At 36.2% G+C, this 72,089-nt stretch overlaps 3 protein-coding genes and 1 pseudogene across 7 annotated transcripts; 2 read left to right on the plus strand and 2 right to left on the minus strand.

Annotated features, from left to right (window-relative positions):
• The first annotated feature begins 5,711 nt into the window (after positions 1-5,711).
• On the plus strand, positions 5,712-29,354 carry LOC148880810 (pyrophosphate--fructose 6-phosphate 1-phosphotransferase subunit alpha-like). 2 transcript variants are annotated; one of them, XM_088962856.1, is made up of 19 exons: positions 5,712-5,876; positions 6,722-6,894; positions 8,029-8,141; positions 8,834-8,908; positions 9,630-9,743; positions 9,836-9,903; positions 10,544-10,627; positions 16,981-17,034; positions 17,800-17,880; positions 17,975-18,068; positions 18,169-18,242; positions 18,814-18,924; positions 20,080-20,124; positions 20,209-20,265; positions 20,553-20,657; positions 20,745-20,861; positions 27,725-27,825; positions 28,444-28,609; positions 29,040-29,354. In XM_088962856.1, the coding sequence occupies exons 1-19, from the start codon at positions 5,793-5,795 to the stop codon at positions 29,163-29,165; spliced, it is 1,842 nt and encodes a 613-aa protein (XP_088818982.1). In that variant the 5' UTR covers positions 5,712-5,792; the 3' UTR covers positions 29,166-29,354. The 2 variants fall into 2 exon arrangements, with proteins under 2 accessions (XP_088818982.1, XP_088818981.1); XM_088962855.1 differs by having other exon boundaries at positions 5,748-5,876; positions 6,719-6,894.
• A 3,720-nt stretch (positions 29,355-33,074) lies between these two features.
• On the minus strand, positions 33,075-37,508 carry BOU (Mitochondrial substrate carrier family protein). 3 transcript variants are annotated; one of them, XM_088962857.1, is made up of 5 exons: positions 36,992-37,427; positions 36,705-36,821; positions 35,566-35,636; positions 33,800-34,191; positions 33,075-33,702 (listed from the first exon to the last, which is right to left on the minus strand). In XM_088962857.1, exons 3-5 carry the CDS (start codon positions 35,605-35,607, stop codon positions 33,201-33,203), a joined length of 936 nt encoding a protein of 311 aa, XP_088818983.1. In that variant the 5' UTR covers positions 35,608-35,636; positions 36,705-36,821; positions 36,992-37,427; the 3' UTR covers positions 33,075-33,200. The 3 variants fall into 3 exon arrangements, with proteins under 3 accessions (XP_088818983.1, XP_088818984.1, XP_088818985.1); XM_088962858.1 differs by lacking the exon at positions 35,566-35,636 and having other exon boundaries at positions 36,992-37,508; XM_088962859.1 differs by lacking the exons at positions 36,705-36,821; positions 36,992-37,427 and having other exon boundaries at positions 35,512-35,636.
• A 4,097-nt stretch (positions 37,509-41,605) lies between these two features.
• Positions 41,606-44,449, plus strand: LOC148880812 (uncharacterized; annotated as a pseudogene). Its single transcript, XR_016095003.1, has 2 exons — positions 41,606-41,737; positions 42,808-44,449. The product of XR_016095003.1 is annotated as an uncharacterized LOC148880812 (transcript).
• Positions 44,450-53,795: 9,346 nt separating this feature from the next.
• LOC148880813 (protein HAIKU1-like) lies at positions 53,796-58,590 on the minus strand. The gene is made up of 2 exons (XM_088962860.1): positions 56,803-58,590; positions 53,796-54,222 (listed from the first exon to the last, which is right to left on the minus strand). Exon 1 carries the CDS (start codon positions 58,019-58,021, stop codon positions 57,113-57,115), a length of 909 nt encoding a protein of 302 aa, XP_088818986.1. The 5' UTR covers positions 58,022-58,590; the 3' UTR covers positions 53,796-54,222; positions 56,803-57,112.
• Between the last annotated feature and the right edge of the window lie 13,499 nt (positions 58,591-72,089).

Consider the following 72,089-nt stretch of genomic DNA (forward strand, 5'->3'; position numbering starts at 1 on the left):
GATAAAAAGCATTTAAATGATATCCATTCAAAGAGGCAAAGAAGAAAGAAAATCATTCAAAGAGCTGATAAGAAAAACAATCCATGCCAAACAACATTTGTAGATGCATCCATCCTTTGAAGTAAGAGATGAAAAATATATGACTACAATCAAATCATCATGTATGACTACAATCAATTGAAAATTTAATCAGAATTCCAAAGCCCATCCAATAGAGGAAACGTGAAAGAAAGGAGAATAATGGGACCATCCTAATTAAGTATGGAAGTCACCTCCAAGTTAGGTGGCAACGCTTCTTTTAGCCAATCATGGTTACGGATTTTAAGTTTAAGCTCCCCATGTACAATGCACATATATTGCCTAGAATTTATCTTTAAGAAAAATGTAGGAAAACATGTATATAACATAATGGTATGTTTGAATTATGGGAATTGAGAGATAGAAATAGGAAATGTAGGTTGAAATTAAAATTTTGGGCATGTTGATGGTCAAATTCAAGTCAATTAGAATACTCACATATTTTTAGTTCATTCATTTAGTAGCAATTTGAATATTTTTTTATTCCATGTCTTTATTGAGTTAATATAGATAAATAATATATTAACAATTATGAAATCAATAATAATAATAATAATAAGTATATTATTACTATTATTTACTAATAATATATTCCTATTATGTGTGTATTGATTTTTAAATCAGTAACATTATATTATTATTATGAAATAATTAATTTGTTATAATTATGATTTTTAGTTAGTTTCTGAAATAATAATTGCTTTTGTATTTCTTTTAGTTTAACAATAATGGATAATTGAAAGTTTATAATTTAACTTTAACCAAATGAAATATTTATTGGAGAATAATAACAATATTAATTATAATTACTTATAATAACAATAATGTAAACAAGTAGCACTAATTATATATTTATAAAATAATCAATATGAATTAATATTAATATAAAATGATTTTATCCCGATTGATAATTAACATTATTAAAATACTTATTAATTATCATTAATTAATTAACATTCCAAAGTAATAATTATCATTGTTATAATTAAGGAATTAGTTATCAGTAAATAATTATAATCAATAATTATATTTTATCAGGAATCATTATTATTAGTAATAATTAATTATAATTATTGATAATAATAATAATATAAATATATAGTTATATTAAGTAATATAAGCATTAATTATAATTACTAATAACAATAATATACTTAATTATTTCATATAAATGTATGAATTATAATTTCTGATAATAATTCTAATATAAATAACTAACATTAAATATTTATTTTCAAAATAATTAATATGAGTTAATACAAATATAAAATGATTATTTTCGAATTATTAATTACCATTATGAAAATCATTATTAATTATCATTCCAAATTAATAATGAGAAATATTATCAGTAATTAAGTATTAGCTGTAATTATTATAATTTATTAATTAATATTAGTTAGTTATTATTATTAGTAATTAATAGCTGAAATTAATTATTTAGAGGTCATTAATTATTATTAGTACTCCTCTCTTTCAAAACGTTGACTCATCATTATCATTGTCATCATCAATGACATCTTGATGAATACATAATTTGATAAAAATAGTTAAATAACATTGATTTATTTATTATCTTTTGAAAAACTGAATAAGAGAAAAATAAAATGGTTAGCATTTCAAATGAAAAATTATTTGGATTTTTGCAAAAAACATTATTGAACATAAAAAACCAATTATTCAAAAATAAGGTCGTTAATCAAAGAGTATTTAAAATTATTTGGTAAATAATAATTTTAAGAAAATAAAATTATTAATTAATTATCTATCCAAATTAAAATGGGTAATTTCAGTAAATAATTTTAAGTAATTAAAATTTTCTATTGACATTTTTTAATAATAATCAGTAGTATTAGTAGATTAATAATATATTAATAATTATGAATTAAGTTATAATTATAAGTATATTATTATTATTATTAACTAATAATATATTCTTATTATGTGTGTACTGATTTTGAAATCAGTAATACTAAAGTATTATTATTATTACTACTACTATTACTATTTTATTTTTATCTTTATTAAGTGATTAATTTGTTATAAATACATTTTTAGTAAAATAATTATATGAATTAATATTAATATAAAATGATTATATCCCAATTAATAATTAACATTATTAAAATACTTATCAATTATCATTAATTAATTAACATTCTGAAATAATAATTATCACCATTAGTACTACTAATAATCATTTATAATTATTGGTGATAATAATAATAATATAATTATATTAACTAATATAATATTATTAATTGTATTTACTTATAATAATATAATTAATTATTTCATATAAGTGTATGAATTTTAATTTCTAATAATAATTATAATGTAAATAATTAGCATTAAATATTTATTTTCAAAATAATTAATATGAGTTAATATAAATATGAAATGATTATTGCCAAATTATTAATTACCATTATGAAAATATTTATTAACTATCATTAATTAATCATCATTTCGAATTAATAATGAGCAATATTGTGTGTAATAAATTATTAGTAATTAAGTATTAGAAGTGATTATTATAAGAAATAATTTTCAGTAATTAATTATTTTTAGTAATTAATAGCTGGAATTAATTAATTAGAAGTAGTTAACAGTAATTAATTAGTAATTGACAATAATTATTATTATAGATTAATAGTTAAAATTAATTAATTAGAAGTAGTTAACAGTAATTATTATTAGTAACGAGTAGCTGGAATTATCTAAATAGTTTAGTAGTTAACATTAATTAATAACACAATTTTCTCTTTTTAGGAAATGATTGAAAGTGAGAGATTCCCACTTCTCACAACTCTTCATAGTGGTAGGCTCCACTCTTCATGTTAGTGGACTCTTTTCTTGAACTAGCATTAATCAGAATTTGACACATATCCATTTTGTTTAAATCTTTAGAATGGCTGTAGGGGGCTTTGGCCTGAAATCATTACTTTAATATATATATATATATATATTAGATTTAACCCAAATAGTGTCCTACATGGCTAATTCTTACTTATTTCAGGGTTGAAACTGGAAACCATAACCATTTTGTTGGTATAAGGTGGGCCCAAATAAATGGGTGGATATCGATAATATGGTGGGGCACATCCATTGATCCAAAAACCAGTGGTCATTGGATATTTGGATCATGAGCCTCAGTTTGGAAACCATAACCATTTGTATTTGTACTCCTTTCAAAACTGAGCTTCACTTTCTCCGAATTCTCACTTGTACATGAGTTTTAGTCTAGCATAGAGGGAAAAATTGAGGCCTTTGCAATTTGCAGACCTAAACTCAGTAATCGGAATTGGTAATATTGGTTAGGGGTGCTAACCAAACCGTGGGGTATTTTCTTAAACTGAATTGGTAATATTGGTTTTTGGAAAATCAATAATCAGAATCGAACTAAAACCAATTGGTTAACCGGTTGACAGGTTCGATTAGCCATTGTCGATTTTTTGTTTTTTTAGTTTTTAAAATATATATTATAAAAATATAATAAATTTTATTAATATATATAATATTATATTTTAAATAATAAATAATAAATAATATATTATATTTATATATAATATATATAATACACATAAATATAATATAAAATATATATAAATATATGTATACCGGTCAATTTGATTAACCGTCGGTTTTTTATATTGATTAACCGAAACCAAACTGATACCTTTGATTTTTTTTAACAACACCGAACTGACTTTCTGTTAACCGATTTTTCAGTTCCGTTTCGGTTGGTTTTTTTGGTTCTTTGCTCACCCTACTCACAGTAAGGGTGCTAACGGATCTGGCTTTGGGCCAACTTTCATGTACATTCAGATCCTGACCATATTGTATAGATCAGTATCAATTTTGGTTACAGTAGCTTAGGTGATGTTTAGCATCGATGATGATTCCTTTTTTCCAATTATTCAGAAATTGGTGATTTTTGAAAAATCACCAAAAAATATTATTTGGTATGTTTATACCATGTAAATAGTTTGTTTAGTACTGATTATCAAGGGTGATTAATCCTTAAAGATGGACTGACATGTCAATGGGTTCGGTCTACATTACCGAGCCAATTATATCAGCTCTGGTTCTATTCCAATTAAAATGGAATCGGAACCATTTTTTCTATTCCAACCCAAATAAGATTGAACCCATCATGTAATTAATAATATATAAAGGTATCTTGATATTTTTATAGTTTTTATATTTTATGTTTTAAAAAGATAAATTTGATATTTTTATAATTTTTATAATTTATGTTTAAAAAAGATAAATTTTTAATTGGATCAGACCCAATTATCCCCATTAATAATTGGTTCAGTTTTAGATATATTTTATGGAACTTGTTCGTAAATCGTAATCAATTCGAGACTGAATTACCCTATCCCAAACCAAACCCAACCCATTGACAGCTCTATCCAATTGGATTCTCAAAGGGGGTCGAAGTTAGGAAAATTGGGCCAATCTGATTAATGTTTTCTGCTGATGACTCCGATCGTCGGAAAGATTTTCGATAAAAAGAGTAAAGAATGGTCAGAATACAAATATATATATATATATATATATATATATATATATATATATATATATATATATATATATATATTTTGGGTCTTACCATGATTGATGGAAGGTTCCTGAGAGAGGCGCATGTAAACTAAGAGAACAAAAGCAGCAATCTATATAGCCTGTTCACCAGCAGTGTTTTCAAAACCATATCCCCATGAAATTAAATCCGGCCAATTTGACATGTCTCAATCAAAATTTTAGCTTAGCAATTTGTTTCTAATCATGATTTTTTTTATCAAAGATTAATTAGGGATTTCAGATCAAATCAACCCACTATGGGCCCATAGCAAGGACTTTGATTGTTCAAAATGTCGATACGTATAATATAATATGTAATGGTTTTCGAATCCACCAAAATGCCAAAAGATGGTTTCATTCAAAACTTGAAACCTGAAGCTTTTTAAAAGTATGAGTATCATTCCTTCAGACAACAAGGAGAAGGCATACAAACAACTTATTTGAGAATACCCTCTTATTTTTTAACTAGAAATAATAGGGAAATAGTCTGATTTAGTTATTTTTATGTTTCAATTTGATGCTTGTAAGCTTCTAAATTTAGCTGATTCAATAAATAAAAATACAAAAAAAAAGGAAAAAAAACTCAGAGTCGAGCAGAATTAATTGGGCCACAGAAATGAATGTATGCAACTATTTGGCGATGACACCCAATCTGGGGAACGATTGAACGAGACACACAAATGAAAAAGTAAAGTGGGGTGACTCAGAAGCTACTCTCGACCTCTCAGGATAACTCAGAAGCTATGAGACCTACGCGCTAACCAACTGCGCCACCACCCCAACTTGTAAGATTAGCGGCTATTTTAATATAAATCCTATTTTAATCACATTAAAAATTCGGCATGGAGAAATGGTCAGCAGGGTTGTCGGATCGTAGTAGTGTTGGTTAGTTATGACTTATGACCACCACCTCATCTAATCCGTCATCCTGGTCAAGTGGATCCCACCACTTCAACGGTTAAAGACACCCCTCAGAACTGAAAGCCTGAAATAACGATACCCTTTAATTTGTTTCTTAATTTAGTCCTAAACTACTGTCACATATATAAACATCCTTGTTTCTTCCCAGATCTCTTCTATCACTCTCTCTATCTTTCTAAACTTAAGAAAGAAGAAATAGAAGAAGAATGGAGTTTGCAGCAGTGATGGAATTATCAGGACTGCAGAAGCAACGAAGTTCTTACATACCCGAGCTCCCTCTTTGCCTTCAGGTCTGTTGGTTAGGATTTCCCTTGATTTTACACTGTTTTGTTTTTCATTTTATGATCAAAAAGATGTATGCATCCGTTTTAAGGGAATTCTTGTAATCAAGTTAAAGTCTCTACATCAACATTGCCTAGTCTGGTAGCAAAAGGTAGCCTGGTCTGATTTACTATGAAGTGACTACTGATTGCAGAACAAGAACATAATGACTCTTTGTTCATGTGCATCCAAACAGGGTATTAATATTTAAGACTAAGGCTATGGCAGATAAAAAAATCCCCACTAATCTTTATAGAGAGAATCTTAATAACTTTCGGCTATGAAAATTAAAATTAGGGGTGTTCATAAAAAAACAAAAAATCAAACCGAATCAATGAAACCCAACTGAAAATTCTGGTTAATCAAATAGGTAAATTTGGTTTTTTGTTGAAAAATTGGCTGATTAACCGAATTAATCGGATAGGATAGAATTACTAGGGATGCACATGGGCCAGGCTTGGACCGAACTTTGATATCCTTGTATACCGACTGATTATTAAATGGTTTTAATTTGATAGGCAGGCACAGGTCAGAACCCATGGGCCTAAATTAATGTACAAAGCTTGGGCAGTGTTTGTCTATTAAAAAGAAAACAAGTATATATAGAGGCAATGCAAGTGCAACATATGTGAGAATATTTTGGTGAGCATAAATACGTGGGAACTGTTTTAAGCAGCGTTAAGTGTTAAGAACATTGAACCAAAATAGACGATGATAAGATGTACTAGTTTCCTGAGAAACATAATGGAGAACAAGAGAGGCTGAACAAATTGAGTTTGTGCTGATATTCGTCAATGAATAAATGAATTAGCAGGGAGCAAGTGTGCAAATCGAGTTTGGTGAACCCACCAAAGTTGCCGACCATTCAGATGCTCATCCAATCCAACGATCTTTTCCTCTAACGTACGGGCAGCCGCTGCTTCATTTCTTGACAAAGCCTAGTAAACTCCCTGATTCACATGACACCAAGGAGCATCCAGTTATGAGGTAAAAAATTAAGTAAAGCAATGAATAAGATCCTATAGTATTGGATGCTGAGCATGGCTTTTAAAACCGGATCATATCAGATAGTTGGACCGAAAAAACCGGGAATTGGTCGGGTGATCACTTCTGTTTTACCTTAAAATTGTTATTTCGCTAAAAACCATTGGTTTGGTCAGCAAACTGCTGACTCAGACGGTGAACCATTCAACGGTTTAGTTGTTTTTTATTTTTTTTGTCAGAATAGACCGTCCATTCGATTTAAAAGATCAGACCATTTGACTTGGAAACTAGACCCATGACCAGTTCATTGTCCGATTTGATTTTACAAACCTTGGCTGAGAGGTTGAATGTATTGTACCAATTGTCTTTGCGAGATCACCTGGAAATCCTACCAGCAGAGCAGCCCAAATTTTGGATCAATTTGGGAGGGCTGAGCTGAAGATAAGCATTGGTTCAGATGCTTTGAATAAACTGATTCAGCAAAGCTGTTATATTTGTTGGCAACTGGCTTTTAATTAGCCGTCTACTAATTAATCTTGACAATAGCACCCCATTTGAGAGGTCTGAGCTAAAGATCCAGCTAAAACTGTTTCTGCTGCTTTGAAGCACTCCTGATAGACCATATTTCAAGGGGCTGAAGTGGACAGCCCTGACTGAAAGTTGATTAGGCTTGCCGAATTTTTTACCAAACATTGGTTGTAGGTGTCCATGTGGGACCTATCTTTGGAAAACCAGAAGCCGCTGCCCAAATGGGCACAAACTATTCAAAGAGACTGAAGCCCTCCCACTCCCACGGACAGCCCTTCAACTGACTGATCAACGGCAAAGCTTAAGCACTCGCAAATGGGTCCCATGAAAAATGGTATTTTCACATATCAAAGTTTGAAAAACTCTGTAAAGGTGGCATGTTCGGGTTATGTACGTAGCCTATTTGAAGCTTCTAATAAAGGGAATAGCACTTGGCCAATGTAATGGTTTTGTTTTCTTGAAACAAAAAGAACTCCACGTCCAAAACTGCCATATCAACAATGGCAGTTGTTCACTTTTTCTGCTTTAAGAAAACAAAACCATTCACATTAGTCTCACTTTTTTTTTTACCCCATCAGCTTATCACTAGTGTTACTTAAAACACTACAGGATTGGAGTTATTTTCTGTGGACGCCAATCTCCAGGAGGACATAATATTGTATGTGGACTTCATGATGCTATCAAGTCTCACAACCCCAAGAGTACATTGCTTGGATTTTGTGGTGTGTATCGACTCTCTCTCTCTCTCTCTCTGTTATTTGTCTACTCACGTTCTAAACAATATCTTTCTTTTCCATTCACCAAATTTCCTACTAAATTGAATTTTGGTTTGGAATCATTTTCCACGAATGAATACTCTTTTTGTTGTAATTAAATTTTATTGTCTCTAATATGATTAAATTTAATTACTTGCGGTTCATGTTCAAAGCCATTTTACATCAAAACAAACTTACAACTGTAAATATTAGCGAGTATAATATATATTGATAATATGTAAATTGGATGCGTCTGACAAATCAAATCAACGTTTGTGCAAACCAGGCAGCCTAAAGGCCATATTTGTTACCAGCATAGAGAATTAATTACATACCACTGGCATTGTGTAGCAACATCAGTTTGTCGCATAAGACCTAAAAGTTGATTTCAGTGTTAATTTGTATCTCACCAGCTTAGGTTTCTTTATGCTTTTCTGGTTCAGTATCTAATTTCGTCTGCTTCCATCTCTCATCATTTGTTTAAGTGTTTTTAAATTGGCTTTGTGTTTGGAGACATTTCTCGTTCAAAAGCACTTGAACTGTCTGTTAGCATTCTTATTTAATTCTCTCATTAGCAATCTATTCATTTAGTTGTGATAGTCTCATATATAGCTGTACCATCCTTCTTAATGACTTACTTATACTTGTTGTTGGAACAGGGGGTACTGAAGGATTATTTTATCAGAAAACTATAGAAATCACAGAAGACATTGTTTTGTCATATCGTAATCAGGGTAAGCCTGAAGCAACTTCAAGTGAAATGTTAACCAGAAATGGGTATTATATCCACGGATAGAAATTTTTGATCTTACTGCTTTTCTTTTCTGTTGTGTTCATCATAATAGTTATTACTTGATTCTAGTCTACTTGTCAACGCTTCTCCTAATCGAGGATTGTGAAGTAATTAATAGTTCAAATCTGATCTGAACCAAAATTAAGTTCCCCTCACAAAAATAATCCCCTCTGCTCTGTGTTTGTGGGGGAATCTGTTGACATAGATGCCACCCAAAACATGAGATATGGCTGTTTGATTGAGCTTGTCTGAGTAACCCCATAAGCCGGTCCACTTACCACCAGTCATTTACATGCCTTATCAGCTCAAGACACCTCCAAACTCTATCAGTATCCACTACTCAGTAATCTCTTCATTGCAGCTTCTATCATCTCCCATGCCATTTTGAAGTCAGCATGGATTTCCATATGAAAACATCTAAATCTTGCTTTAAGGTGGCTTCTGTGCAACATTAATGGTCCAATCTTTTTTCCAAGTACTAGTTCATTCCCTTCCTCTGTTATTAATGTATGTGTCAATTGTCCTATACATGTTTAAGTTAGATGACAAAAAGATGCAATCTCAAATTTTACTCTTTAAATTATTTTATTGTTTGTGCTCAAGCTGAGTTGACATATCTTTTTTTTTTTTTTAATTTATAACTCAATCTGTTACTTGTAAAGGTGGTTATGGCATGCTGGGTAGAACAAAGGATCAGATCAGAACAAGTGAACAAGTAAAAGCGGCATTGGATGCTTGTGAAGCATTGAAGTTAGATGGGCTTGTGATTGTTGGAGGTAAGTACAATTTATCTCAATGGAATTACTAAAGCAAGAAAAGTTACCGAATTCGAGTCTTATGTTTCTCTCGTTTACCTTTTTTGGTGAAGGGGTTATATCTAATACTGATGCAGCTCAACTTGCTGAGACATTTGCTGTGGAAAAATGCCGAACAAAGGTACTTGAGACATTTCTGGTTGTTTGAAAACAGCTAATATCTGTTAAACATTATTTCCACTGTGAGAACTGGTATCTCAATATTTTCTACATTTTTTTTTTTTATAATGTTAAGACTTCTGTTTTATGTCTTTATAATGTTTATATCAAATGGAATACCTAAAACATTAGCATCTGCCAACAATAAGAAAGGCAATATGTCTCTTCATATCTTTCTATATAACTAATTTTGAGTGGCTTACATTATTACTTTTGGTCTTGATTGTTTGAGTTTTCTCCTGGAAAAGAGTTTTTAAATGTTTAGGTTATCTAAATCAACAGGGATACTTAAAGACTTGGAATACTTTTGATTGATTTTCTAGGTATCAGATCATCTGAGAGAAGATTCTCTCTACAACAACTAGAAAGCCTGTCCTGGAACTTGTAAAGACATTTTAATACCCTATGAAATTTTAAGGCCTTCTAATCTCTCTCTCTCTCTCTCTCTTTTATGCAATATTGTATTTACATGATATTCTATACTAATAACTTTAATTGTAAAATTAGATTTACTGAAATGACTCAACTGTGTTAGGCACAACTCACAAAAAATGTGCTGAATTTCTTCAGATTACTGAGTTTATTTTCTTCTTGTCTGACAGGTAGTTGGTGTTCCTGTTACCATATATGGGGATCTGAAGAATCAGTTTGTTGAAGCAAATGTTGGATTTGATACAACCTGCAAGGTATATGATCAATGCCAATTTCTTCTTTTGACACATACAGAACAAACAAAGTTGACATGAAGGCATATAAAAAATGGCCAAAACAATTACCAAAAATTATATTTAATGCCCTTGGTTTTACTCTTGTTTACATGGTGATAAAAATTATTTCATGGAAATATTCTTGTCTTCTATGAGACAGTCTTTGAATGAGTGCACCCCCTTTATCAAAATTTGGATCCCCAAGCTTATTGTTTTACCATACTGATAGGTCCATATCTAGACTACCCATCCTAAAGACACAGATAGAAAGGACTAGAGCTCTAAATAATTTCCTTCTTAGACAATATAAATCCAAATAAGGCATGGTTTAGGATTTATGAAAGAAGTAGCTATGAAGATTTTAGAAATACCATGGACAGAAATTTGGTCAAGGATTCAGAAGACAACAGTTTAGGGTATAATTCTTTAGCCACAAAAGTAAATATCTTAGTTCGGAAACTGATATTAGAGGAACGAACAAGCTTCAAGTTGATGACATAACAAGTCAAGGAAGAAAAAGGAAAGTTCTGCAGTCAAATAGATTTCTTTCATTCAAATAGACTCACAGAATACATCAATCAATCCCCCTTCTCCATATTTATCAACACTTTTAAAAATTAAAAAAAAATACAAGTTGAAGATATTTGAAGACAGAACATTCTCTGTGAGTTGCATGTTGGAGGTGATATACGGGAGACACACTTCTTGAGATGAGACCCTTTCTCTGATAAAATGTCGATCAACTTCGATGTGTTTAGTTCTGCCATGCTGCACCGGATTGTGAGCTATATTAATCGCCGCCTGATTATCACAATACAACATCAAGGGTTTCTCATAATCAATACCCAGCTCTTCAAGTAGTGACTTCAGCCATAGGATTTCAGCCACTCCATTAGCCATCGATCTGTATTCAGCTTCAGCATTAGAGCGAGAAACAACACTTTGTTTCTTACTCCTCCAAGAGACAAGGTTACCTCCTACAAAGGCACAATATCCAGAGGTAGACATCCTGTCATCAACACTCCCAGCCCAATCAACATCTGTAAAGACATCTACCTTCATGTGATCATTATTCTTGAACAATATACCTCTACCTGGACATCTCTTCAAGTATGCTAATATTCTCTCAACTGCAAGGAGATGAGTAGTTCTAGGGGAATGCATGTACTGGCTAACAACACTGACTGCATAACTAATGTCTGGTCGTGTGAAACAAAGATTAGGAGTTTTCCAACCAACCGTTGGAACATAGCTTTGTCTTCAAGAGGCTCACCACCCTCTGCACTGATCTTGTGATTCTGTTCAATGGGTGTATCTGCAGGCTTAACACCTAACTTTCCAGTTTCTGCTAACAGATCTAGAACATACTTCTTTTGAGAAATAAAGATCCCATGTTTAGATCTAGCAACCTCAATACCCAAAAAGTATCGTAGTGCACCAAGATCTTTCACCTCAAACTCTTGATGAAGGAGTCGGTTGAGGGACTCAATCTCACTATTATCATTCCCTGTCACTACAATATTATCCACATATACAACAAGAAAGATTAAAGAAGAGTTCACTCTTTTAACGAACAATGTATGGTCTGACTGGGCCTGTACATAGCCAAATTTTCCAAGGGCTAGTCTGAATCTATCAAACCAAACTCTAGGGGACTGCTTTAGTCCATACACTGCTTTATTCAGTCGACAAACCTCCTTACCTGTCTCTGCATCATAAAATCCAGGGGGTAATTGCATGTAGAATTCTTCCTGCAGGTCTCCATTCAGAAAGGCATTTTTAACATCCATCTGGATCAAAGGCCAAGAATAACTCATTGCAAGGGCTAACAGAACTCGAATAGTGGTCATCTTTGCTACTGGGGCAAAAGTCTCCAAGTAGTCTATACCATAAGTCTGAGTAAATCCTTTTGCAACCAATCGGGCTTTATACCTTTCAATGGAACCATCAGCATTGTGTTTCACAGTAAAGACCCATCTACATCCAACCGATTTCTTTCCTTTGGGTTGGTCAACTAGCTCCCAAGTATTTATTTCTCAAAAGGGCATCCATTTCAACCTTCATTGCATCTTTCCACTCAGGAATTGACAAGGCTTCTTGCACCGTTCTAGGGATGGGAATATCAACAATGGAAGAGAGAAAGGACTTGTAAGAGGGAGACAGGTGATCATAGGACAGAAACTGGGAAATGCAGTGAGCTATGGATGTGGTGCAACGCCGTTTCCCTTTATGGACTGCAATGGGGAGGTCAAGGTCATCCGAAGGAAGGGAAGTAGCAACAGTGGAAGGTATCTCAGTGAGACCTGGATCTGATAAGGGGATTGTAGTACCTGTATCTAGATCCGCAGAAGGAACTAGGGCTGGCCTGGACTGCTGGTGACTGAAATCAACCTGCCTCCACCGCCTGTGGTAGACTTTCAACTCCTGACACCTCTGACAACTCTCCCCATTACAGCCCTCATCACTCAATGGAATGGGTAAAGGAACCTCAGATGAGTTAACCCCACTCTCACTGCTCTCCCCTTGAGGAAAAAGGCCCAAATTCTCACTACTCTCCCCCTGAGGAGAAACCCTAGGGTAATAGGGTAATAGGGTACCTCCTCAAAGAAAGTGACATCCATCAAGATAAATCTTCTCCCGGAAATAGGTTCATAGCTGCAATAACCCTTTTGAGTTTGTGCATAACCGAGAAAAATGCATTTGGAGGCCTTAAGGTCAACTTTGGAATGATGAGGACCAAGAATCTGAACAAAGTAAGTGCAACCAAAGGTTTTAAGGGGAACAATAAATAATTCCTCATTTGGGTATAGAAGGGTAAACGGAGGCTTCATGTCCAGAACCCATGAGGGAACCCGATTAATGAGAAACACTTTCGTGAGAATAGCATCGCCCAGAAACGGATAGGCACATTGGAGGTAAACATAAAGCTTCTAGCCACCTCCAAAATGTGCCCATTCTTCCTCTCGGCAACCCCATTCTGATGTGGTGTATAAGGACAAGTGCTCTTGTGAATAACCCCATGATCAAGTAGATAAGAGGCCAGTGGCTTGGCAAAGTATTCTTTCGCATTATCAGATCTGAGGATTTTGATTTTGACCCCGAACTAGGTTAAAATCATCTGATGAAAGGTCTAGGTCAGAGCGGGAACCTCATCTCGAGAACGCATAAGGTAAACCCAAGAAAAACGGGTAGAGTCATCAACAAACAATAGGAAATATCTGTACCCTCCCATAGAAGGGATGTGATATGGGCCCCAAACATTGGTGTGCACAACATCAAAAGAATTACTTCTTCTTTTATAACTCAAGGAATAAGATGTTCTACAATGCTTTGCAAGCTCACAACTCTCACATCTCAAATTTGACATCTCAACAGACTCAAACAAATTAGGAAACAGACTATTCAAAGACCGAAATGATAAATGACCTAACCGATTATGCCAAAGCATAACCGGACTCACAGATTGAGAAACAAAAGACTTCTTATCCACATGTTCTTTCCAATGAAGACTCTCTCCAAGCAGATAGATCTCATTCGTCTCACGGCCAGTCCCAATCACCTTCCTCGTCTCCAAATCCTAAAAAACACATCGGTCAGGGAAAAAGGTTACTGAACAGTTCTGGTGTTTTGTAATACTATTGACTGAAAGTAAATTAGTATCAAGTTTAGGAATATGCAAGACTGAGGATAAGGAGATAGTATCAGACAACTTGATGTCTCCCTTGCCAGAAATGGGAATAAGGGAACCATCAACAATGGATACTTTATCTCTACCAGAAGATAAGTAATAGGTAGTGAACAGTGATGGCAAGCTAGTCATATGGTCAGATGCACTTGAGTCTATTGAGTCTATTACCCAACAATGTTCAGTGTTACTTGGAGCTGAAGCATGGTAAGCCGAGGCCCGAGTACCTGAATGAGCAAAGGCTGATGTGGCAGGGGCTGATGATGACTGAGATGACTGAGCTGAATTCCCAACCTCATTTTCTAACTGTATTAGGGTAGCCCGAACAACAGCTAAGGTGTCTAGGGGCGTGCCTTTTGTGTCTGATGAGGATGCAGAATCGGTATTAATAGCCATATGAGCATTACCCCTTTTGTTCCGTAGTTTTGCTGGGACTAAATGAGGGTGCAGCTTCCAACATGTATCTTTAATATGCTTGGGATTCTTGCAATGTTCACGCACTAGATCCCACTTATCTTCCTTCTTCATGTCCCTTTCTGTATCACCCCTAGACTTAGGTTTAATTGCTGCTAGGGCTGGGGGGAAGGGCTGATGCTGCATCATAACTTTTCTCTTAGTCTCTTCACTATGCACTAAAGCGTAGGCTCGAGATAAGGTCACACTATCTCTTGTCAGTATCTGTTATCTCACAATGTCATAATCAGAATTCAGACCAGCCAGGAATTCAAACATCCTATTGGTCTCAACTTGCTTTCTATGGGTCTGTGCATCTTTCGGTTCATAAGCCCTAGCAACATTAAGGGGTTGGGAGTAGGTCTCTTTCATGACATCCCAGATTTCCTTGTCTGTTTTTGCCCACAAATAATTTCGGCTGATATGTGGCTGCATAGAGTTGCACAGCCATGTCATAACCAAGTAGTTCTCCTGAACCCACTTGGTATACATTGGGTCCTCCTTGGAAGGTTCTTTCACATCTCCCAATAGGTAGCTAAGTTTTCCTCTTCCTCCAATAGCCATCATGGCCGATTGGGCCCATTCTAAGTAATTGGATCCGTCAAATCTCACAGTTGTAATCTGAACACAGTCTCAAACATATTACCAGAACTGCTGTTCCCCAAAACACCTTCCCCCTGATTCTTGGACTCCATTCTTGGTTAAGAATCAGTAAGTAAGAACTATTAGAGCTACTGCAATAGAAAACAGCACTTAAATAACTTATCACAGTCAGAATTCTGTATGAGTTCAGTTTGGATCTGATCTGAAACCAATTGGCAGTTCAAAATGTAAGCAATCCAATAAAGGTTCTCACCCCAAAACAGGCTTTGAAGCCAAAACAGGTCTAGAAACTACTTAGAAAACAATCTGTAATGCTGAAGTAGATTTAGGGTTTGATCGTAGGGTTAAGGAAACCTTTGTAAGAACATAAACAGTGCTCAGCCACACCTTCCAAATAGGTTCACAGTCAAATCTGGTCGTAGGGTTAATGACAAACCCTAGAAAAAAAATTCAGAAAAACCTGATCGCCTCTGAGAAAATAAAGGAGAGTTCAGCCGCTCCTCCTAGATAGGTCCAACCTATCTTTGACTGACGACGATCTCAAGGAAAAATAAAAACTCACCCAGAAAACTCTGATCGCCACCTTCAATCTCGGCCTGAACCCTAATATTGATCCTTTTAACCTTCTCTGATTCTTCCTGATTACCAAAACACTCTCCAAGCCTCTACAAGCCTTCGGACAGCTGCTAAACCCTTCTGGTAACCTCCAAGAATCAGCCAACGAACAGTTCTTTGTAAGCTTCCAGCCCTAGGCAGTTCTCATGTGGTCGGCTGGACTAGACACACATGAGAAACCCTAGATAGGCTCTGATACCAAGTAGTCGATCAAGACTACAGTCAGTCTTGAATCCAAAAAGGTTTTAGATGGAGAAAAGAAGAAAAGAAGGAGAAAAGGAGGAGAAGCAGAAGTACACAAGGGTTTAGAAAGGAGAGGGACAGATAGATTGAATCTGCCGCCCCACTCTTAATATTTATATGTTATGTTCACTAATTGTAGGAAAAGGCAGAATTGCCCTTAATGCTTACATGGCAAATAAAACACTAATAAGCTGAAATAACAAGCTGTCTGAAATAACTACCAACTAACACTGATATAACTAACAAAGATTACATGTGCTGTCATACGGACACAGTGGGGACCACAGCCGTGGGGCCCACATCAATGTTCTCTACACTTGATAAACTAAAACTCTGGTTTCTTCTTCATGATCAAAAGTAAAAGTAGATCACTATTTAATGCTTTTACTAAGTACCTCTAATTCCTCCTTACTACCTAGCAATGTAAGATTGGACACCGATGAACTGAAAGACAATAACAATAATCTTGTATAAATTCCAGGAGGTTCTACATGCTCATGAATTATGCTATCTTATTTGTTCATGAAACCTTGCTCTACCTTAAATCAACCTGTGCCTCATTTGACTTTTATTGTTATTATCTGAAATGAAATATGAATCTTATTATGTTTCTGAGTCATGTTCAGCCTTTTATTCTTCTGATGGTATTATTGTAACCTATAGATTATTCAGGCAGTTATCTATGTTTTGATTACGAAAAGGGGCATATTTCATAGTTGATTCCATTCTTCAGGTGAATGCTCAACTTGTCAGCAATATATGCACTGATGCGCTGTCTGCAGAAAAGGTAAAAGTTTTCATTTCCTTAATGCCACTGTAACTGCATTTGTATTCTTGGATAGATAACTAATGGTATTGAGAGATAGCTTGGTAGGGTGAAGTGGTGAACAACCCCATACAAGGGTGATATGAACAAAGAGGCGATTATTTCAAAAGCAGTAATTTGACTATATTTATATGCAAATTGTTTATATTGTGAAGAACGAATCCTGCTAAACTCTAAGGATGTTTCACCAATGGCAGAAGTATAGTCATATGCCTGTAGATATGTTATTTATTCCAATCTGTTTCTAAAACAGAAATATGACATTTGAAGATTCTTAATTTTTTAATCCGTTCTCAGAGGAAAGTTAAGCAGTGTAAACCTTCTCTAGTCGAAGTGGTTGACCCACTTGCTTTTTCTACCTTAAGATCTCCCTTTCATGTTCTTTTTAATATCTTTTTTTTTTCAATTTGGAATGGTGAGGAAGGGCTCTAGTGGGTTCAGGATTTTAACTTGAAACATTTAAATATTACATCATATTTTTAGTGTTATGAGAAAAATCATGAGCTTGAGGTGGGCCTTGGCACAATGTTTGGGTTGATTCATTGCAACCTGGGTGACCAGGGTTCAAATCTTGGAAACTGCCACTCTGTATGTGTAGGGGTAAGGCTGCATAAATCTGTTCCTCCCCAGACCCCGCATTGGTGGGGGCCTCGTGTACTGGGCTGCCCTTTTAGAAAACACATGAGCTTCTTGAAATCTGGTTCTAAAATTTGTTTGTCTCTGCAGTATTATTATTTTATTCGAGTTATGGGAAGGAGAACATCTCATGTTGTCTTGGAATGTGCACTCCAATCTAATCCAAATATGGTGACTTTTCTTGAGAAAAATATACAGAACTTTGTTTATTTATTTATTACTCAATTTCTTTGAAAAATAACTTAGTTTAGTGTATTATTTTCAGTTTATCCTCGGTGAGGAGGTTGCCTCTTCAAAGCTCACCCTATTCGATATAACAAAACGAATCTGTGATGCAGTTCAAGATAGGGCAGAACAAGGTTATACTTTCTTCTTTGTCATTCTGAGTTTGACAATAAACAAACGAATATATTACGGATCATCATCATTATGCATAATATTTGAGTGGTTTGGTTTCAGACAAGTACCATGGGGTCATTCTTTTGCCTGAAGGGCTTATTGAAAGCATACCAGAGGTTTATGCTCTCTTGCAGGTAATAGGGCACCTATTTATTGATTATTCATTATTATTTTCTTATTATAGTTTATGAGTGCTGAGGGGTCAGTTCAGTCTTTTTAATTGTTTGTTTCTTAGTTTACAGCTTCTGTTATGACCTTGTAATAGAAGTTTTTATTTGTTTATTATTGCTGTTTATTCTTTATTTCTTGATATGGGCGACCAGGGGGTATTATTTGAGAAATACATAGTACAGAACGTGAGCTATAGGAGTATGTGACTATGTAACTTATTGTTATCTTTGACATTATGGTCATTGTATTTTCTTTTATCTCTTAGTATATATATGAGAAAGTAAGGGCAGCAATAGAACTACTTGCCTATTTCCAAATTCTCTCTTCTTACTCTTCTCCTCTCCTTGCTTCTCTTCTTCTTCTACTCTTACTTCAGATTCAATTACTTTTTGTTTTTCTTTTGTTTTACAAGAAAAGTCTTAGGTTCTTGAAAATGTTTGGTTTTATTATCAGTTTCTCATAACCATAGTTGATAGGACAATGTTATTTCTGTTATGTGGCCTTTTTACTGACCACAAGAAGGGACCTTACCAGGAAATACACCAATTACATAAGAAAGGGGTTTCTAGTGACAACATTCCAGCACAATTGTCACCTTGGGCAACTGCATTTTTTGAGTTCTTGCCACCATTCATTAGAAAGCAGGTAACCTTCTATGACCAATACTTAAGGTTTAAAATGTTGGTGTTAGCGGAAATGTCAATCATCCAAATGTAGGAAACATGTCAAAAATGTTGTTTAGAAATGTTGCAAAAATATATATGATGGGAACTTTGTGAGATATATAAAAATATATAATGATATTTTATAATTTTTTATATTTGAATATATGTCTATTAAGTATCCATGTAGACTGTAACAGCTAAAGCTACACAATAGGGTAAATTCAAGCAGAATTTGCTCACAAAATGTGCAAATAATTCTGATAGATCAACCTAGTAATCTATTTTAAAACTAATATTTATGTTCGAAACCAAAAATAATTTTGAGGTGGATCAAAGTGGTCATCATCCCCATTAGGCAGGCAACAATACTGCTGTTCCACATATCTATAATATTATTGCCAACTCATAATATTATAATACCGTCTTGTATACTCCTCCACATGGCACTAGTAGTTTTCATTGGTAAATATATCAATTCCAGTAATTTTCCGTGTCAGTACCCATGGAAACGGAAATATGTTGACATTTTAAACCATGTCAATACTTTATTTTCTTTACATTTCCCCCTTTCAGTTGATTTCACTGAAAATAAGTTTTCTTCAAAGGAGAACAAAATAAACAGATGAATGAGGTTGAAAGTATCTTTTAGCACTATGGAATAGTTGTTTTTAGAAGGGTATTGGTTTTCGTTTAATGACACATTTTAGATAAACACCATGATTCTGAACTTACCAGTTAACTCATCCAACCCTCCCTTTTAATAAGGAGCAGTTTTTAACCTATGAGAGATGAAATGTTTAGTTGATGACTCAGAAAACCAAGTTAACCTCTTCTGGAAGCATGTCTACATAAAAGATTAAGTGCTTACCAATCTTGTAAACGAGACAAGAAAGGCTAATTGGATATAACATCCAATCTTGGACTGAACTATTTGCACTTGATAAAACTCAAAAAAGTAGGAACCCGATAATTTTGCCTTTGTTGTATATGCATCTAACATGCTTGAAGTAAAATACCGTTGCCCTGGTATTAATAGAATTTTGTTTCGTAATTGTTTCATATATTCTTGCTTTAAATATGGACTTGCTTCTTTTTCTATTTAATGGTAGTTTACACTAGAATGTTCATGATGCAGCTTCTTCTTTCCCCCGAATCTGATGATTCTGCACAGTTATCTCAGGTAAAAAGTTGAGAACTACATGCTTAACTTCTTATCCCATTAGTAGTTTCAATAGTAAGCTGAGATTTGTATTTAATTTGACAGATAGAAACAGAAAAACTTTTGGCTCAACTAGTTGAAACAGAGATGAACTTAAGATCGGTAAGGTGGATATACCCATGCTGCCTCTTTTGTTTGTTATTTTCAATTTTATCATCACTATTGTTGTTTCCCTGGAGTAAAGGTATGCAAAGTGCCTTAATTTTGAGTCCATGAGAGAGCTTATTAATTCAGCCATAAAAACAATCCCAGGATTGATTTGAGTTTGACCATAGGAAGGGAAGAAATTCTATTAGAGCTTATTCAATTTGGAAAATAAAAAAAGAGCTTATTCAATTTTTCTTTGGTCTATATTGACATGTTAATAAATGTTTGGTGAAACTCTACAGAGGGTTGGCACATACAGTGGGAAGAAATTCAATTCTATTTGCCATTTCTTTGGGTATCAGGCTAGAGGATCACTTCCATCGAAGTTTGACTGTGATTATGCTTATGTAAGCATTTATTATTTTTGTTTAATCTTTAACTGTACTTATCTGGGAAAAAACTAACTTATTCCAGTTCAAACAACTTGTGCACAGGTTCTCGGACATGTATCTTATCATCTTCTTGCAGCTGGTGTTAATGGTTATATGGCCACAGTGACCAATCTTAAAGATCCTGTGTGTAAGTGGAGTTGTGGAGGTGCTCCCTTAACGGTTTGTTCACCAACTTCTAAAATTTTGTTGTTAAAAGTGAATGCATTGTTGAAAGAAACTACTTGTTGATTATTGATGTGTCTGATTTCAGCCAATTTTTGGACTGATTGAGCTAAAAGTTAAAGCAAAGAAAAATAGTAGCAAAGTGTCACGAGTGACTCCTTTAGCCCCACGACAAAAGGGCAGTTGCATCCAATCTTGTATAAATGGGCCACTGTATTCACAACTACACTTTCTGAATGAAATACATTATACCTTACTATTTCAAAAGAAAATTAGAAAAGAAATGAGGTAATCAAAGAAGATAATGTCAAATGGACATGTCCATATACCAGGTTTAGTATGGATAAACTCTTGAAAATCAGAAACTCTCTATTATCATTCAATCTCCTTGTAAAGTCCATCTAGAAACTGCATGAGGTAATTCCTAACTAAAATAGAACTTCTAAATGCTCAATTCCTCTCACAATTTAAAAATATGCTAGGAAAATCACTTCATATTTATTAAATGGAAAATGTTTATAATGATATCCAAGTCAAATCCAAGGAGAATTTGTAAACCTTAAAATAAGGGCATGAATAAATTGACAAAAATCCTGGAAGTGAACCATATTATGGATCCCAACAAAACTAAAACAAATTTAATGAAATCTAAACGATGACTCAGGGTAAGGAAATAAATCACTCAACTTTTGGTCAAACAGTCAAGCATTCTAATATTTCCAAAAAGTATAAACATATATTGGCAAGTCTTGACAACTCTAGATCCCCTTGTCTAATTGTCATGGAACTGTCTGAAGTGGTATAAAATGTTGGATCTTTCAAGGATTGAAGTCTGTGACAAGACGATAGTTTGCTTGGAAGGAAAAAAGGATGAAAATTTGAAGAGAAGAAGAGAAGAGAGGAAGAGAAGTACACAAAGAGAGTTTCAGAAAAAGAGAGGGAAGGTTATAATTTCTGCCGACCCACTCTTAGTATTTATATAACTATTGGCTAACTGTAAAAGGGCTGAATTGCCCTTATTGCTTACATGGCAAATAGAATAAGAAATAACTAATAATAAAGCTGAAATATCTAACAACTAACACTGTCATATCTAACAGAAATATTGCTGCCATATGAACACTGTGGGGGCCACATCAGTGGGGTCCACATCAGTGTTCTCTACACTCCCCCTCAAGTTGGGAATAGATATTTGTCATTCCCAACTTGCATAGATCTGTTTCTAACTTCTTCCTTGGAACCGCCTTGGTGAGAAGATCTGCAAGCTGCATTGCTGGAGGTGATATACAGAATACACACTTCTTGAGATGAAACCCTTTCTCTGACAAAATGTCGGTTTACTTCAATATGCTTAGTTCTGTCATGTTGTACTGGATTATGAGCAATATTAATAGCAGCCTGATTATCACCATACAGCATTAAAGGCTTTTCATAAGCAATACCCAACTCCTCAAATAGTGATTTAACCATAGGATTTCAGCCACACCATTAGCCATGGACTTGTATTCAGCTTCTATACTAGAAAGAGAAACAACACTCTGCTTCTTACTCCTCTAGGAGACCAGGTTACCTCCTACAAAAGCACAATATCCAGAGGTAGACCTTCTATCATCAACACTCCCAACCCAATCAGCATCTGTATAAACCTCTATCATCATGTGATTATTATTCTTGAATAGTATGCCTCTACCTGGGCACCTCCTCAAATATGCTAATATCCTCTCAACTGCAAGTAAGTGAGTAGTCCTAGGAGAGTGCATATACTGACTGACAATGCTGACCGCATAACATGTCTGGTCGTGTGAGACAGATAGAGGAGTTTTCCAACTAACTGTTAGAACATAGCTTTATCTTCAAGTGGCTCTCCACCCTCTGCACTGATCATGTGATTCTATTCAATAGGTGTATCTGTAGGCTTAACACCTAACTTTCTAGTTTCTTCCAACAAATCTAGAACATACTTTCTTTGAGAAACAAAAATCCCATGTTTAGATCTAGCTACCTCAATACCCAATAAGTATCGTAGCTCTCCCAGATCTTTCACCTCAAATTCTTGATAGAGTTGTTTGAGAGACTCAATCTCACCGTTATCATTCCCTGTCACTACAATATCATCCACATATATAGCAAGCAAGGTCAAGGAAGAGTTGACTCTCTTAATGAGCAGTGTATGGTCTGACTGGGCCTATACATAGCCGAATCTGTCAAGGGCTTGTCTGGATCTATCAAACCAAGCTCTGGGGGATTGTTTGAGTCCATACAAGGATTTATTCAACCAATAAACCTTCTTTCTTGTTTCTACATCATAAAATCCAGGAGGCAAATGCATGTAGACTTCCTCATGCAAGTCTCCATTGAGGAAGGCATTTTTAACATCCATCTAGAACAAGGGCCAAGAGTAACTGGCTGCAAGGGACAATAAAACCCTAATAGTGGTCATCTTAGCCACTGGAGAAAAAGTCTCCGAGTAATCTATACCATAAGTCTGAGTAAATCCCTTTGCAACTAACCGAGCCTTATACCTTTCAATGGAACCATCAACATTATGTTTCACAGTAAATACCCATCTACATCCAACCGGTTTCTTCCCTTTAGGCTGGTCAACTAGCTCTCAAGTATTATTCCTCAAAAGAGTATCATTTTCAACCTTCATTGCATCTTTCCACTCAAGAACTGACAAGGCCTCCTGCATTGTTCTAGGGATAGGAATATCAGCAATAGATGTGAGGAAGGACCTGTAAGAGGGGGACAGGTGATCATAGGACAAGAACTGGGAAATGTAGTGGGTTGTGAATGTGGTGCAATGTCGTTTTCCTTTACGGACTGCAATGGGAAGGTCAAAGTCATCCAAAGGAGGTAAGGGCTCAACTGTGGAAGGTATCTTAGTGGAACCTGGATCTGATAAAGGAACTATAGTACCTGGATCTGGATCTGTAGAAGGAACTGGGGCTGGCCTGGACTGTTGATGGGGAAATCAACCTGCCTCTACTGTCTGTGATAGACTCTCAAATCCCGGCACCTCTGACACCCCTCCCCATTACATCCCTCACCACTCAATGGAATAGGTAAAGGAACTTCTGATGAGTTAACCCCAAACTCACTACTCTCACCCTGAGGAGAAACCCTAGGATAATAGGGTACATCCTCGAAGAAAGTGACATCCATAGATACAAATCTTCTTCCAGAAGATGGTTTATAGCAGCAATATCCCTTTTGAGTTTGTGCATAACCGAGAAAAATACATTTGTAGGCCTTAGGATCAAATTTCGAACGATGAGGTCCAAGAATCTGAACAAAGCAAGTACAACCAAAGGTTTTAAGGAGAACAGTAAATAAGTTTGTATCAGGGTATAAGAGGGTAAATGAAGGCTTATGTCAAGAACCCGTGAAGGAACTCGGTTAATGAGATACACTGCTATAAGAATAGCATCTCCCCAGAAACGAATAGGCACATTGGAGTTAAACATGATGCTTCTGGCCACCTCCAATATGTGCCTATTTTTCCTCTCAGCAACCCCATTTTGCAGTGGTGTATGAGGACAAGTACTTTGATGGATAATCCCATGGTCAAGCAAATAAGAGGCTAATTGGTTGGCAAAGTACTCTTTCGCATTATCGGATCTAAAGATTTTGATTTTGACCCCAAATTGGGTTAAAATTATCTGATTAAAGATCCGGGTCAAAGCAGGAATGTCATCTTGAAAACGCATAAGGTAAACCCAAGAAAAACGAGTATAGTCATCAACAAACAACAAGAAATATCTGTACCCCACAATGAATAAGATGTTTTACAATGCTTTGCAAGCTCACAACTCTCACATCTCAAACTGGACATCTGAACAGATTCAAATAAATTAGGAAACAAACTCTTCAAAGACCGAAAAGATAAATGACCCAATCAATTATGCCAAAGTATAACCTGACTAACAGACTAAGAAACAAAAGACTTCCTATCTTCACTATTTTCCCAATGTGAACTCTCTCCAAGCAGATAAATCCCATTCCTCTCATGGCCAGTCCTAATCACCTTCCTTGTCTCCAAGTCCTGAAAACACATCGGTCAGGGAAAAAGATTACTGAACAATTCTGATGTTTTGTAATGCTACTGACTGAAAGCAAGTTAATATTAAGCTTAGGAACATGCAGAACTGAAGATAAGGAGATGGCATTAGACAACTTGATGTCTCCCCTGCCAGAAATTGGAACAAGGGAACCATCAGCAATGGACAATTTATCTCTACCAGAAGATAAGTGATAGGTAGTGAACAGTGATGGCAAGCCAGTCATATGGTCAGATGCACCTGAGTCTATTACCCAACAATGTTCAGTGTTACCTGGAGTTGAAGCATGATAAGCTGAGGCCTGAGTACCTAAATGAGAAAAAGCTAATGTGGGAGCTAATGGCGGCTAAGATGGTTGAGATGAATTGCCAACTTCCTTTTCCAACTGAGTCAAGGCAGCTTGGACAGCAGCTAGGTTGTCTAGAGGTGTGTTTTTTGTGCCCGATGAGGAGGTACAATCAGTATTAACAGCCATATTAGCATTACCCCTTTTGTTCCTGAGTTTTGCTGGGACTAAATGAGGGTGCAGCTGCCAACCAGTGTCTTTAATATGGTTGGGTTTCTTGCAATGTTCACATACTAGATTCTGGTTGTCTTCCTTCTTTATATCCCTCTCCATATCACCCCCAGACTTAGGTTTGACTGTTGCCAAGGCTGGTGGGAAGGGCTGATGCTACGTCATAACCTTTCTCCTAGTCTCTTCACTATGCACTAAGGAGTAGGCTTGTGATAAGGTCACACTGTCTCTTGTCAGTAGTTGTTGTTTCACAATATCATACTCAAGATTCAGACCAAGTAGGAACTCAAAAACCCTATTAGTCTCAACTTGCTTTCTATGAGTCTGTGCATCCTTCTGGCTTGCCCACGCAAGTGTTTCTATGAGTCTGTGCATCCTTCTGGCTTGCCCACGCAAGTGTTTCTATGAGTCTGTGCATCCTTCTGGCTTGCCCACCCCTAATGTCATGATGGCCAAATGGGTCAATCGGTCATGAGACTGGTTTCTCTCCTTGCTTAAGGTTGTCAACCTCTTCAGTTCATAAGCTCTAGCAACATTAAGGGGTTGGGAGTAGGTCCCTTTCATGACATCACAGATTTCCTTAGTTGTTTTCGCCCACAAATAGTTCCGGCTGATATGTGGCTGCATAGAGTTGCACAACTATGTCATAACCAAATAGTTCTCTTGAACCCATTTGGTATAGGTTTGGTCCTCCTTAGTTGGTTATTTCACATCTCCCAACAAGTAATTCAGTTTTCCCCTACCCCTAATGGCCATCATGACCGATTGACCCCATACTAGGTAAATTGATCCATCAAACTTAACTGTTGTAATCTGAAAGGTATTCTCAGACATGTTACCAGAATTTCTAGTCCCAAAAACACCTTTCCCTTGACTCTTAAACTCCATTCTTGATAAAGAATTAATAAAAAACCCTTTTTTAATTACTGTAATAGGAGAAACAACACCCAAACAACTGATAACAACCGGCCTAGGTCTTCCAAAGAACATAGAAAACAGAATTCTGAATGAAACCAGTTCAAATTCTGATCTGAAACAAGTAACAGTTCTGAATTTTAGGGTTTTCTCTCAAAACCCTAAAGAAAACACAGATTTTCCAGCCGCACCTCTCAGACTAAACCAAGATGATCTTTTCTAAAGTCAATCACAAGAAAAAAGCTTACCTTATGAAAAAATCTCTGGCCGCCACCTTCTGGTTGATGCAAAACCCTAATCTTGAGGATCCAAAGCTTCTTCTGATTCTTCCTGACTACTGAAACTCTCCCAGACTTCTACAATCTCTTTATTAGCAGCCGCACACTACCAGTAACCTCCAAGAATCAGCCAATCCTCCTTCCTTGTTGAAAAACTTCCAAACCTAGGAGGCTCTCATGCAGTCGGCCTAATCAGACTAGCATAAGAGCTCCTAGGTCGGCCCTGATACCAAGTAGTCGATCTAGACTACAATCAATCTTGAATTTAAAAGAAAAAAGGATGAAAATTTGAAGAGAAGAAGAAGAGAAGAGAGGAAGAGAAGAAGTACACGAAGAGGGTTTCAGAAAAAGAGAGGGAATGTTATAATTTCTGCCAACCCACTCTTAGTATTTATATAACTATTGGCTAATTGTAAAAGGGTTGAATTGCCCTTATTGCTTACCTGACAAATAGAATAAGAAATAACTAATAATAAAACTGAAATAACTAACTGGAATAACTACCAACTAACACTGTCATATCTAACAGAAATATTGCTGCCATAGGAACACTGTGGGGACCACATCAGTGTTCTCTACAGGAAGTTATTGGCCCTTGAAATGTAATATCCTGCGTCTTGCCTGATTCCATGTATCAACTTTGGATTTTTTGTCACAAACCAAAGCTTGTCTTTCCACAAGTCTTATGATTGAACTCTATTTATTTATTTATTTATTTATGTTTTTGGAATCTTCCATAATGTGAGAAACCAAAGCATTCTGTGGTTTTAAAATCTCTTATTTCTATCTAGAGCACACACATCCTTTATTATCATTTTTCCAATGAGAGTATGTCCTTTCATCTAAAGATTTTCTTGGATCCATTTTATTTTATATGGTTGATATTGCAAAACAATTTAGGTTTCCCTTTCAAAATCTGATAGCTCTTTAACTTTTTATTTTCATTTCCTTTATCACATGGTTAGGAGAAGTTTCTAATTTTTCCTTTATCTATCACCATATAATATAGGGAATGGAATCTTAAAAAAAATTAAAATGACCTGCATACATAGCATTCCTCCATTATATTTACAATGTTATTTATGGCAGGCCATGATGACAGTAAAGAGGTCGCAGGGCCCTGGGGCTTCTTCAATTGGAAAACCAGCCATTCATCCAGCTCCTGTAGATTTGAGAGGAAAACCATATCAGTAAGTGGTTTTGGAATTTTACTTTTACTTACTTTAATAAGGTGTCCTCTTAATAAAACACGGTATCTTGTCCATCACAAAATTATAATAATTTTGTTGATTCCTTCATCACTTCATTTTTATGCTAACAAAACTGACTTGATTCAATGGTATACTGGGTTTAAGTTGATTGTAAATGCAAATAGGAGATTAAAGGTCAGTAAAACAACAAAGATTTCCGCACATGGCCCCATCTATCATGGACAATACTATGAAATAACATAATCAGTAAGTGTGACTACATAGACAATATAGATTTTTAGAAAATTTAAGCAATAGTTTGCTTACTGCATATTGAATAGTTTGAATTGGACTATCAAACAGGAGGTTCATTAAACAGTCCACTGACAACACTTGTCTTGTTAATTTTTATCCTTAGTGTTTTGATTCCATTAGAATTTTTTTAATTTATTTAACATTATTTTACTATCGTTGTCATCCTTTGTTATCGTGAAAAAATGTTAATAATGGCTTCACAGATCTTTGATGCATTTCTCTATTCCATTGTTTTCATTAGTTGGTTTCAATAGACTTTATCTTCTAGCCTTCACAGTGTTGACATTTTTGCGGTGGTAACAGAACGTTGGTCTTTAATGGCGAGAAGCTCTTGATGGATGATCTCTACCGAAATCCAGGGCCCATTCAATTTGAGGGACCAGGTTCTGATAGCAAAACCATTACTTTGTGTATTGAAGACCAGGATTACATGGGGAGAATAAAAGAGTTGCAAACTTACATTGACATGGTAATATTCAACAGCCAAGTTCTCTCATGCACCTTTTTACCTTCTTCTCTTCTACTTGGGCCTTTCTTAATTTAAAGTCATGATAGTATGCAGCATTTTACCTCATATTTAAATGCATGACCAAACTATTGTGGGCACATAATCATGAATACAGAAGGCAGCATCATCTATTTCTATATATTTCTCCTGGAAAATACTTATATGTCAAATGGTCTAAAATTGAACAATACTATTGTACTTTTTTACATATTCTGGAGGAATTTTTATCTTCCAAACAAAAGTACTTCAATGGAGGAGGTTTACAACTAAACTTGATGGATATTTGGCATGCAAATTATTAGAAATGATAACTTTTGCATCTTCAATTCTACCTATGTGATCTGATATGTGGTACTCTTGAGACAATCTCCTTTGTCTATGTTCATGACAGGTAAAGAAGTTGGTGAAACCTGGTTGTTCACAAGATGTATTGAAGGCAGCTGTTAGTTCCATGGCTTCAGTGGTTAATATCCTCTCTCTTATGTCACCCAGTACAAAAGGCCAGTCCTCACTATGAGTTGATCTTCACTTCTTATCACTGAAATAATGATTAGTCATTATTATTTGGAACTGAACTGCCTGTCTACCACTTGTTTGTTGAATGCTGAAGATGGAGGTTTTCCAACATAATGTCGGAAAGACTGCAGCAACTATGTGTTTGTAGATCTTTCTTCTACATCATTAATGATTAAATCTCTTAACCCAACTGCTTAATTATGATTGTCTGGTAAACGAAAATGACTAGCTATGAACCATCAAATAACTATATCATTAATTGATGATTACGCAAAAGTTGTCAAGTAGATTGCTGCAGCATATCAAACCTTATCTCACATCTGGACTAAATGCAACTTTGTACCCTTGTGCAAAAGATGATAACTCATTGGTACACAGACGCACCAGCAATGAAAACAAAAAAAAAAAAAAAAAAAAATACAGTTGACATAATGTTTTGAATTATTTCCACAGCTGGCATGTTCATGTTTCATTGAGGGTCACAAGGGAGTATACCCATGGTTGCAGAGATGTGAACTCGTTGTGAATCATACAGGTGGGAACAAAACCCCCTCTATGAATTTCTTCATCGTATCCCTTCCCTCATCAGATGCCAACCAACACTGCAGAGATCCATGATGACTATTTTCCATGTGAAGTAAATGGGAACAATTTTGAGCCTAATATTTGGGCATGGACATTCAAGGTTCAATTTGAAGGATCTGCAACTCTCCATTTTGGTTCATGTTAAGCATGGAAACTCTATCTGCCCTCTATGTCACTATTAACTTGCCAGGTATCATATACATGTGTAAGTGGTTGTGTCCAACACTGGAAAGGGATAAGAAGTGCAAGAGACGTGTGTATAAGGATTGACTCATAATTTAATATCTTTAATCTTTTGGGTTAAAAGTTATATTCAAATCTTTTAAGCAAGTCCTGCACGTGTACAAGCTCTTTGACTTTGGCGACTCCCCTAATTCTCCCAAGAAAAATATGGTCCAAAATCAACAGTACAATTATCCATCTGATGTGTGTTTTTGTAACGGGAACTTATTTCTACCTCCCAATATGTATACAATCTTTTTTTTTCCTGAAAATTTACACTAAACCATAGTTCTCCACTATAAATTGTGAAGCAAGAACTATAGTACATGAAAAAATGTTAGGCATAAAACATATTTTAATATGTGATTTACTTGGATAGCATTTTTTTATTTAATTTATTATTATTTTTTTTATTTATTATTATTTTTTTTGCATCATGGCTACACAATGGGTAGCCCATCCCCCATCCCCTTAAACCCCCCCCCCCAAACCCTGGTGGAAATGGGATTTGAGCAAAATTATAAAATGCATTTTTGGGGAAATCAATTATGATGGAAACAAATAAGATGGTTTTTGAATTTTGGTGTACTATTTATTTTGTTCATTAGTGTTTCTATCTGATACGTTTTGGGTTAATCAATAGAAATTGGCTTGCAGTTGTTATTTGAGGCTGTTTATAGTTGAAACAGGTATATCTTAAAAAATGAGTGTGACAGTCAGTTTGTAGATTGTCAAATTAACGTTAAGGAGAAACAGCAATGAAACTAATCATTAGTGACTCTCAATATGATATGATAACACATCTCTCACCAATTTTATTGATAAACCCAAAACTTGTGAGATAGAACAGCAATGGTAACAAACACAACCTTAGAATGGACAAAACTGTTAGTATGCAGCAAGTTGCCTTATATCATAAACCTGAGTCCATGCTTCAAGCTGAGTTTTGGCCTAGTTCATCTCCCAATATGATCAATTCATGATCTGCTCTCACCCTTTTAAGTTGTAATTAGTTAATGATACAAATCACATGAAATTTCTGAATTTCACTCTCTTCAGCTGTGTTAAAATCAACAAACCGGGATTCTCCCTCATCTTTCTTGATCATACAGATTGGAGCTTCATCTTCAAACCCTTAGCCGTAAGGAATGAGCAAACAAGAATGCCAAAAGAAACAGGTTACAGTTGCTCCATACTAGTAGGACCAGAATCCTCATGTTGGTCCATCTTAGTATGCGCTGCAATTTAGAAGATATACAAAAAATACAAGCACTGTTTTCACTTTAGCTGGGAAATCTATTTTTCTGATATACATATCCATGATAACAATTTCTTTAAAGTGGTTCCGTTTCATGTCTGAAATGTGCAAATGTCGTAGAATTCAAATGAATCCTCCAAGGAAATTCTAATCCCCTAGAATGATGTGCAACATCTAACCAAAGTATAGAAAATTCCCTTTTGGCCCATATGTTGAGCTAGACTGATTCAATGGTTAGCTCAAACCTGAAAGAATGTATGGAGCTACAATTAATTATACCTCCTCAGACTAGCCACAGGCATATCCCACCATGGGAGATATTCCCAATGCATGGTGAGATGTGCATGTGAAGTCAGTGTGAGGCGCCCTGTGTGAGAAACAGATCTCAATTCTTAGTCGTAACAAGTCACCCAAGCCTATATAGGGATATGAGGTTACCCCAAGCCTGTCCAAAGAGATCTAATTGTGGAATCTTCCATTTTCTGAAAGAACGTTTGGTGTTATTGCCGTCACATAGGAGTCACATCAGACACCATACCAGAAAACGCTTTGGCTATGTTTGGTTTGGAGGAAAAGGTAGGAAAAATAAGGGAAACTTAGGAAAACTTATACAAGGTTTTTAAAGGTTTAACTTTCCCTTCCTTTCCCTGTTTTTCCTTCAAACCAAACACAGCCTTAGAGATATGTAAAAACATCAAAAATGACATTTTCTGAGATGGACAGTTTTTTGAGAAAACGGCAAAATGTTTGTCTTTTTTTTTTTTTTTTTTTGAGAAAATGGCTAAAAATCTGATGTGGCTCCATTGTGGCACCATTTTCTCAGAAAATGGCAATGAAACCAAACACTACCTAAATTGATCAGTCCTCTTGCCACTGATACAATCTCATATGAGATATTGGACGCATCAATTATGTAAAGATGAGCTTCAATGTCATGCTTAGGCTCAAACTAATATAAGAGCCAATGGGCCTATCTAAACTCACTCGTAGGCAAAATGTGAGAGCAGAGTCGACCTCTTAGGCCCTGTTTGGCAATTGGCATCACTCCAGAATCAACGGCCCTTGGCTTTAAGAAGGCTCATACTTCAATGAAGACAGATCAAACTACTTACACCTTCACACAACATCATCGTGATATGGCTAGAGAATTACAAATCAACCCAAGATTCAAGAACCTAACAAGGTCCCAGTAGTAGGATGATCCAGACTACAGAAATCCTAGCCATTGGAATAGCAATATTAAGGAATCTCAATTTATAGAAGAAATGTGGCATGGGGCCATAGGCCTTGTTGATCAACTTTCTTTCTTTTAGGACCTTATCTGCAAAATATGGACACTCAGTTATACTGGTACATCTTTTATTTTTATTCACAAAGGAGATGATCTGACTGTTTAAACAAAAATAAACATGTAGTAGGTCGATCCGGGGCGTTTGCAGTGCTAATTTAGCAAAGAGTAAACAGTCACAGACCGAGTCAGGCCTAGCAAGCATGGTTCTAAGTGAGGGATGAGCCTGTGCTGCAGGAACACCATCTCGCTGGATGGAAATACTGAAGAGTCTGGCTAGTAGGGCCACTTCCACTCACAAATCACAATCACAGGAAATCTTAAATGAGCCAGGATTGTCTACATCTACATGGTGGCTGGATCTTGCTTATTCCCTCCACCAGCCTTGCCTTCATCACAAGGCAAGTTTCAGCCTTAGTACCACACTTGCATGCCAAAACTAAACCCTTTCGTGTGGCAATGCTTTAAATTAGGACAATTTTTAAAAATCTAGATGGGAGAGAAAACACATAAGCCATAAGGTGATGCTGATAAAAGAAAAATGTATGACAAAAAAATTCAGGATAAAATAGGGTTTCAATTAATGATTAGAATTGGTTTTCAGAAAATGTGATAAGAATGCAATTGTTCACCATATCCTTGGTTGGTGAGAAAGAATCAGACAACATAATCACACCCGGTCATTATCCTAAGCTAGATCTTGTCACCTCATATGCCAAGAAGCAGGCTGCATTGGCTGGAACACTTCGGGCCATGGCAGGTCCAAATCCTCTGTAGAGGCCCTTAACTCCCTCAGATGCTAGTATCTTCTTGAAGGCATCAATGGAGCCAGAAAACTTGGGATTATTGTAGTCATCTACTTGAAGGACACTTTTAATAACATCTGTTGGGTAGACCGAGGCCCAGAAGGAGGCTCCAGCTAAGCCTCCAGCAACAATTAAAGAGCCCCTACCCAGCCCTGAGGTGTCCTGACCCCCAGCAAGGAACTGCTTGAAAGCCTCATAGACTCCAAACATTGCAGCATTTCCAGGAACTTCACGTGCTAAGGTGGGAACCAAACCTTTAAACAGGCCCCTGATGCCCCCTTCTGATCGGAGAACATGCCTTGCCACATCCATTGGCCCTCCATACTTCACTCCCACGGCAGCAGATCCAGAATCTGCCAAAGCACTCTGTGCTTGCAACCTATGTTTCCACCATAAAAGCAAGCAAGAATGGTGTAAATATGAAGGATTCAGTGATTTCCTTGGGCATGAAAAAGAAAACCAATAATAACACTAACCTGCATTTAATCAATTCTGTGGGACATGCAAGAAAAGAAACAGCAACTCCAGCCCCAGCCCCACATACAACTTGCTGGTTAACTGATAGTGGAGCACCAGGTTCAGACCTCAACAGCGCCTCCATTTGTCCTCTTACAGTGAAGAGGACAGCATTAAAAGCTGCGACAGTGGCAAGTGGAGCCCCCATACCTTTGTACAAGCCCCTTGGGCCTTCTGCAGCAATTGTTTGCTTAACAGCGTCCATGGCACCAGAATACTTAGGGAGTTGACCAGGGGGCGGAGTAGGCTGGCTTTGCAGCTTGACCTTGATGGTATCAAAGGGATGGCCACATATCAGTTGTGCTGCCCCTCCAACAGTTCCAGCAGCTAGGTCCTTAGCCACATCCCCCATCTGCAAAATTCAAATACAATGACAAAGATTGTTTATTTTAGCAGCAAGTATTATTGATAAGATGTCTCACCATCGTTGGGGTAGAAAACAAACTTAAATGAAGTATATACAGAAGGTACTTCTTTCTTTTATGTTATCAAAGCTTGTGATCTGGGATGAATAACATGGTGACCTTTAAGTCATGTCATAGAAGTTTGTTATCAAGTTATCTTTTGCAGGCTCAAGCTCCTTACAGAAGTAGAGAAGTTGGAGCAAGCAAAATATGTTATTCTATACACAACAAAAAGCATAGGTAAATTAAAAGCAGCAGCTTTCTTTTACACATCATAAACAATGAGAACACTTTATGTCATCATAATTGACTATCAGAAAGGTAGAAAGGGTGCAAAGAGCAAACAGTATGTGATCCCTGACTTTTAATACAACCATTATGAGTTGTTAATTTCCCATACTTTGATCACCATTCAAGACCTTCAGTTCCATCTACAGCACTTATTTGTGGCTTTTTACCACTGTAAAATAATTGCATGAAGTGCCAAGCAAGTTCATGCAAGACTATTTTCAGTATTATTTCAACCAATAATAGAAACGTACTGCTCTGACAAGTGAAACTTACACAGTTATATTTATAAATTAATAGTGGTAATGCAACATCATATTTTATACTCATTTAACATCTTATGTGTCTGGCATGTGTCCTTATTCCCAAAGTGTAGTCATAACTAACAAATGAAAAAAAATAAAGAATTGGTGAAGGAAGCTGTAACAAGATTATCTTTGCTCTATTGAGAAAATCATGAAAAACTGGGAAAGAAAGGACAACAAAAAATAAATTATCTTAAAAAATTAAAGATATTATTAATTAAATTAAAGAGAATTTCACCACTATGAGATTATTTCTGATACATCAGGTTAAATCAGTTTGATGGTCTTCCACTCTTGAAGAGCCATTGCTGGAAGCAGTTGAGTCATTGCTCAGTCAAGAGCCACATAAGAATCTGAGGTTTGACCATCCAGATATTTCACAAATATGAATAGCAGCTGCTTTTTCAATATTCAGTAGTTAATATCTTGCTCCAGAAATTGGAGCCAGATTCACCATGCAACTTCTTTGGGACTATCATATTATTTCTGTAATTAATGATAGGCTTATGTAGACATAATATGACCTGAAAGAATTATCAACACTAAATTACACAAAAAAAAGTGAAACGCAATTCAATCTGTTAACCATGGATATCAGGAAAACAATGAAATAAATATGGAAAAAAATATAATTACTAGAAGAAAATGGAAAATGAAGACTTGCAAGAACTTTACTTGATTCCAAGTCCATTTTCAGTGGTAACTAATATTTTCTAAACATGTGCTCACATAAGAACAGGAATGAGAAGAAGCCCTGTTCCCTGCCACCATGTATGTGTGCAGTATATCCTTGCAAAGAACTGTAAACCACCATTACAAAGGTAAGAGAGAGAGAGAGAGAGAGAAGTTCTGGTGCACCAAATATCAACTAAATTCTGTGATCTTAACAAATCTACATAAGATATTATTTTGAACAACAAGAAGCATGGTGTGAAATAAAAAAATCAATAATGCTACATGGCTACATTCACCCAAATAGTTCAAGTCTAAGTGTCTAACATAAAAGATCTCAATGTGAGGTCATTAAATCGGGGCATCCTCTCTTAGAATGTGGGGCATGTGGGACATGTATGACAATAACAAGGAGCAGGATATCTCTTCCAGTCTTCCGTGCTTCTCAGAGAGACCCTTTACAATGAATTGTATCTTAACATTGGTCTGAAATAGTGGATATCACTTTCCTCTATTATCTAGCACCAGGAAATCATGGAAATCAGCTGATTTATACGTCAACCTTATATGGAAATATGGATAGTCTTAGATAACAGAAGCATCAGGACTGAAATAGTTGATTTGAGGAAGGATTGCAATGAGACGGTTGAATACAGGATTGGTGGAGGATGAGAGTCCGGGCAATCAACTTCTAGATGATATAAAATGTAAGGATACCTGAATAATCGACAAACGGTGGTCACGAAAAATAAAAAGGGATAATATAGAACAGTAGTTAAGCATTCTCAACTGAGAGTGTGAGAGTAGAAACTTATCGACCTCGGAAGTATTGAATGGCATTGCTGCAGTTCAGTTGAATAAATAAAATTAGAAAAAAAAATAATAACAACCTAAATTGGTAATGAAAATTAAAAATAAAAAAAAAAAGGATTGTAGTTTCAGAACCCATGCGAAAAGCCTAAAAAGCAACCAACTGATACAGCAAAAGAAAATAAGTCCAATCAGAACAGCAATTAGCAAATCGGATCTGCAATTCGCAAGTGCAACGCAAACAAGTTGAATAACATAAGCATAGCGAGACCATTAATCCAAGTTGATCGCCAAAAACGGAACTTTCTTCGATACCCAACTATCATTTCCAGCAAGTATCAATCAAAACCATTAAGAGACGATCAATAAAAGGCTAAAAATCTTACTAGATCTGATCTTCTCAAATTAACGAAGAAGCAAAAGAAGAGGATGGAATGGAGAGAGAAAGAGAGATAGAGACTCCTGCAACTAAAATCCCCTTCCTCAATATAAAGCTGTAAAATCTGAAAAGACACGAGACAAAAACTTGAAATTAAGAAATGGCAACAGGATTGGAGCTTTCATAAAGCAGTAAAAAAATAATAATAATAATAAATAATCAAAACAAACCACGAATATGCAGAAAATGGGTATAGGCAGAAAAAGACACTTAACAAATCAATTATTTAATTACCAAATGCTATTAGATTAGCAAGAAAGAGCTCCATTTCTGCAATTTGTATTCCTTTTTCAATGCAGAAAAAACTCGGGTTGGATGCTTACAACTTGAGAATATAGGCGTTTTTATAATAGCGATAAGGGGAAGAGCAACGGAGAATCTTGTAGATTCAGAACCACACGAGAGAGAGAGAGAGAGAGAGAGAGAGAGGTTAGGTTAGGTTAGAGTAAGACAAAAGAAAAGTGAAGCTAGGCAGTGGATGGACAGAGAATGTGGTTCATAAATTATGGATGCCGAGACGCAGATTCGAAGCAAATCAAAACCCCTCAATCTCAATCGTAACTCGCAAGAATGTTTCTCCTCCTCCCAAATTAGAAACAACTGCTACCACTGATTTCATACTCTACTCCCACTGCAGTATATATGTATGTGTTATGTTTATGTGTACTACAGAGAGAAGCTGCAGCACAGTGGCGGCAGTAAAATACGGATTAAGATGAGATTGAGAATATTGACTTGGTATTGTTTGGTTACGTTGGTATTGTTTGGTTTGGTTTCATATTGACTTGGTATGGTTTGGTTTCATATCCTTTATCATTAGAAAACTGAAATGTTTTGATTTAGGTGAATGGGACATTTGCAGAAACATCAAATTCATGTTTGGAAACATTTAGAAAGCAACTTTATAGGATGTTATTTAAAATACCAACAAAACCAAGCATATCACTATTGCCTATCTGTATATACTCCATAGTCTATACTTTTCAATGCCTATCACAAGAAAATGAAATTCTCCCTCCCTACTCCTTAGTCCAAAGAGTCCACGAGCCCCACCTCCGTAAGTCCAAGAGTTCATCATAGCAAAATGGAACAGGTTTTCTTTCATTGTTTTTAGGTGTTATTTACTAAAGAGGTGTTTGTGGATGAGAAATTAGTGGGTGTAAACTAATCTACACCACATTCTGTGGTATAGATCAATTCACACGACACCACAATCTACAGTTGTTCTGAATTGTAAATATAGGAGTGTCAAATGGGCCATGCCAAGTCGATGCAGCACAGCCCGCGGGATGCCCGTGCAAATTATTAAAAGTAACATAAAATATAAAATATAAATAATTAATAATTATTTAAAAAATTAAAATATAAAATAATTGTATACTCTTATCTATTTTTATTGTTTATCTCTTGCTTTAACAAAACACATGCATCATATATATGGGTCCCGCTAGGATATAATATTTTATAACTAACAGATTAGATCGGCTCTTATTGGATAGAATTGAAGGTATATCCCCAATTCAATCTGAAAACTTAGGCTGTATTTCGTTTGAAGGAAAAAGTAGGAAAAAGAAAAGAAAGGAAAGGTAAAGAAACCTTTACAAACCTTGTATGAGTTTTCCTACATTTCCTTTCCTTTCTTCACCTTTTCCTTCAAACCAAACATAGCCTAAATGGATCTGGTTTCCCAATTCCATTTGATTTTTAGGATCATAAGAGATATTCAAATCTGATTCTTACCGATCAAACTCAGATTCGAACCGACTTAGATGGATTTATTTGAAGTTGGGGGGGGGGGGGTCTAAAATGTCATTTTACACTTCCGTTAAAGAGAATGGGCATTAATACACAAATTGCAGGAGGTGTTTTAATTAATATGATAAAGTGTAGAGGGTGTCTTAGTTTACAATTTGAAATAGTTGAAACCTATATTTATTTATTATCTGATATTCTCAATTTAATTCTTTTATTGTTTTTTGACTTAAATTATATATTAACAAGCGCTAAGCACAATAGATTAATAGATAGAGGTGTAAACCGGAACATGCCACCCATAGCCTGGTATGACTTGATACAATTTTGAGTTGGTCTAGTATGATGGACCATACTGGGCTTGAGGTTTGAGGTCCATGGGCGAACACAACACAGCATGACTGAACAGGCCGACTTATACCTCTACAAGCGTGTAGCACTTTATTTTTAGTTTTAGCTTGCAAGATACTTGTTTCCAAGTTTTGAGCTATTTTCCTCCTTTAATAACAAAAATATTTCACCCTCAAATTTCATAATTTTAAATCAAAACCTTGATCATAGAATCTTTTTGTATTTCGTGATGAATATCCATTTTTGAACCGAAGCTTGAAAGATTGAGAACATCTCACAACACATCGCAGCCATAAATGGGAACATCTTCTCATAAATGAAAAAATTGATGTATGGGAGATTTTATTTTGAAGGTAAAAATATGACTTACGTAAATCCTCTCCTAACATTTCACATTTGAGGTGAATTGTACAAATAAACCTCTTCCGTCCAGTTCTAATAGACAAAATACATAAAATCACCATAATACCCTTGCTTTTCTCATTTAGTAAGAAATTGCATTTTTCATATATTCCAAATTTACCCTCTAATGTTCACTTGCCCATGGTAATGCAAAACCCATCCCCGTCGGCCAAGTAAAAATTATGATGGGCAAAATCAGAGTTTCATTATGTTTAAAATCATGAATATTATCTTTTTTTTTTCCATAACATTTTGATGCCAAACTAAGGAAGGGTTGCCTTTCTACAATTTAAGTATTTAACCCAAATGTGAGAGGAGATTTCTGTAGTTGTTAAATGGGTCGGCCCTATCTGATGGATTCGAATTGATTGAATCGATTACGATGGTTTTGGTGATTTTGTCCCGATTAATAATTGGGTTGGTTTTAGTTATTGTTTGTTCCGAATCGATTCAAACTTAGAATAGATTATTTTATTATGTATATTTTAATTTTTTATAAAATTTATCATATTTTATTTTTGAAATGATGAATCTGATAGATAATAAATAACATAATATTAGTTAAAAATATTTATTTTATTAACATATAAATAAATTAGTATTTTTTATTATTTTTATCAAGGTTATATGATCAAAAGTTAAAATTTAAGTTATTATTTAAATAAATAAATATAATTTTAAGTATAATTGGGATGATTTTGAGTCTACAATTTATTTTGATTAATAATCGGTTTGAGACTGATCCTACCTAATCCAATCCATTGACAATTCTAGCTCTATAGCCTTGGGAACACATGCCAACAAAAAACAAAACACGTTCTAACACCCTCCCAACATGATCAGACACTTCACATCTTACATGAGATTGGGAACCACCATAAAAGTGAGACTCACAATATATGAGATGTGCGGTGTAAGATCAGGTTGGGAGGGTGTTGGAATGTGTTTATTAGGTGTTTAGGAAGGGAAGGTTTAAATATTAATCTCTTCCAAACCAACTGATGAAAACACAAAATCACCACGGATAATAAAAATAAAAGAACTGATTAAAAGGTAAGGAAACCTATACAAGGCTTGTAAATGTTTTTTTACCTTTCCTTTCCTTTCCTTTCCTTTTCCTATTTTTTCCTTCAAATCAAACATAACCTAAAAGAAATGAGAGAAACCAACTGATATGACTGGGCTTGGATTTCAAATACTGTTCAAAACTTTGGTTTTTAGGCTGTGTTTAGTAGCAATGTAAATAAATTTACACTGATGTAAAACTATGGCAGTACAAATGATTTGAGTGTAAATTCTGACATATTTTTGTTTCAAGTTTTAATTTATTTTGTTTGATTGTGATATAAATGAAGTAAATTAAGACATGAAATAGAATAAAATAAAATCCAAGATAAAATTAAATAAATTTGTATTAATACAAATAAATTAGCATCTTCATGCATTTATACTAGTATAAATAAATTTACACTGCAACCAAACACAGCATTCAGGCTTTCCCTTGATGTTTCAGAGGACGAGTTTCTAAAAATAAATTGCTGAAATTTTTGGTAATAGATTCAGCAGCAAGTTTAGAGGAAGGTGTTTTGACAATATGTAAAGAGTAGGGGTACTTCTGCCAGACCCAGATTCGTAGTTCTTAGGTAATCTTGTTTTACAGTGACAAAGATACCCAGAACCGTTTGTGGAGGTGGAGAAATTGCTGTTTCCCTTTCTTTTTCAGAGGTTAGGTTTTGTTTTGAAAGTTTGAGAGACGATGGAAGGAAAATTTGACATTTTAGTTTAATTTGAAAGGAGTACCAATGCAAATATATTATATAATGTTTATTTATTTTTTAAATATTTGAAAATAAATAATAAATAATAGATAATTATTAATTATATATAATGTTTATTTATTTTTTATATTATACATATTTGTATTTGTATTCTCTCAGCTTTTATTTATTTTTCATTATAAAAAGAAAGAAAAACAATAAAGGTATTTAAAAAATAGTAATTGTATAGTTAGCCAATTTCTTTAAAAAGTTATCAAAAATTACGAAATTTTACTTTTAGTAATTTACATACCGTACTTTTTAACTGTGATCACATTAGCTCCGCACTGAGCGCGCCCCATATCACATCACAACCGTGCATTGGGTACACCTCCCACCCAATGCACGCTGAGACGTGCTGTGGGGCGTTCGTGCGGTGCACTCCGTGGGAGCCAATCCGGATTCCTTTTCACGAGTTGAAAGACTTGAAACCTAAAACGAACACTAAACCTCTGTTCGCCGACCTCCATGGCTCCATCTCTACGTTCTCCGTCTCTGCGTTCCCTGTGTTTGCCTTTATTTTTTTGAGGCATATTCTCTATAAAACTTCGGTTGCCACCTTGAACTCTTTGTTCGCTGGTCTCTGCATTCGCAGGCCAACTCGTCGTCAGCAATCAATGTCGCCAGCACTTGAACACTCCTTGTAATCACCAATCAAGTAAGTTGGTTCAGATTTCATTCCCCTTTTTGTTTTCGACCCCTTCATTGATTCATTGTCATCGGTTCAAATTGCGAAGTGAACTTGGTTGAGCAGCCCTGGACACTATCGAACCCACTAGTTAATATTCCTACTGTAAAAGAACTTATTCCCACTATTTAAGGAAACATCGAGAATGCATGTTTGATTTAGAGGTAATTTCCCGATGCTTGGATGTTAATATTGAAGATCCAAAGCAATGGTGATGCTTTTTGTTACTCATTTGATTATATAAAATTATTGATGTTGCTCTACATCCTTCATGTACATTTCCCTCCCTCATTTTTTATCTATAAATGAAAGTTACCTTCTTTGAAAAGAAAAAGAAAAAATTATTGATGTTGCCTAGTAGCTTTACTCAGAAGATTATTTTAAGTTCATTTGTCATGGTTCATTTTATTGGTTTTCGGTGTGTTTTGATTGTATCTATGTCTGAGCACATTATCAAATTGCTTAACCAATTTCACTTAGACCTTCAATCATTTCTGTCCAAGTCTTTTCAGCTAGCTATCTTGCTTACCTTTTTTAGTTGGCTACTCATGGTCATACTTTTGGTTTTGTTGATTAAGATCCCTTTTTAGTGTTTGGTTTGTTAGAATTCTAACTTTTCTAGATTAGTATGTAGCTTGTAAGTAAATTTTTAGATTCAATTTTTGTGCTTTTGAGCTGATTGCAACATGGATTTTGCTGACATTTAACATGTTTTTAGTTTTCTATCTCTAAATTAACGTGGATGGTTCCAATTTTCAGCTATTCCAAATTTTTTTTCTTTGTTAATTCTTGTAACTATGCCATTTCTTTTCGTCCATTTTCAATACTTCATTTTCTGGGGACATTTACGTGGTTCAGATGGCTAGAGTAATTTGAAATGGATAGCTTATTACCGGGAGATCTCATTTATGGATCAATGAAATGTGTATCTCCAGTAATGCCTTTAAGCAGTTACATTGATTGTTTTAGAGAATCAAAGAATGTTTTTCTTTCTCAATTTGGTTAACTTTCTAACTCTTTTCTTCTATGCTTTCTTCTAGGTAATTAAAATTCATATTGGGTTTTCCAGAGATGGATAGTGAAGCGGGTATGTTCAGGGTTCATCAAACCATGGGTAGTGTTCTGTGTTGCAAGCGTGGGATCCCTATGACACCAAATGCAGCTAATATGTGTGTCAAATGTCTGCGTTCTGAAGTTGACATCACCGAGGGTCTGCAGAAGCATGTTATTATCATGCATTGCCCTGAGTGTGACAGTTACTTGCAGCCACTCAAAACTTGGATAAAAGCTCAGTTGGAGTCAAAGGAGCTGTTAACATTTTGTGTGAAGAGGTTGGAAGAACTTGAATAAGTGGGTGGCACCTGTCCAACTCGGGCAGCATGTTTCTCACAGGAGGACTTTCTTCTATTTGGAGCAGCTTATCCTGCGCCATGACGCCGCTGTTCATGCAATAAAAATTAAGCAGATGGATCAGGGTATTGACTTCTTCTTTGTTAATAGGAGCCATGGTGTAAAATTTGTGGAGTCCTTGGGTAAAGTTGCCCCTATAAGGAGCCACGATGATAAGCAACTCATATCCCATGATCCCAAGAGAGTAACAACTATAACTACAAGTACACATTCTCTGTTGAAATATGCCCAATTTAATTTGCAGGGAAGATCTGATATGTCTGCCTCCAAAAGTGGCAGCTAATTTAGGAAATTTAGGTCCGCTTGTGTTGTGCACAAAGGTGACTAATAGCATGACTCTACTGGATCCATTTACTCTACGGTATACTGTTTCATGGATGCTGACCAGTATTCGTGGGCCCCCTTCACATCTCTACTCTCACGTAGGCAGCTTGTGGAATATATAGTGTTGGACATGGAGATTGTGTCCCCTGAAGTCAATGTTGGAGGTTCTAAATATGTTTTAGCTGATGCCCAAGTGGCACGCATGTCTGATTTTGGGAGAAATGACAAGATTTTCCATACAAGGACAGTAATGATATTCAACTTGACAAGTACAAAGGTCTTGTTCTTCCAGAGGCAATCTTGATAAAGAAGAGGTATGAAGAGAAGCGCCAGAGGTAGCGTGGGAAGCCTCGTCATTGGAAGCTCAAATCTCTGAACATGGAAGTAGATAGCTCTGCTAAAGGTAGAATTGATGAAGATAAGATGAACAAGGAGTATGATGAGTTCTTGAAGGACTTAGAGGAGAACTCTGAATTGAGATTTAATATATCTTTGTACCGAAATAAAGAATACCAGCCATCAGAGATGGAATCTATGGCTGATGAGGAGGATGTACCTTCTGTGCCATTGGAGGAGTTGCTTGCTGATCTTGATCTAAGTGATGGTGAAAGTAGGGATGACAACATGAGGATTTGCACTTTATTGTCCTCAGTTGGATTTTTCATTCACTTTTCATCAATGCATATGTAACGACTTGCCTTTTTCTTTGCACCTTACCAAGATAGTAGAAAAATAATGTTGTGATATTTGTTACACACACACACACAGGGAGAATGTCAATCTGAACGGATGAATTTCTGATTCACTTTTCACATAGAGCTATAGATGTAGATGTCATATGTAGCAAGTCCCTGAAATCCTGAAATGTGAACATCCTACCTATATTTATGTGGCAATCCTAGCTCCTTAGGAGTGGGTATGTTTGGATACAATTTGGCCAATATTTTTATTGAATTACGCTGGTCCAATTGGTACAGGAAACTCCTTTGTAGCCAAATTCTTTCTGATAAAGGACTAAAGTTCGCATTTGTATGGGGTGGTTTTTGATTGTGGAAGGGGACTGCCAAGTTGTGATCAGTTTGTTGTTGGATAGGTAGGTAGCACTTGAGTGATCAAATATCATATTTGAAAAGCATGATCCTTTAGGCTGAATAGCTCAGCGAGATGGGTTCCTATCAACAGATAATGATCTTGCAAACCTCTTGATAGTTGATTGTGAGGGTACTTTCCGGGGGCTATCAGCCTTGAGGTACATCTTGTATCGTATGTAATATATGGTATTCTTATACCTGTGTTATGTCTGCTGTTAGCGGGTATCTTTGGTCCCTTTCAATTATTGACTTGTATGAGTGGAGGGGTTTCTATTTTCTTTCACATTTATCGAGCATTAGAACCTCTTTGAGATATTTCTGTATGTTTCATATGCCTTGTTCATTTTGCATGTTATTTAAGTTTGAAATAAAATTTACTTGTTTGTAGTATCTTCTTTAGAAGTAAATACAATTTGACATAGATCTGTGTCCAACCTTGTATTGTCAATGAAGTTTAAAATGGGTGTAGGTTGTTTGCAACGACCTTGTATTGTTAAATAGACATATCTATTTGGTTTGAAAAGCATGTTTTTGGTTTTTGTTTCCAAAACCGAAACCAAAATCATGTTGTTTTTAAAAACATCATTTTGATGGTTTGAGAAATATGAACCGTTTTTTTAAACAAAACAACTTGTTTTTCTTTTGTTTTACAAAACAAAAACACAGTTCAAAAACTACATTTTTTTTTCTTTTAGTGATGTGACAATTTCAAAAAACAGATGAATACAAAAAGCATTTATGATGCAGCAACACCCCATAAACCACATCCTACCCGTGAATTTGGCATCAATCCACGGGCAGGATTCAGTCTATCCCTATAAATCTTAGCTCCACCAAACTATAAAAACCCCTAAAAAAATCCATCTTGATTTCTAACGTGGCATATTAACATTGTCCAATCTTCTTTTCTTGGTTCCTTATCGGGTAAGTTACAAAGACTCCTTGTATTATGAGGTCAGTGACAAAGGCCCTCCTGTACTTTTTTTTTATGACAAAAACCCCCTTTGCCAATAAATTAGATGGGAAAGCATGAAATTATCAAAATATCCTATTAAACTTTTTTTTAAATTTTTTTTCTTATCCTTTTTCTCTTAAAACCTATTTAACCTAGGAAATGGATATCTAGTCCTCCAGAATGATTTTATTTATTTTGCTTGCTGATCTTCCTTAGCCCGAGCACTCTACTAAGTTCCGGAAACGCCCAACGCCAACTTCTCACAATCTCACCCATGTGCAATGGGGCCTCCTTTTTTTCTTCTAGAATTCTGATATTTTCTATCGTCTAGAATTCTGATGTTTTACATTTCAAAAACAGAGCATTATTTCTATCTTCTAGAATTCTGATATTTTCCTTCCTATTCTATCTTCTCTGTTACATTTCACGTTTTTTCTCTTTTCTTCTTCTTCTACTTCTTCTTCTTCTGTATTTGCTACAATTTTCCTTCTGCGCTGGACGTTGATCGGATGTCGCTTGAGAGTCCTGGTGGTCGGGAAGAAAATCAGCTTGTCTTCGTCGGCCGGAGCCCAGCCGCAATTATTCGTTTAACGATTAATTAGTTAATCTTTGAAAACCCAGAATCAGAAACGCAGAAAATTTTCTTTTTTCTTTTCCTGGTGCATGTATAAATCATACCTAAAGCGGGTGACGAGGTGGTGGAGGAAGACTGAGATCTCGACTCGAGTAAGCTCATACCCAGGACAAAGACGTGGGCCTCCGCCGAATGGCGTAAACAGATTCCTTGTCGATGTTGCTGCTCCTCCCCCCCCCCCCCCCCCCCCGTATTAGTCTGTTTCAATTATACTTTTTACGTTACAACGTTTCTCTCATTATTTCATTGAAATAAATAAATGAATAAATTCAACAGAGAAGGAGAGTGGTGGGGGACCCGTTGCCATCTTAGGGATTAAAGGTTCAAGCGTCTTTATAGTGGTTTTCGTCCAGATGCACAGCCCGAAATGATGCAAAAACTTTCCAACCCTTTGGTATAGTGTAGAGTGCTTGAGGTTAGTTTTGAGGTTCAACTGAGAAGACAATGAACAGTATAAAAAGGGTAGTAAGGGCATTTAAAAAATTTTAAACGTTCAAATGAGAATCTTTTTCAAAATTAATGAATAGAATTCTAAGAGGGGTATTTGTGGCAAAAAAAAGTATAGGGGGACTTTGTCACTGACAAGGGGGTTTTTGTAATTTATTTTCTTTATCTTTCTTTTTTGGGTAAAATATAAAAACCTCCCATGGGTTTTCTGATAATCATAAAAATCTCCCTTTGACATAATCGGTGTATTGAAGTTCCAAAAATGCCTTTATTATCATTAGGGCATCATTATACATAATCCAAAATTCCAACTTTGCCCTTCCATACTTCACTCGGCATGACACCTTCACTTTGTCCAAATATGAAAACACATCTCTACTGGCAATGGCCTTAACATATCATTTATCTACTCCACAAATTCGAGATCCCACTGGAATTGGAGCACTCAAAGAAGGCATTAGTGATGAGGGCAGATTTGGCCCTCCAGTGAAATTGTGACACGTGGCATCTCGTGACAACTAGGAAAACACCCAGCCAACAAACTTACGAAGTTGGTGACCCACCCGGGCACCAGTCTGGCCGGCCTGGCGTGACCTGCGCGCGGCCTGTGCGACCTGCGCGCGGCACACGCGACCTGTGCGGTGCGCGCGCGCGGTCTGCGCGAACTGTGCGCGGCCTAGCGCGCGGCCTGCGCGACCTGGCCAACCTGGACCAGCCTAGCGTATGATCTGGCCAAGGTGCTCACCGACGAACCTGGCCTAGACACTGACCCGCCGACTGACACAGGCGCCAGCTTGACGACCTGATCTAGACACTGACTCGCCGACTGACACAGGCGCTGACCTGACGACCTGGCCTAGACACTAACCCGCCGACTGACGCAGGCACCCCTCTGACAACCCGGCCCAGGCGCCGACCTGGCCGCCTGACACAAGCGTCGGCCTAACGAACTCGAGGAGTTCACCACCATACCCCGATTCTGACAGGATGCGAGGAGTCTTACCGTTTGGAGGCTTTTCGCCCACCTAACCTGCGAGGACTCCGGTATATAAAGACCTCACCCCCCAAAGGGGAGAGGGATGAAAAAAAGGGAAGTAACCCTGCTCTCTAGCTCTCTCATATTATCTTCAAAGCTCTCTACAATAAGAGTGCTAACTTAAGCATCGGAGAGCCCCACTGGGAAAATACCCCCGGGACCTCTGATTCAGTTCTCGCAGGTCCTTCAGCTCCCGCCGCCTACGAAGAGGAGGAAAAGATGGAGTTCTCGGAGGTCCCTCAGCTCCCGCCACCTACAAGGAGGAGGAAAAGATGGAGTTCTCGGAGGTCCCTCAACTCCTGCCACCTACAAAGAGGAGGAAAAGATTCAGTTCTCGCAGGTCTCTCAGCTCCCGCCACCTACAAAGAGGAGGAAAAGATGAAGTTCTCGCAGGTCCCTCATCTCCCATAGCCTACAAAGGAAAGAAGACCACCTCATGCTAAGGACAGTCGGATTGCACCGCACCAGGGAGCTCCAACATTCTCTAAGGCATCGGCCGCCTAGTAGGGAGTTCGCCACCAGGCAGTTCGCCACCAGGCAGTTCGCCCCCAGGCAGTTCGCCACCAGGCAGTTCGCCACCAGGCAGTTCGCCCCCAGGCAGTTCGCCACCAGGTAGTTCGCCACCAGGCAATTCGCCACCAGGGAGTTCGCCACCAGGCAGTTCGCCACCAAGCAGTTCGCCACCAGGGAGTTCGCCTCCAGGCAGTTCGCCCCCAGGCAGTTCGCCACCAAGTAGTTCACCACCAGGCAGTTCGCCCCCAGGCAGTTCGCCACCAGGGAGTTCGCCACCAGGGAGTTCACCACCAGGGAGCTCACCACCGGGCAATTCGCCACCAAACAGTTCGTCACCAAGCAGTTCTCCCCTAGGGAGTTCGCCATCAAGTAGCTCGTCACTAAGGCACGCCACCACCGGGTCAAATAACAAGGTACTTCGCCAAAAAAATTTTACATCACAAAACATTGGTACGTGGCCGAAAACGGTTACATCAATTAGCATTCATTTCTCTTTCAAATCTCTATATGTAAATCCAGACCCACAAACAACTCGGTTATGATAGTCTTGGTCGATGACTGGTTGACAAAATAGAGTGCATGCATAAGAAGAACATTTGTCTTTGGCATCAAATCAAAGCTATGCTCACTCTGCCATTCTATCATACATGTTGTGTGCTAATAGTGGTAATCAACCCAGAATCCTTCCTAATACATCTCTCCACTCTCTAGGCCCTAGCAACATCTTATGCTAGTTGACAATATTCCTTAGCAGTCATCCCTAGCATCAACATCAAGAGCAATTGATTCGTGTCTGAAGCAAATGGGGTTCTTGCCTGAAAGGGATTTTTCAGAGCTGGATGAGCTTGGACATTAACCCACTGATCTCAAAAGCTAAGATGCCAACATGGATATATTACACATTTTGTTGATTGTTGTAGACTTGTAGTTGTCCAAATCAGTCTGTCTCCAGAGACATGGATTTGAAGGTTGAAGAAGTGGTATTATTGCTTTTGTTAGGAAGAATGAGAAAGGCATGGAGAAGACAAGGAGAAGAAAATGATTGAATAATAGAATTGTAGAGAAAGAGAAATTTCAAATGCTAGTCTTTACTGCTATACTTCAAATATGAAATTTGCTGCTTCTCCGATGGCTGAACTTTGGCTACGATGAGGTTTCAGGGAAAGTGAAGAGTAAGTGCATAGGACCATTTGACCGGATATTCCTTGGTTTAGGGTAATTTAGGAAATGAACACTACTAAATGGAATTTTTTAAGGATAAAATTGGTATTTAAAAAAATCAATTCTCCTTTTCCGTTGAGAAAGATAACAAAGGGGCGGTATTTATACATTTTCTTAAAATGTTAGGATTTTTTTTTTGTTAAAATAAAAAATACAAAGGAGATTTTTATGATTGTCAGAAAACTTATGAAAAGTTTTTATATTTTACCCTTTTTTTCTTAAGAAAAGGAAAGAAAAAGACATCTTGGCAGAAACAGGCAGGCAAGCACTCCGGCACTCCCAATCACAAGGGGGGAGTGCAGTTTAGCATCACACATGAGCTTCTAGACATGCAGTATACAGTGACTTTATAGGAAAATACTGCACACAACTTTTTAATCCGAACCTCCCCTGCCTAAGCCACCCTTGTTCGACATTATGAATATTTTGGGTTTGGTTGGGCCTTGGGCGGTAGTAAAGTAGTAGTACAATGAGGGTTTCTCACTTCTCAGGGGATCTGAGCAACTACGAACAAGGTCTTTGCCGGGGAGAGAGAGAGAGAGAGAGAGAGTCATAGACAACTCTTTGCCTATTTATACTTTCTCTGTTAGCCTCCAAGAACTGCTATCACCAAAGACCGGTTGCTGGTTATAGCTCTCTTTCATGCAACGTTTTAAAAATCGATATGGAAATAGAACTGTTATGGCCATTGGTTTCTCGGTCGATGGTCCGACAATCCAGTTTGAATAAATGGCCTGTTTTGATAAATAAATTAAAAAATAAATAAATAAAATGATAAAAAATCGTTAAACGGGATGATGGTTTAACCATTTTAATCAACAAATTGTTAACTTTTTTAACAGTTTTTAACCAAATATCGGATTTGGGGTAAAACAGAACCGATTGCTTGAACAATTCCCAGGCCAAATGGTCCAACCGTCCGGGCCAACGGTGGTTCGAAAACCTTACTTTCATGAGTGCATTAAATTGAAAACAATGCGGCAATGCCCCATCTAACAGTTCGAACATAGACATTTTCTTTAATGTAATCTCAGGTTTAGGAATTATGAGAGGTGGCTGTACTGTGCTTGCATCCAATTGAGTGAGCTCCGCATCCAACTGAGTAATAAATTAATAATAAAACCATGAACTTCACTTGAAAGTTAGTAAAATTGCCTAAGGGTAAGAAGGCTATTGAGAGTGCAAGTGGGTGTATAGAAAGAAAGAAGCTTCATTTACAAGCAAACTAGTTAGATACAAGACAAGGTTAGTAGCGAAAGGATATGCATCAAAGGAAGGAATGGACTTCAATGAATTTTTTCTCCTATAGTGAAGCAATGTTCCATTAGAATCACATTAGCAATGGTAACTATGTGGTATATAGAGTTAGAATAACTTGATGTGAAGATAGCTTTCATCCATGGGAGTTTAGAAGAGGAGATTTACATGGTGCAACCTAATGGGTTTGTCGAAAAACGCAAGGATCAATTAGTTTGCAAGTTGAATAAGTCGCTCTATGGCCTTAAGCAAGCGCCAAAGCAATGGTACAAGTGCTTTTACACTTTTATGACTTCACATGGCTACATAAAAAATAAGTATGAGAGTTGTGTTTATTTTTGTTTCCTTCATAATGACTCCATTATACTATTAATGCTTTATGTTGACGACATGCTTATTGCCTATAAGAGTTTGCATGATATTGCTAAGTTAAACTAGTTATTGAGCATGAAATTTGAGATGAAAGATTTAGGTGGAGCAAAGAAAATCTTGGGTATGGAAATTCAAAGAGACAAGCACAATGAAAAGTTGTGGTTGACTCAAAAAGGGTGTATTGAGAGGGTGTTGGCCAAATTCAATATGAAAGAGGCTAAGGCAATGAGCACACCACTAGTTCAGCACTTTAGACTATTTGTTCAGCATTGTCCAAAGACAAAAGAAGAATGTGAAGGCATGATACATAAACCCTATGCCAATGCAGTTGGATGTCTTATGTATGATATGGTATACACCAGACCAGACTTGTCTGAGGTAGTTAGTGTTGTGAGCAGAATTATGGCTAATTCAGTGAAAAAGCATTGGAATTGTGTAAAGTGGATTCTGCACTACTTGAACAGTACCAAAGATACAGGTTTACTGTTTCTAAATGGTTTGAAAAGAAACAAAGTGGTTGGGCATGTAGATTCAGATTTTACGAATGACCTTGACAGAAGAAAATCTACTATGAGATATATTTTCACTCTTGGTCATGGTCCTATTAGTTGGAGATTTACATTACAAGATATGTTGGCTTTGTCTACTATAAAAGCAAAGTACATGGCAGCAGTAGAGGCAAGCAAGGAAGCTGTATGGTTGATAGGATTGGTTCAAGAGCTTGGAATGTAAATCTAACTAGTATGGTTGATAGGATTGATTCAATGTGACAGTCAAAGTGCTATATGTCTTGCAAAGGATCCGGTATAGCACACAAGGACTAAGTACATAAATGTGCAGTATCACAAGCTTAGAGATTTTGTAACAGATGGTGACATTCAGACAAGGTTCAAAATATTGATACGTTCGATATACCCCCATTTTGTTTTACTTTTTTTATTTTTTTCTAAAACCGATTCAAGGGGCAATTTAGGTCTCCTCCACCCCCTAAACCGATCAGACCCCCAATACACCCATCATAAGAGTGTATCGAAGGGGTCCAAAAACGATACATATCAACCGATACAAACTAATATGTATCGATATTTTTAACCTTGCATTTAATTGGAAAATATTTCTTCCTAAATGAACATAACAAACATGATGACCAAGCCATTGCCAAGGGAGAGGTTCAAACATTGCCTAAATCTTTCAAACATACAACGGTACCAAGTTGTGAAGGCCCCAAGAAGAGGGGGCTATATTCTAGAGAGAGAAATGAAGCAAGTCGAAGAAGAGAGTTGAAATTTTTTTTTTTTAGCAAAGGTAGAAAATGTTGGAATCGACTAAAAAATATTGGAATCAAATCCCAAAAAAATTCAGTTGTTCGGTCCCATTTTGTTATCTTTATATGGTGTTTTATACCCCATTGAATCAGGGACGAATCAAGGGTCGAGATTAGTTCATGGTTACAGATTTTTTTTGTAATAAGAAGACTTTTTTTTTGGATATTTATTATTTTCTTTTCAATGGCGACATTATCATGAAGAGCGTGTGGCTATCTTATATCTTCTTCAACAATTAAATGAATCTCTCTCGTGTGTTCTTTTCCTGTGGATGTACGAGGATTTTCTCCGAACCACGTAAAACCTTGCTTCTTCTCTATTTGTTTAATTTCTTTTTTATTTACTTTGGCATTATTTTGTGTTCTCCATTTTTCTTAACGGATTGATTCCGGATACGTGATCCGATACTCCCGCGCCAACAGATCCATCATATTGTCACTGGAGAATCCCATGAATAATTCAGTCTATGGAAATTACAAAAGGCAATAAATGATATTTTGCAGATGCACATACCAATACCATGGTGGAGGAAAACAAACCTTTCCAGAAAGTTGGCACTAATGTAGGAAAATAAAATTCCTTATAATTTAAGCCATTTTTGGAACAAGGTTGATATTTTCACTTTGTTTCCGGCAACATTTATGTGATTTTCAACTTTTCAGGTCTGCTTTCCAATTTAAACAAAGCACCAAGAAAATTATGAGTATGATTCACTTTCTATTAAATATCATTTTTTCAAGATAATACTCCATTCACCCATATTCTACGTGAAACCAAGGGCAGACTTAATTTCATGTCATAAATACACTTCCATAACTTTCGTAACTAAAACCTTTCCAAAATCTTATCAAAAGGGAGAAAAACATTTCAACACAACATTCCAAGTATGTAAAATAGCATAACCCTTTAATCTAACATGAACTAAAGTTATATGAAATATACATGTATAACAGATGAAAAGATCAATAAATTAAAACTGTCCAGGACAAAGTAAAGCTTGGGTTTAACTGGGTATTCATGCATAAGGGGGAAGCACCTATAGTCTAACCTCTCTCTCTCTCTACCTCTCTCTCTCTCTCTCTTTCAAGTGGCTGCTCGTAGACTTGAACCCAAGATTTTACCCTTACACCAAGCAATGGCCCTTAATATAGTTAATGGAACAATTAATCAAAACCAGAGGAGTCAGTAGCACTTGGTATATATTTTAATGAAATTAGCAAATCCTTGGAAATATGCTGCTCGTAGGGAACTGAACTCCGCGCAGATGGCATAGCTATATCTGTAAGGAATCCTTTCAAGACTATGTTAGAAGAGATCTATCCATATGGTGTATTTTGCATCCTCACGTGAACATTTTGCTTTTTAAGATATAAATACCATTTCTCTTTCTTAACAAAGAAAAAAATGATAGATCAACTAAGGCCAACAAGTTGCGAATGTAAATGATGCAGTTGAAAATCTCTCGACGTATATCAATTATCAAAATTAAATTCCTATACTCGTCACTTACAGCCCCTCCCCCACATTGACAGACTTGGTAACTTTTTTCTTTTTCTATTGGTAAAAACAGACTTGGCAACTTAACATCATATTTCCAGAGCACCAGAAGCCAATATCCTAAAAACTAGGAAGTAAAATTTATATTTCATATAATAATCTACATGGACGAGAAGGCTCCTTGAAAGGGAAGCCTAATGCACAAGGCTACTGCCAATGTGGGGTCCGGGGTGGGAGGGGGATAGATATCTGCATCTTTACTCCAGCACATACGTGACTGTTTCCAAGATTTGAACCCTGGTCACCCAGGTCACAATGAAGAAACCCAACCATTGCGCCAAGGCCCATCCTCCCCATGAGAAGGCTCAGGTGCCTAAAAAATAAAGCACCATCAGAAACCCAGAAATTTCAGTTTTAGGCCATACTCACAAGGATAGTGCAAAACATATTTAACCAAAATTCCTGTTGAAATGAATTTACATTGCAATCTTCATGTAGTCCAAAGCATCCACAAAATGTTTAACTTGTAGCAAGTCCCCTTGAAAACAATTATGTTTGCACAAGTTTCTTTTCTATGTTCCATTTTATTCAATCTAAATAGCAAATGCTAGTGTTTTAGATAAAATGCAAACACAACAACTTTTTTTTTTTTTTGGGGGGGGGGGGGGGGGGGGGGGGGAGGGGGGGTGCGGGGAATAGGTAAACACAGATAGAGTACAACAAGCCCCCAAGGAGAACACCTTCGATGAGCACAACCAACAACAGAACTACAAAGTACAAACTACAGCTCCCACAGACTCCCAGACCTCAAACCAAATACATTTCCCCTTTGCAGCCGAAACCAGACTACAGGATGTGGAGGCTAGGTATTGCTTTTTCCACCTACAGCCTTCTTTTGGTGCTTGCCCACCAACAACCAAATACATTTCCCACTAAAAAGGTTTGGTCCTCAAAGATTCCTCCCAGGTGAATTTGTTCATGTTGGAGGCAGCATGCAGCAACACAAATACACATAACATGCTAAAGCAATTGATAAAAATAAAAAATAAACTAAAGCAAAGAATGAAGGTGTACAAGCACTTTCCTGCATCAGGTCTATAATTTTTCCTTATTGAGGAATCAATAAGCCACTTAAATATACATATTTTTCTCATAACATATAGAAATTATTCTTGGATTTGATGTGTTTGATTGGACCCAAGGAGACATGAGAATTATTTATTGGGGGTAGTTCATGCTGAAGTGGTGGCAGCCATGAAAGAAATTATATAAAAAAAATCTTAAAATAAGTGCACTCCTCTGTGATCCATGCATAAGAAAGTCTTATCTATATAACTTATTTGGTGGTAGTCGAAAAAGAAGTCCAATGTTTTAACTTTTAACAAAGATAGAATTTGCTTGAATTTCCTGGAAATCCCACAGGTTTGTTATGAAACTTTCAAGTAGAAGTTGCTTGAGGATAGCTCTTTCAGTGAATCATAGCCCTTGATAATAGGTGTTTTTATTTCAGACAGGGTAATAAAGCATAATTTGGTTTGCAGGGTCTCATGAGAGAGGTCAATTTCACCAAAAGTGATTACAGTTTTATTTGCCAGCTTCACTACTAATTGAAGGGGATTCAACCAGTAGCATTGGATGGAGGCAAAGGGTTTGAGGAAGTATACTAGATGCTATGTGAGTGAAATAAGGCAATTAGGGTTTGTGGTAGTGTGACTTGAGATGGATACCAAGGGAGAGCAGATGATTTTAAGCAAAAACCAGGGTTAAAAAGGATTGGATATATGGAGAAGCCCCATTTTGTACAATCTTTTATCATTATCTCATCACAGTGGCTCTGATTAGTTGGTCGTTTTAACATGGAAGTGATGTTTGAAGCAGTGTTTTAAAAGGCATGGGAGGCGTACGCCTGGAGATGTGTTTCCAGGCGAGGCGCCCCCAGAACGGCCTGAGGCGCAGGCTAGAGGCATTGGCACCTCTGAGGCATACGCCTCAGGTGCAAGAGGCGTACGCCTCATGTGCCTCATGGACCTCATATAAAAGGACGAAAAAGAAAAGAAAAAAGAAAAAAGGAAAGGGAAAAGAAGAATAGATAAGGGCAAAGAAAGTGGGCTGGGGGCTGGCTTACGCCTTTCAACTAGTGTTATTCATCTTCATTCTTTTTAATATAAAAGATTTTTATTAAAAATAAAGAAAAATGATACCCTCCTTCCTTTTCTTCCTCTTGCCCTTCCTCCTCATCCACCTCCTCTTAAGGAGGCTTACACCTCCTTGTGTTGGGGAGGCTTACGCCTTTCACTACCTAGAGGCTTACTACTTCTAGGTAGTGGAATGCCTTGCGCCACGCTTCTGCATTTTAAAACATTGGTTTGAAGAGGGAATGATTGGTTATATTTAAGCTCTTAGTTAATGCTCAAAGTTTTTTCACATCCTCAAGTTTCCTGTATGATTTCACATGTTTCGAAAGCATATTATTCCACTGACAGATAAGAAAACCAGTTAGCTCAATAGCATATGTTTTATGCAAGAAAAATGCAAACCATTTCCGGCTTCCAGAAGCTCATATGCTGAAAACATACCATAGAGGTGACCATATCTCCAATTCTACACTAGGTTGTCAGCTTTATACGAGGTACAATGTAACTTTACAAGTTACAACTGCCAAACAATTTTTAGTATTAAGCAAGTATTGTTCACCCATTCGCAGCAGCTAATAGACAGTAGACAAAAACTGCTATGAATCACAAGGCATTGCATTCTGAGTTGAAAGTTGAAACAATTTAGCCCTTCATCAAGCAAAAGAATAGTACAAGAATGTAAGATCAAAAGATAAACTCCTTCGTCATATTGGACAAATAACTGTAAGTTTCCAAACTAAAAAGAACTAATTAATAGCACTACAAGAATTCATCTACCAGAGATTCTACAGAGTAAATCTAAGCATCTGTGATCCTACCTCCTTTCTGTTACAGTTCTATCCAATAGGGTTGAATCTCCACATCAGCACAGCTAAAATAACATTTCCACAAAACAGAACAGATTGTAACTGCTACAGGGCCCAGACTCAAACAAGCAATAAAAAGGGAAGAAACAAAAAAAGAAACAGAAGCAAGGGATAGAAATTTCTCAAGATCCTTGCACTAGTATACGTTACAGCACAGCTCCAATCTACTAGGAGCTGAGTCAACAATATTCAGAAGAACGACAGTGAATGAGATTAGGCATGTTACTTTTTCACTAGCTGACAGACATGTGTTCATGGAAGACTATAGATTCCTCCATCTAGGACTTGAAATAGGGAAGAATCCCGAGGGAGAAGGTGGGAAAAAACCCGGGGAAAGTGGGGGTTGTGGCCCAGGACCCAAAATCCCTGATTGAGCAAGTGGTGAGAAAGAGAAGTTGGGTGAGATAGGGTAATGAAACCCAGGGTAAGGCAAAGGATAGGGGGAGCGAGGGGACAAAAGATTCAAGAATGAGCTTGGGGATGGCAAGGGAAATGGAGAAGTTGGAGAAGGCAAAAGGGCAGGACCATTTGCCCGTGGCGAAGGGAACGCAGGTGGCGGAGGGGTAGGAAGTAAGCCTGATGAGAATGCCTGAGCTTGACCTTGTGCTTGAACCGGAGCTTGAGTTTGAGGTTGGGGCGCAGCACGAGGTTGGACTGGGCTTTGTCTTGGACCCGAATCAATGATAGAATTCTGAAGGTACCGCATGTAAGCCGAGATTGGAGACTCCGCCGTGTTGGACCAAATCGAGTCGCCAGGAGTAAACGGTGGTGGTGTCGGCATAGGTAAGGGCGATGCCAACGGTTGACCAAGCTGACCGGGTCTGACAAAATTGTTGTTGAAAGGGGGAGGAGGAGCCGGTGCAGGAGGAGGGATCTGGGGTCGGTTAATTGGCGTCAATGGAGGTGGACGGATCTTCTGCAAACGCATACTCGGGGGTTTTGGCGGATTCTGTGGGGGGCGAGGCAAAGGGTCTTGAGAGGGTGAACCCGTCAACTGCTGAACAATACTCCGGAAATCATTCTTGCTGATATTGTAAACCTGTGGCTGAGGTTGTTGCTTAGGGTTTGCAAAATTCGGTTGGTGCATAGGGCTCTTCTTAATGTTCTTCCCCAGCTTGTTCACCCCCAGATGTTCAGTATGCCTACTCTTGGAAAAATTTGAGTTATCCATCTCCACAACAATCCAATCGCCAGTACCACTCAATCCTTCTCCCCAACACACAATACTCAAACTTTTGGGCACTAAATGGAAACCAAGCTCAAACCATTCAAAGGCCTCCAATCAAACCGTCAAAGTTCACAAACCCAAAGTTCAAACAACGAAAGTCTTACTAGAAAACCAACTAAACCAGGAGGTTTTCAAATCCAGGCAGACAACAAAGTCAATCTCCAAAAAAGAGATCATTCCAGGCAGAAATCATACCGTATTCTCTGTTGCGTCTCCTCCAAACCCTAAACCAGATTACCTCTCAAATTTGTCAAAACCCGAAGCCCAAATCCATAAATGATCCGCCAGAATTCATTGTCAGGTTCTTCTCCGCCGGAATATAAAAAAAAAAAGTAGAAAATTCAAAATAGATCCGAGCAAATCCGACGAACCTCGAAGATCTTTTCTACGACGAAACCGACCACGAAATCCCCGGAAGAGAAGAAAAAGAAAATAGGAACGAAAACAAAACCCTAGAATTTTCTCTCGTTTCACACAACGAAGAACTATCGAAGTAAAAAAGGAGTAAACGCGGGGAAGGAGACATCCCGTCTTGACTTTGTGCCAGTGTGACCTGCTGAACGGGTTAGAGATGGACACGAGCAGGTCTCAGAAGCCCTAGCTTCAGCAGCAGACAAGTGTTTGCGTAGACAGCTGTCCACCTCAGCTCTTAGTCAGACAGGCTCGATAGTTAGGTGATGAGTGCCGCCGATTTGCGAAGGTCTTACGTTTCATTTCCCGGTCTCCATCGGCTTACGATAGTTACGGTGTCGAAATCCTCTACATGAACCGAACAATACTGTGGTCTGTGCCAATCATGATACGCCACGTAATCCCAGCTAGGAATACAGAGCTTGACCTCCATATGTTTCGTGATCACGAGATGAACAATAAAAGATAGAATGCCATGGCTATTGGTTACGGCCCAGTGAATCTGCTTAATTCAAAAAATAGTCTAATTGTTTAGTTTAATGAAATTAGTTAGTTTTGTAATAAATTAATTATTAATTACTTATCGGCTATCAAAAAATTTATTAATTACTTATCAACGAAATAATTATTAATTAGATAGAGAGAGTGAAATATAAAGAATTATAGACAAGGAATAGACAACCGCGGCGGAAATCCTGAGGAAAACGACAAAAAACAAAAGTGTATTTAGTGGGTTCCACTTGACTATGAATGCCCAATGGGTTGCGGGCACGTGGCTGCCGTGGTGAAATGTGACACTAGTATTTACGATTCGTCTACGAGTCAGTCGTCCCAAGATCGAGATCGCATCTGCGCCCCACAAATGCATCATATGCATATCTCAGTATGCTTTGGAAACATCTTTGAAAATTATCAGTGGAAGTCTGGAAGATGTTCCGAATAGACAGTTGGGATATGCTTTGGGGCGTTAGTGAGGCGCAGATGTGAATTGCCAAGACCATACTCACACCGTACTGAATCCGAATTCTTCGCCTACATGGCGTGGCAAAACTGATTACGGTAAGATGATACTGTTTGCCTAACAAATTGACGTCGTAAGACGTGCACCTTTCTTCATTCCACCCTCTTACGAACTCCTCTACAGCTTTACTCGTAATAGCTGAGTCATCATGATTCATGCATGATACACGACACCGGATCTGCTCCTCACTCAAGGCGCTTCATTCGCACGTTACATGCACATCGTACCATACATTGTAAACATCTTCGTACTTATAACTTATTATTCTATGAGATACATTCAATGCAACGGTGGGTGTGCATGTGAGGTGCCCCTGTGTGAGGAGCAGATCCCCTTCTATGATACACACTGAACACGTAGATGCTTCACATAGAGGGCATTCTTTTCTGGATTTGGAGAGGGAGAGAAGTTGGTCAATGAGATTTTGATTCCCATTGATCAAGAATCTCATGTTCATTTTTCAGATTAGTGTGGTGATTATGGAAAGTTCATTAGTGATACCTAGGAAAGTGATATCCATCTCTTAGGTGGATAAATAATTTTCCCACATAGGGGGAAAGTTGCCAACACTTCAATAGGACAAAAATGCCCCTTTTAATAATGAATTTCTCTGTCTAAAATGATCATAGTCTTATTTCCCTGAGAAATAAAAGAACATGGGTAAATGCACTTATCTAGGTAAGTGTTTTCCAAGAAAAATTTACCCAGGTAATTGCATTTATCCAAGTAACTTACCGAAAAGCGAACAAGGCCATAAAGTCATTAAACCTACAAAGGGTTCAAACTGACATCGAAAATTTTGGATTAGGTCAAGGAAAAGGCATTGGTCAAACGGATCCAACTAGTTATAATCAGATCAAGTTAGATATGAAAAGGCGATCTATTTATTAATTGGATCAAATCCAATCCAATCTGAACACTATTTTTGGCTTCCCCAATATATTCATCTTCGAGTTTGAATCACTTGCACATTTTTCCTACACTTTTACATTTAGCAATCAATCTGTGGCATAGTATGTCTTCCTACACAGTCATGATACATGATGTAAGCAAATGAATCTAGCAAAAGGGCTTCTTCTAATACATGATTTGCTTCCACTCTAGCACTCAAGAGGGTGCTTGAGACCACGCATTTGGTGCCACATCAGAAAAAAAAAAGGGTAAATAAATCACGTCTTGGTGGTTTGTTTCTTAAAAAAAATAAATAAAGATGTTCTTGCAATAATTAACTTGGGGATCCGGGAAAGGAAGGGTTTCTTAAAATGTCGAATTGAAGTTTCTTGAATCGCTAAGGTGATGTGGCATATTAAAATTTGAAAAAGCTGACTTCTTTCTGAGATGTCATACAACTGTCACTATAAAAATATTATAATAATATGCCAAATGACTTTAAACACCCCATCACTCTACATCGCGATTTTTTTTGTGTTTTACAGAAAAACAGGTGAAATGAAACACCTATGAATCAGGGCCCATTTGTGAAACAGAACACTTGTAAAATGCTTTGATGCCAAATGTCCCCCAAATTGTACAGTTTGCAAATTCATGTTGGGTTGCATTTGGATATAAGTTTCACGATTTGTTCTTAATCGCTCCCCCCCCCAAAAAAAAAAAAATAAATAAATAAAAGCAGAAAACCTCATTTCAGCATTTTAAGTCTTAAGGTTGTGTTTGGGAAGAGTGCAAATAGAATGTTAATGCAAATATATAGAGTGCATTTTGATCCATACAAATGCAAAGTTGGTTTAGTTTTGTATTGATAAATTTACTTTCTTACCAAATGAGTTTTAGTTGTAATGGATGCAAACACAAATCCGGATGTTAAAATATACCTTTTTATCATTGATCACTTTGAGTGCAAATGTTTACATTTTTTTCGATGTAAAATTACCTCTCATTCTGGGTGTAAATATGCCTTGAAAATTGTGTTTTCTGTCATTGCCAATGTATAAATGCATTATTGCCAAACACTAGTAAAAGTAAACCAAAGTATAAATTTGCACTGAATCAACATTTGCATTCTTCCCAAACACAACCTAAAAGTATTTTGGGTTTAGATTATCATATTTTTAAAAGTAGTTCTAATCAAACTTTTTTTTTGGTTTCCTAGGGAACCAATAAGTGTTATGATCTCACAAAATGATGAGTCCCTAAATAGGCTTCGGTTCCACAAACAGAGCTCTACCAAGATTTGTTGCAGCAATGACAATTGCCACGAGCTCTAGCATCAGAAATGGAGTCGTTGGTTACATAAGGAAGAAAGACAACAAACTCAACTCTGATTTAGGGTTTGTTTGGGAAGCATCGGGCTTGGCTTGGCTTAGTTACTTTTGAGAATAAGACTAATGAAGAAATAATGCCGGGAAAGGATGCATTCATCCTTCATTGAATTGAAGGAGAATAGGATTCGTTTACCAACTATCTTATTCACTGGTTTGTTTGTAGGGAGAAGACCAATGTGGTTCATTTCCCATGTGATATTGATTATATATGGAGTGATATTGGTCACTAGAGAGAGGATCCCACTTCCTTTCAAATCGAGCTAGGGATAAAGTATTGGGATCAGGTTAAACCCCAAAATTTTAAGATGGAATTCAATTTTTATAAAATAATGCTCACACAATACTCACAACCACTTGTAGCTATGCATTGGGAATATCTTTCCATAATAAAAATATACAAGTACGAAGATATTCTCAATACATAGTTGTAAGTGGCTGTGAGGACAGTGTGGACACCGTTTTATGAGGACTAAATACAAGTCCAAAATTTATGAGTTCAAACAAAAAATCTAGATTCTAGGATCAAGTTTAGAAATTTTTGGGTTGACACTAAAGCATTAGGCCCAAGCCAAATAAAAAAAATCGAACTAAACACTAAATTTAGAAACAAATTTGAAAATTTCTAGTCAGGGCCAGGCTGGGCTACAAATGATTTTACATCATGGAGATCTTGAGCAAATATGACATTTTCTACACCAACAACCAGCCAATCAATTAAAAAATACAATGTTCAGTGTGTTTTATAAAACAAGTTTTTAGGGTTTTAGAAAGAAAGGTTATTTACTCATACACTCTTAATAGTTTTATGTATTTACTAAATAACTTAACCTATAATGTTTGTATTACTAAAACACCTCTATAATGTGCAACCTCTTAACTTAATTAACCTCTCATCAAGAGACACATGACCAAATAACCTATTTAAATGAGTAGTAAATGTGAATGGGCATTGGCTAAAGGTTTTTATTCTAAACATACCCCTATAAACTTTCATATAAAATATATCAACGCTTTTTCATATAAAAAACATCATTACTACTCCTATCTAATAAAAATAGCAATAAGTGGTTGCAAACTGTAGGGTGTCATAGCAACACACAAGCTATAAGATAAGCTTTAGTAAATACATGAAACCATATGGCCATGCTTGTTCTTACCCAGTCATGAGAGGAGATAAACTCGACCAAATGGATTTTTAAAGTTAATTTTAGGGTTTAGGGGTTTAAGGTTTAAAATTTAGGGTGGCATTCGAACACTTTTGTTTATTAATTTATAATATATGAATAATATATATACATATATAATATACATAAATATATAGAAATATATGTATATCGGTTGGTTTGGTAAAACAAAACCGAACTGGTACCTTCGGTTTTTTAAAAATACCAATCCAGAATTTTCAATTTGGTATCATTGGTTTGGTTCGATTTTTCTTGCTCACCCCTATATTTGACACAACACATGAACATGACTCGAATGTTATAAGAAATTAATGGATTTGGGTTTATCTTAATTGTGTCAGTGTAAAAATCATGTAGACTTATTTAACACCATTAATAAATGTGTCAATTTTGAGTTGACTCACTTAACTCAAAATAACCTATTTATTACTTGAAGTTGTATCTGATCATCTATGCATATTTTTGAATGAAATGTTATTATAGTAGGTAATGATGACATTGAATGATTTTTATGAATTTGTTTAGATAATAGATGAATGAATGTTTAATTTATTATTTAAATATATTAATTATTTAGTAGGTGTTTTGCATCGTGGTTGTTTCTAGTGAGGTGTTTTCTAGAGAAAATACAATGCAACACCTTATTAGAAACAACCACAAAATGTCTATTTTGTTATTGGGCATTGCTTGTTGCCATGTAGAAAAGCATGCAATGTTTTCACCTATATTCTATTTGGTTCAAAATGTTTTTTTAATGGTGTTTTTGATACAATGTATGTAATGCACAATGAACCAGTATAAGTGGATAAATATTCTATGAACAACATTCGCCTATCTTCTCCTCTTTAGTGTGCAGTTATTCTCCTCCAATGCTATTACTGCAGATGGTGATGTTAATAGTAGTGAAAAAAAAAAGAAAAAAGCAAACAAAAAATGAAACAAGGAGGATTAAAGAAGGGGGAGCTGCATATTTGAATCAAAGATACAGTGCATCATGATGCACTAAATAATATTTTTCTCCTACCAAGTTAACATATACATAGGAGCCAGTGAGCCATGTCACCTAGAGGTTGCTTGGGACCGAAGTGCTGCACAAGCAATGTGTTTCTTGGAAAATCTGGAACACCTTGGGAAACAATAACAACCAACTCCAATATAAAAAATGTTAAGAACTGATTCATGCCACATCAGCGAAAATAAATGTATTGGTAAAAAGATTGTTTCGTGCCATGGTGTTGCAAGTTTGGTATTTCTTCTTTGTGGAACACTTGCATTCAATGCATGTGCATGTCACAATGTGTCATTATACTAATCTAACAATCTAGAAATAACTAACATGATGTTATATAACTAATATTATTAATCATAACTAATTTTAAATATTAGATACATAGAGCATGCATAAATAATTTTTGTGAATAATTTATATTATTACATATATGATAAATATTATTACATGATTATTATAATATTTTAAAATATAAAAATAAATAAATAAATAACATAATAAGCTATGTAAGTAATGTACATGATTGGTTTATACTATTACAAAATTGAAAGGCTTACATAGAAACCACAACTAAGAGTTATGATTTGGGGGATGCTTAGTATCGTGGGCGTTTATTTGAAAAACGGTGTCATATCAGAGTCACGTTGAAGATTCCTCTTTTCAACGCCTAACATATTGTTGATTTAGGCGATTTTTGAAAATACGATGAAAAACACTTTTGCCTCATAAATCGCATTCCTCCCGTTGCACATTGGTGAGTTGTTACACCCAATGGCTATATGAGGTGGTGTTTACATGTATCCTAACTGTCCATTGAATTGTTGATGGTTAGAATGTTCTGGTGCATCTTGGCCCACTGGAACTTCAAACCCAATGGTAAGTAGTGCTTTAATATATTGCACATTTTTCTTCTCTACCACCAAAGTTTTTCCCCTTTCATCGTTCAACCGCTGCAATCATCGTTAAGAGAGGTTGTTACTAGAGGAGGTATTGTTATATTCTTTTATTTTAGGATTTCTACATTTTTTTCCATAGAAAAACCTCTTCGATACTATCATTTTCGCATTTTGCATCTTCAAGAGGAGTTTATGGAGCATCATCATCGTCTAGTCCATCCTTTATATTCGAGCAAGAGGTTAGTACCAGTGTTTACATCTGTTTTTATTCCTTTCCAAAAGATGATGAGTTTATTCATGCATTGTGGATCTTTCACCCTTATTTGTTTTTATTCATGCCTTGTGGATCAGTTTACATATGTTTTTATTCAAGCCAAAAGATGCTGCATTAAGCATGTTTTGGGTTGTATAATCTAGAAGAATTTACCATTAGAGCGTGCTTAACTCAAAAACAAACATGAAACCCAACAAGAGATACTTCTTCAATCTCTCAAGAATACCAAAAGACCCATAATTAGATAAAGGGAAAAAAACATAACTAAAATCCAACTTCCAATCAAATTTACAATCACAAATCAATTTGAGAACACAATTAACCAATATTAACAATTTTAAGAGTACACAAAACCCAATATAACCAATCCATTCAACAAAACAAATCAGAAAAAACTCAAACCCAATAGAAAATGACCAATATCCCATTTACCCCAATGACATAAGCCAAATCTTCTAACATGGTGGTTTTAAGAGTACGTTAATATATTGGTTAATTTTTCTTACAACAAATCTGAGTCTTAAGGACAAACCATTACAGCCCAAGGAATTTTCAAGTTGTAGCCCTAGTGTTAGTGCTAATTGCTCTGCCCTACTGAATTACTCTCCCCATTTCCTACTTTGAACTTCACACCTTTTGCAAACAAGTAGCCGGCCTTTTTAGTGTCACCTATGTGGTTTTTAAAAAATCCTATTTTAGATAGTCTTTGGTTGCCTAAGGACCATACAATGAAACTAAGTTAATGAGAGACCACTTTGTGCCTTGTCTTAGAGGGTGTTTGGTTCCATTTATGTTTATTCAGTAAACGTTTTGTACTTGTGTGATTGCAAAACTGAGAAACACATTTAATGAGGGTGTTTATGACATATAAGAGCCATTAAGCACCACATTAGCAAAATGCCAATAAATGCCTAAGCTTCCTAGAACGGGAGAGGTGCACAGAAAACCAAAGTTTGCGGTTCACACATGCAATTGATGAGGCATTTGCTGATGGGGTGCCCATGTGGCACCGTCAATAAACGTTTACTCAATAAACGTAAATGGAACCAAACATATACTTAGTCTTTTTGTGTGGGAGGTTTTCCAATTTAGGTGTAGTGCGCTTAAATTGTATCATACTCTATAAATCAAATTAATAAGTGTAGTGCATCACAATGGACTGGATTTCAAATTGAGAGGCCATAAATGGGCTTAGGACAAATCACAACAACAGGACAAGAGTTATGTCTTTATTGCAATAGCAATTCAAGTGGTGCACCTGTATGATGTTGAAGCCATTATTGAGTTTTGAACCTTAAAACTCCCCCACCACCAATTTTTTTAGTTTGAAATTTTTCCTTCAATTGAACACAATTGATAGTTCCTGCTTATAGTCTCAAGTTCCAACATAATTTGTTTCAATATTTATCTTTTTGATTTATTTGTAACAACTACACATTATATATATATGATGGATGAGGTTGATGTTCAAAAGAAAACAATGTCACAAATTATACCTTCCTTGGAAAATCAATTTGTTTATTAATTAACCAACATCTAACAAGTAAAATATGTTTACTACTAAAACTATATAGAATACCTGAATAGGCCTCGATGTTGGTACAACCAATGGCACAATCAAATTCTATGTCCATTCTCCTTTAGATACAAGTGTTGATCACATAAGGCTTGTAAGTGCGTATAATTTACTAAACTTAATAAGTTGGATATAATTTATTATGTCAATTGATTGTTCATCAATAGGTGCTCATGCTAGCTTAACTAGCATTTGAATTTGTCTTCTTTGTCTTGATAGCAAAAAATCTGAATATGTGATATTTTTGTGATATGAAACAACCTTATTTTTGAATTTATTTTATTTTTTTATTAATGTCATCTTTGTTATGTTAGCATTAGAAATGGTTGGTTGATAATTTACATCACCCCATTCAAGTCCTAAGAGCACTATTCACAATGATAAAATTAAGCATAGCGGGTTTGATAATAGGATGACAATTGATTTAGATAGTGGAGAAGTCAAACTTGGTCCTGATAGCGCATAGTGGTCTGATGCAGAGAGGAAGATACTTTCATTAATCTAATGGTGGAACAAGTTAGGATATACAACAGGTCTTCCTTTAACGCAAAATGGTGGAATTACATATGTGAGAAATTTAACGAGGAACGTAACAATAGTTATGCCCATGCTCAGTTAAAAAACAAGTATAATGCACTTAGACAACATCGAAAGCGATACTTAACCCTCCTTAACCGCACAACTGTGATTGTAGATCCATTGAAAAAAATCCTACCACAAATGAAGAAGTCTAGCAAAGTCTGATGAAGGTAATTTTGCCTTAAACCCACTCATTTACTTTTAATTTAGAATTGTATAAAACCTAATCAATTCTTTATACTGTGTAGACTTATTGTTGGATATGATCATTTAAGACACAAGTTTATCATCATTGGGATGGATTAGAATACATTTTTAGAGGAACACAGGCAACCAGGGACATGGGATACTCTTTTGAAATGGGTCTTGATGATCATGTCCCTATTTTAGATAATCCACCATCAATTGTCATGTTACATGATCAAGAGGCACTAGTAATTGGGGAATCTCTCGCTAGTCCATACACTATTAAAACCAATGATGATGTATTAGAGATGTCAGACCGTAAGAGGAGAGTTGGCAACTCACCCACTAATATGAAAGGAAGAAACAATGTCTTCCTCCTTGACTTAATTTAGTGATTAATTCATGGTAAATTTAAACAAGAAGAAACTTGAAATCTTAGAAAATGAAAACTCACGGAATATTAATAAGCAACAAGAAATGGAAATGGAGGAGATAGTAATATAAAGGGAAAGAATGATAGAATTAGAAATGTCAAAGATTCAAGAAATGGAGAAGGAAAAAAATCTAGAAAGTGATAGATTTTACAAGGCTCGTGAGAAGAAAGAAACAGATGAATGCATTGAAATCCTTAATTCCATATTTCAGGTTGAAAAATTATCTCTAACGTGCTATTTCAAGGCAATCAAATTGTTTATAGAAGAGAAATTGAGGAACATTTTCCTTATTATGCCTACAAATATTAGAAGTTTTTGGCTTTATGGATTGAACAATGAGTCGTCAAACCCATAATTTCTAGAATAATTTTCCTTTCTTTTTGGGCTTGGTTGATTTTGAACACTTTTTTTATTGATATTTTTTTATTTTATTTTTTGGTAATGGGTGATGACCTCTTATGCTTATATGCACTTCCATTTGGATTGATGACATTTTTTGTCACATGTTGGTGTTTACATGATTATATGCCAGTTATAAACATGGTGTGATGTTTATTTTGATTTCATTAATTATAATGTTGTTTGTTATACAAAAATATTCTATGAATCCTCATAGTATCGATGAAAAAGGTATACTATTGATTCAAATGATGATGATGATGAGGAAACGATAAACTTCATTATGACTTCCTGCATAGTATACTTGTATTGTCCAAAAACAAGATCCAGTGTTGTATGACTTCATACTTATGTGTGGATAGAAGTACTCAATGACTTAGAACACGCAAATAGATGCTACAATTCATTTAGGATGGAACGATACATCTTCAAAAACCTAGCCTCTCTACTTATGATAAAAGGAATTTTGAAGAACATTAGGAATACCACCGTCAATGAGTCACTTGCATTACTCCTTGTCACAATTAGTCATAATGAGAGAAACCGCTTGATGTGTGAGCGATTCTGACATTCTTTATGGATCATCAATACACATGTATAGAAAGTTGTCTATGCAATTTACAAAATAGAGGAGGAGCTCATAAGGCCACTTGCATTCACTGAAGTTCAGCCATTTATTAGGAAATCTAAGAGATATTACTCAATGTTCAAGGTAACTACACTTCATAGTTTGTAGTAACTTAGGCTCTCTCTACACTTGTTGTTCTAACTATGTTCATAATTGTGATCATAATTGTGTAGGGGTTATAGACGGTGCATATGTATCAACTAGTGTTTTAGTTGCTGAACAAATACCGTATAAAAGAAGGAAGAAGGTTTATACAATAAATGTTTTGTCTGTTTGTGATTTTGATATGTTCTTTACCTCTATATACATGGGATGGGAAGGGTCAGCACACGATTCAAGGATATTGGCAGAAGCACTTAGTAAGTCCAAGGGTTTCTTAAACCACCTCTAGGTGAAGTAGACATTCCTTAGAATTATCATTCATCATTTGTGTGTCTTCACATATAGAATTCAATGCAGGAAAATACTATTTTGTTGATTTTGGATATGTTAATACTCATAGTTTCCTTGCCCCATACTCTAGTGAACGATACCACCTTAGTGAGTTCAGAAGACATTCCGATAGATTTAGACAAAAGAAGACATTTTCAGCTACATTCATTTTCACTGTGTAATGTCATCGAACATTGCTTTGGGATCTTGAAGGGTAAATTCCCCATCTTGAAAAACATGTAATGCTATTAATTAGACTTCCAACGACTTCTTGTAATGTCATGTTTAATAATATATAAATTCATAAAACAAGAGATGCGTGAGGATAAACACATAGATGAGTGTGTAGAGGGTTATGAAATGGCTATGATGGTTCGAGTGGCGATGATGATGGCGAAGAGCATATTGCAACTACACTAGGTTTGAGTAGAGAGATGGACATTGTTAGAGATCTAATTACTTCTGAGCTATGGGAGAAGTACCAAATATCTTTCTAATTTGTTACATAGATTTGTGGCTTATGCCAAAGCATGTAAAACTTGATGTTAGGATTCAAACTAAGAAGATCATGAAATTCAAACTATGGTGATGTTTATGTTTGTTATGGATTGAACTTCTTTACTACTTCATCTATTTTAAATTTATGTATTTTTATGCTCACTTGTTAATCATCATTGGATGTTTATTATGCAAATTATCCATGCAAAAATGACTAATGGGATGTTTTCATCAAATTACTCTTATGGTAAAGGGGAGATGACAGTACATATGGTAAGGACAGAAACTAATTACAGGCAATGGTTTTTATGTTTCTCAATAAGGGGTAACCATAGGGGTTCATTTGTATAGTAGATGAATATGGTAGAATCTACCATAGAGCACCTAGGGTTGAAGTTATCCAACATAATTCATCTACCATACAACCACAATAAAACAATAGATATTTTGCACTCATTGGTTGTTGTGATTGTAACTTGGTTTGCCTTTTAATTTGGGTTTAGCTAATAATTATCCTAGTAGTCTTGAAGCTCATTAAATAGGATGAATATGTTATTATCAAACTTGATGGAAAAATGGAGACACGAGTAAACATTTTTAACTAACACTTATTGGATTATCTGAATTTTCTTTTAAATCATTTAACTATTGTTATTTTCTCAAAATCCATCTACTCTATGTGGAAAAATATTGTCCAAATGGAACAATAGAATGAAATGGTAAAGGATTATTACATGTAAAGTAAATATGGTTTTGTTTGTACTAATAGGTGATTGGATCACTTACAGCCGTTGGATATGATGACATTATTCATGTTGATGTTGTTGATCTAATCCAAAAACAATTTCAACCATTGGATTTAAAGTTTTACGACAAACACTATAAAACAATCATCTAATTAATCTAGACCATTTGATAAGCATCATTATAAAAAATGGTATAATATTAGTGTGTACCATCATACAGAGTAATGTGTGCACATACATGAGAAACGGTGATGGAAATCACCTTACCAAACAACATTAGTGTTGCTTACTACCTAAATGGCAAAAACACTACCAAACATATGAATGTGTTTATTTGTGAAAAACGGGTTTAGCAAGCGTGGGCATTTTTTTTTTTGAAAACTGGTCTCAAAAAACGCTAACGCTTCCAAACACCGTTTTGGTTAGTAAGGCTTACATAGAAACCATGCCTCTTTACAAGATATATTTATTCGGGTAAATTACAAGGAACCCCTTGTATTATGGAGTCAATGACAAAGACCCCTACACTTTTTATTGCGACAAAGACCCACTGAACTTTAGTCGTTAGACAAAGACCCCCTGAACTTTATCCAGTAGACAAAAACCCCCTCGGCCATCAAGTTAGATGATGGAATGCGTTAAATTAGTAAAATACCCCACTAAAATTTCTCTATTTTCTTTTTCTTATCATTCGCTCTTAAAACCTAACTGACCAAAAAATGGAGACTTCCTTTCTTACACTTCCTACGGGATGAGCAACAAAGAGGCATTGTACTTTACCCTTAAAATTTTAATAGTGGACTGTAGTTTGGAGTCCACATTCCACATTCTTTTTTTTCTCAGTTTTCTCTAAGCTAAAAGACGATAGAGACCAAGATCATCAATCTTACTTTCCAGTTAAACATATCCACCGAGAGCCCCATCTTGTTAAAGAAAATGATAAAAAGCTAAGATATTTCTCCTTTTTTTATGCTTGTTAAGAAACGAGGAGATTGCATAACAAAAGAAAAAGTTGCTAGCATTTAAACGATAAAGTGCATTGTTGAAAATATAGATTAGAGGCTGAACCGTTTTTTCCTAGGTCAAATGGGTTTATAGTAACCATTCAACCAAATCAGTAGTTTCATCTCTACAAGCTTCGACAAGGGCATGAAAGACCCTGAAACAAGGGTTGTTTCCTCTTGTAAATCCATTGATTCCTTTTCTTTTTATCTCAATTAATAATTTGGTTAGTCCTGTCGAAGCAGCCATTACCTTCTTCATTGAGGTGTAAATAGGGCCGTGTCATGGCCTGATATGATTGTATGGACCAAGGGGCCATGCTGGGGTTGGGGTTTCAGGTCAACGGGTCGGGCTGATATGGCCCACACTGTTTTGTCGTGTCGCCCATAGTCTGCAGGCTGGCACAACCCATATATATTTTATATATAATATATATCATATTTATATATTTTAT

This window comes from Nelumbo lutea, chromosome 1 (genome assembly GCF_056320005.1).
Source record: "Nelumbo lutea isolate HS-2025 chromosome 1, American lotus-T2T, whole genome shotgun sequence".
Taxonomy (NCBI): domain Eukaryota; kingdom Viridiplantae; phylum Streptophyta; class Magnoliopsida; order Proteales; family Nelumbonaceae; genus Nelumbo; species Nelumbo lutea.

Bases quoted from the DNA above. Each gene is read 5' to 3' on its own strand.
- LOC148880810 (XM_088962855.1), top strand. From the start codon at position 5,793: ATGGAGTTTGCAGCAGTGATGGAATTATCAGGACTGCAGAAGCAACGA. The intron at 17,035-17,799 runs GTAAAAGTTTTC...TTGTCTCTGCAG, and splicing joins ATGCGCTGTCTGCAGAAAAG to TATTATTATTTTATTCGAGT. The intron at 27,826-28,443 runs GTAAGTGGTTTT...CGGTGGTAACAG, and splicing joins TTGAGAGGAAAACCATATCA to AACGTTGGTCTTTAATGGCG.
- BOU (XM_088962857.1), bottom strand. From the start codon at position 35,607: ATGGTGGCAGGGAACAGGGCTTCTTCTCATTCCTGTTCTTAT. The intron at 34,192-35,565 runs GTGAGCACATGT...TGAATTTTGCAG, and splicing joins CTTCTCATTCCTGTTCTTAT to ATGGGGGATGTGGCTAAGGA. The intron at 33,703-33,799 runs GTTAGTGTTATT...GTGGAAACATAG, and splicing joins ACAGAATTGATTAAATGCAG to GTTGCAAGCACAGAGTGCTT.
- LOC148880813 (XM_088962860.1), bottom strand. From the start codon at position 58,021: ATGGATAACTCAAATTTTTCCAAGAGTAGGCATACTGAACATCTGGGG.